This window comes from Uloborus diversus, chromosome 5 (genome assembly GCF_026930045.1).
Source record: "Uloborus diversus isolate 005 chromosome 5, Udiv.v.3.1, whole genome shotgun sequence".
NCBI classification, from domain to species: Eukaryota; Metazoa; Arthropoda; class Arachnida; order Araneae; family Uloboridae; genus Uloborus; species Uloborus diversus.
Window position 1 is genome coordinate 148,836,498 of NC_072735.1, and position 72,089 is coordinate 148,908,586.

Here is a 72,089-nt window from a genome sequence, read left to right on the forward strand (position 1 = left end):
CTGGAAAAACAGTTTTGTATTTCATTAAATGCTGTTCATGACCTTTATGAATCCATTCAACGTCGCATACAATCTGTAGATGCTTTAGTCAAAGGGTGGTCCAACTCCTTATTGATTAAATTTTCCTCACATTTCATAGGTGTTCGTAAGATTTTTCACCATCTGGTGTACATCCGTTACTGAGTGAAAAAAAATTTTTCTTAAAAAAAGTTTAAAGGAATAAGTAGATTGTATGTAATTCATAAACTTCACGTAACAAAACAAGAATCTAACTTGTTATTCGGAGTCTTTGGCGGGTTTTGTGTGCAAGAAATGATAAATCTTTTGAAAGAAATTTACCCAAACAGATTACTCCTAAAGTTTATTTACATGTATAGCTGACAAAGCTTTTCATCTAAACTTTTTTTTTCAGAATAACAATGCACTTACCCTGCAGTAAACAAATTTAAATTTTGCATTTTTAGAAGATTCCAATATATCTGTTATGTTGTTTCTTACTTAGTGGGGCATCGCATACGCTCCAATTATTCTTGGAAACCTGTTTCTGACAAGGTACGGCTTTGTGTTTAAATAACAAAAGTTTTGATGGGGCGGGAACAAAGCAATGGTATAGTAAATGTACAATTGGCTTTAGCTAAAGGATGCGGTTTTCTCATTACGTACGTAATTTCTATGGATTAGAGATCATGCTTTTAGTCATACTGTATTGTATGAGAAGCAAAGCGGTACATCAGCCTTTGTAACAACTTTACCAAGCAACTTTACCTAGCAGAAAATATCTCGAAATTAAATTAAATTACGAAATTGGATAATACATGAGAGATACTTATAATTATTTTATTGCAGTAAATATTTTTCTCTAAAGATTGTAAAAGAAATGATAAAATTACATAATTTATTTTACAAGACTGCAGATAAATCTAAAAATTTATTGAATAGGTACTGAAATTTTGAGTTTAACCAACTTCTGAAACATTGTAAACTAATATATCATTCTATATTCTTAAGTCGTAATTCTGGACACTATACATATAAACCTAATTACTTTGGTTTTACTACATAAACTAATTTGTTTTCAAACGTTATAAGAAAAAAAATGGATTAAAACTTGTGTAAAACATTGAGATTTCCAGTAAAAGAGTTGATACTTGTACAAAAACTTTATAAATTAGGTTTCAGTTTCAAAAGTTTACATGAAATATGATGGAATTAAACAGAGCGTGAGCACATTGATTGTGTGCACCGCAATGCGACTTCTAGTGTAGTGCTGCTTTAATAAGTTGGGCCATGACCTTGAAAATGCTTTCTTCTCTTTGGGGAAATAGGGAAAGGTAATTGACGCTCAGGTAAATTGGACTACTGTTGCAGCAGTTTTGCGAAAGCAATCCAACTCAAATCCGACCCCCAAAACACGTCCCGTTCTCAACTTAACTTTTTCAACTCAAAAAAAAAAAAAAAAAAAAAGAGTTATAACATTGTTTAGGTCATAGCTTAACTTATCAGAGTCACATACAAGCATCGTTAGAATGTGTTTACTGTAGGGTATACCGGGACACTTTTACGAGGATTTTTTTCAATGAATTTTCTGCTTTTTATGTTGTAACTTAGGAAATTTTAGACAATGCGGTTTTATAAAGCAGTTAATAGAGTCAAAATTGGTATAATCAGTTGTTGCTCAGCTTGTGTTTTTAAGCGTTATTATTATTATTATTATTATTTTTTTTTTTTTGAGTTCAAGTCGGTTGCGTAAACTTGCCCCGGACACGGGGCCTGTTTACGCATGTTTATTTTGACATCTAACGTTGTTCTGTTGCTGTTGTTGAACATAATGTTTTACCATCGCTAAAATAAAGCGAATTTATTACAGATTGATTAGTGTATAAAGTTGAAGCTGAAGGGGCATGAAGACAGCGCTATATGATTGTAAGCTATAAGATACGAATGTGTAACTAAATTAAAAATTAAATGGTTATTTTTAAAACTAAATAGCCGGAATAAACTAAAAATGTTTAAGACAGTTTGGAGCGAAGAAAGTGTCGTTTAAGTATGACACACGGGCACGTTTAAGTAAAATACAATAAGAAGGATTGTAAAGGTGCTCCGACGTTCAATGCATTAAGTTGCCTCGTCGCCCCAAGTTTGGATTTATTTTTAAAGTGCAAAAAAAAAAAAAAAAAAAAAAAAAAAAAACGATTTGTGTGTTTTTTGATTGTAACCTTCATAATACTGTTAAATCTAAAACAACAAGAGACGTTTTTTTCTTATTATGTAATTTATTTGCATCAATGAGCTCTAGTTCAGTATTCAACACTAATTCAAGGGCAAATGGAAGAAATTTCCATAAAAGGTACAGTAAATGAGGACACTTCATGTAAAATGCTTTCAGAATCCTAACTGAATTTTTTTAAAAATGAAATCATAAGATAAATTCATCAGAACTATTCTTCAAACCAGTCTAGTATTTAGAAACAAATAAATACCCTTGTGTTGATAAATAACAGGAAATATTCAAAGCTGATTAGTATAAATCTGTTTATTTGTGCTGAAAAACGTTGAATATTTCCTGTTATTCAATCTAGAATTCATTTCTTCCTCAGATTTGTCAATTTGTCTCTAACCTGTAAGTTATAAGTAATAATCACATTTGTTGTAAAAAAAATAGATTATTTATTAAGTACCCCAATATATAACTCTTTTAGTTACATATTAACCAGACAAGATGCAATTATCCACACAAGATTCAATTTTGCAGCAATCTATTATAATCGCCTGTTGTAATATGCAAATGTTATTCATATCCGACGATTAATAGAACGATGGAAAACATACAGGAGCCGTTGTTCGGTAATAGCAGCCTATATATTTCGGTGAAACTTTGCATATTAATGATGCAGAATTTAAGATATATCAAGTCTGTAATCAGCTTAGCTCCGTTTCCCTAAGTTTCTCATTGCCTTAGTTCAAACTTGACTGCAGAATTTGTCTGAAGTTAAATTTAAGTAGTTACTGTGAAATTTTCGTACTAAATTATAACTGCATTGGCAAAAAGTTTATCCTGTGTTAAACTAAGTTAAATTAAATACTTTTCATTCTTAACAGTTTTATCTGAGTTAATATTTTCAATCCTTTATGTTAGCAAAAGTTGACGTAGATCACATGCGTTATGTATAGGTGTCCCTCATATAACTCGGTTGATTCGTTCCGTGTAGTATCGAAACGGTGTTATAGAGACTTTTTAAAAATAACATTTTTACTTATTTTTAATACTAATTATGTATGTGCATGAGAAAAATCAGGTTAAGATGTATCGTGCTATGTCGAAACCGTGTTATACGAGACATAGGAATAATGAAAATCAAGGGATGTGTACCGTGTTATATCGAACCCAAGTTTTATAAAAACAAAGTAAAAACTTATTAGAGTTATCAAACATTAACAGAACGTATTGAACAAAAATGAATTTTCATCTTTTTAAAGATAACATTCGTGTTGTATGAAAACCATGAAGTATTAAATTCCAGTTTCGTACCGTGTAATATCGGAACCGTGTTATAATAATCGCAAATTTGGGTACCGTGTAATATCGAAACCGTGTTATAACAATCGCAAATTTGGGTACCGTGTAATATCGAAACCGTGTAATAATAATCGCAAATTTGGGTATCGTGTAATATCTAAACCGTGTTAAAATAATAGCAGATTTGGTACCGTGTAATATCTAAACCGTGTAATAATAATCGCAAATTTGGTACTGTGTAATATCGAAACCGTGTTGTAGAAGTACCGAGTTATAGGAGGGACAACTGCATATAAATTAAGCATAGCTCAACTATTTCTTTTTCTTCCGGTATTAAGGAGATTTTAGCATTGCTTATGCTTTATTTGGCACCATTGCAAATATCTTTACAGTGGTTATTAACCCCCAAAGCAAAAAAAAGGGGGATTGAGTATGGGTATAAGTTTAGCGTGGAGGAGGGAACAAGAGGAAAATGCTTTTAAAAATCCATGCATTGCATCGTGTATTCATGATGGTTTGGGGTCAAAATGTCGCCACCGAAATGTCGCGGGACAAAATATCGCGGCCAAAATGTCGCCGGACCGAAATGTCGCTTGTCCAAAATGTCGCCAGGCCAAAATGTCGCCGGTCCAAAATGTCGCTTGTCCAAAATGTCGCCAGGCCAAAATGTCGCCGATCCAAAATGTCGCCGGCCCAAAATGTCGCCGGGCCAAAATGTCGCCTGTCCAAAATGTCGCCGGGCCAAAATGTCGCCGGGCCGAAATGTCGCCGGTCCAAAATGTCGCCGGGCCAAAATGTCGCTGTGCCAAAATGTCGCCTGTCCAAAATGTCGCCGGGCCAAAATGTCGTAGAACCAAAATTCGCTCATTCAGTTGGTAAGAAAAATGCAAATGTACAAAAATGCTGTTTAACACCAAATTTGCAGAATAAATGTTTACTGCCTTTAATGAATGTCTTCGTTAAAAATGGGACTGAACTAACTGAGTTTTTTGATGAATTCTAAAAAGATTATTCCATTTTGATTCGCAACTCTCGGCTGTTTTTCAGCAAACAAATAGAATACAAGCGTTACGTTATCTTATTTCTTGTGACTCGCTATCTACCAACTGTAAAACGTTCTGACGGCGTTCAGTTCTGACGTTCGATAAATTTTTTAAAACTTTTCTTCAAAAATAGTGTGCGTTTGTATGTGACCGATTTTTTGGGGCCATTCTACATCAAAACCTGTGGTAAGAATTCGAACGATACCCGCAAGTACCCATATATGATTTAGGACTGCGTGGTTTTTTTGCGTCAATTCGTTCAAGATAGTGGAGTAACTGAACGTTTTCATCGATATGCGTGACTGTCATTGCTCAAAAAATGATGAACGGAATCAAATAAAATGTTAGGAAGCAGCAGGGGGACAGATTTTGGGGCCAATAACACCAGAGGGTGGAGCAATCGAATGTTTTTTTTTTTTCCTTTCTTTTTTTTTTTTATCTGTGACTGATATATCTCAAAAAGTAATACAGTAGACCCTCGTTTTCAGCAGGTTTATTTTACGCGGTTTCGATTATACGCGGTTGAAGATTTGACACCTTTATTTTATTTACGCAGATGAGTTTCGGTTTTACGCTGATGCGGCAATGCAAACAGGTAACATTTTCCTCTCTTTCAAAACCCAAGCTCCTATAGATTGCAGATTACTCGTAACTAACTGCATTTTGGCGTGCTAATAATCGAACTTGGGTCCTTGGAGACATTTTATGCGATTGGTTCCAGAGCTATTTCCATTATAGAAGTAAAGTGATTAAACTCACACAGTTCAGAACTCACTGGAAGAAGAGCTTTTAGGAGTGACAAAGGAGGTCAAAATCAACGAGGATACCGACTCCGGTGACACACAACCAAAAACGCTCACATTGAAAATTTTTAACCATTCGTAGACAATAGAAATAATCTTTTTTCTGATTTGTTAGTAAAGGAAGATTTTATCAAGGAAATGACGCAAGTGGTCATGGATGCGTTAATGCTCAGCAAAGAATTAGAGGAAAAATTCTTAATGACTACCAAAAGACTATCATAGCCAGCTCTTCTTCATAAACAGAACACGAAATTAGTTTGTTTTCTTTATGCATATTATGCATAAAAATCGATATAAGTACACATTAAACTTTTCATACAATTAGTCATCACTAGAATGAAGTATTTTTTTATCTACGGAACCTAATCCCTATTTTGAACCCATTCCCTATTTTTGATATTAGGTCTCAATTTACGCGGTTTCGATTTACGCAGCATTTCCGTGGAACATAACACCGAAAAACGTAAAACGAGGGTCTACTGTACAAGGGTTAAGACAAAATTTGGTCTACAGGTATATCTTAAAGGGCGAGTTGCTCATTTATTTTTGGCTTCAGTCATTCCAAAAGGATGGATCACCGAATATTTTTTATCGTTTTATGTGACTGCTATATCTCAAGAAGTAATGCGAGGATTCATACAAAAATGTAGTATGCAAGTGAAATTAAACGAAAACAAGCCTTATTTTCGTTCTTAGCTGAGTTTCGTAATCGTTTACGTGAGTCAGTGTAATTAAATAAACAATGAAAAATATACTGAATTTAAATATGAGAGGTTGAGCAAGATATAAATAAAATCTAAATTAGCCGTGTATTCCTCTCATTTTTGTAGCACTTTAACTAGCGTGGGTGTTAAATAAAAACTGAGTTTGCATTCTTATACAATTTGCGTAGTAAAAATTCAATAATTAAAACAGCATTTTTTTCTGAGAGGGGAAAACTTATTTGTTTATTATTATTATTATCAGTATTCTTTTCTTTCTGAATTACCAAGCTATATTGAGCTAGAACTATTACTTTTTGAAACTCATTTTAAAAATAAGTCTAGGTCAAAATTGATCTGAATAATCTCACTGATATCAGTTATTTCACCCTACATTGTGAAATTTTTTCTTTTCTATTTAAAACTGGAAAATGTGATTCAGCTGACAAGCGCTACTTCGCAAGCATGAAAGTATCCTCTTGAAAACCTCTAATAAAATAGCTGTTCTGAAAATGTCCCCCTTGATGTTCTATCGAATATATAAATTTCATGAATGTTGAGAATTGAAAATATTTGTCATCGCGTAGAGTCGTTTTTCAAAAATCTGAGTGAAAGACACCTGTTTTAGCAATTACGGGTTTCATTGATTTCAAAAGATTTGACGGTGAAGATTTCGACGTAATTTCAGAATTTTACTCATAAGACAGAGTTTCCACGGCAATAATCTGTCATCTCTGTTAAACATTTGTTTTGCTGTCCCAAAATCCCGGTCGCAAAGGACATACAAATGTCCTCTCAGAGGAAGGTCTCGAGCAGTCTTGTTAAACTTCTTCAGTTTCATTTCCAGAAAAAGTCTCAGAACAGTTTTGATCTTACTTTAACCAACGTATATCTCACTGAAAACGTACAGTTTTTTTTTACAGTTCTTAGGGTAATGTTAAAAAATCTATGAGAAAATTAAATTTCATTAAGATACCTTTCTACTTGATTTCCACCCTGGCCCGTGATTTCGAATTTTTCTAGTGAAAGGGGAGAGGGAGGATAACGGGCATATAACCAATGCACATTTCATAGGATTGCTATAAAAAGCACTTCCACTTGTATATATAAAAAAAAATTCAAAGTCGGGGGCCATTCCGCCTGATCCCCTAAATTACTGACTTGTCGCTAAGGTAATAATATGCTAGAGTGAAGGAGTTATTTGTTTTTACTTCATTACGCCAAAAAATACAAACCGCCTATTCTCTTGCCATATTCACATAGCGCCTCACTATTCTTTCATTCGCCTTTAGAACAGTTTAGTTTTACTTCCATACCAATTTTTTGTCTGAATCCTTGCGTTACATCTTGATCCTTTGCTTTACATCTTGAGTATTATTATTAATCAGATTAAACGAGAAAGAGAAATCCGTTGCAGCAGCCTTTCGCATGTTTACGTTCTTAATAGTATACGGAAAAACGTATGTTTTTCTAAAAACTATTAATTTTCTGGAATTAATCTGATGCTTACGAATTAAGACAGGAGAAAACGTTTGGAATTTTTGAAGGAACTTACTTTGAAAGGCAATTAATATTCTTTCGCAACTTTTATGCTGAAAAGCATCGACGTACATTTAAATTTTTCGTACCAATTGAACTAGCGAATTTTGGGCCGGCGACATTTTGGACCGGCGACATTTTGGACTGGCGACATTTTCGACTGGCGACATTTTGGGCTGGCGACATTTTGGGCTGGCGACATTTTGGGACGGCGACATTTTGGGACGGCGACATTTTGGACCGGCGACATTTTGGGACGGCGACATTTTGGGACGGCGACATTTTGGCCGCGACATTTTGGCCCGCGACATTTAGGCCGCGACATTTTGGGCGTATACCATTCATGATACTAAACGCCTCAGTTGTCTGTATTTCTAGGGGTAGGTTTTTATTGGCAATGGAAATGGATGTAATAGTCTAATTTAAGAAAAATCACATGGTTTTTCTCAAAAACTGGTAAACTTTTCTGCTTTATGCAGACAAACTTATCAGATTTTTTGTGTCAAAAAATGAAACAATCACGTCGCTCTCCGACAACGCGTGTGACTACTCAAAAATTCGAATTTGTGAGTTATGGTAATCATTTTTAATTTAGAAGAAACTGTTTTGATATTTTAATTATGCTAACGAATGCAGCAGAGCTAAAATATTAGAAAAATACTTTAATTAGTTACAGTATACCAGAAGTGGTAATCTTTTTAGGAGCCGCAGTGAAGTGTGGCAATAATAAAGGGGGCCGAATATGTTGAGAAGCCTGTAAACGCAATTTTTATACAATTGTCATAGTTTTTGTATGATATTATCAGCATAATGCATTATACACATAAAAATAGTGTAAAAAAATTATGTTGTTTATTGATTACAAAATATGTATACAAAATATTCTTATATTTACACGAAGATAATTAGTTGTTACATTTTTACAAACAGCTAAGGTAAACACATTGTTCTTCAAAGCGTCTAGTAATAACCTGTTAAATTTTAATCTAGTAAGAATGAAACTGTATATAAAAAAGGTAAAAACTAACAAAATTTATCTAAAGACATGTGCGCAATTTACAATTGCAGATGAAAATGTCGGGAAATACGATAATACGCAATATTTTATTAATAAATGTCAATTTACACTCAATAGATGAGTTCAAAGCACGACTCAATTTCAGAAAAATTGTTTTTTTTTTTTGTTTTTTGCCTTTACAGAATTGAAGTGAGATTAAATTAAGCTTTCATGTTCTTGTGTGAGAAAAACACCTTCAATAATTAAATTAACGGATAAAGACAAAAAAAAAAAAAAAACGGAATCCCTTTGTTGTCTTAAATTAATTTAAACGGTAATCAAATTATGTTTCGAATTTTTGTGCAAATATTGTTTGTCTGGTTAAGTATATTACATCTGCTGAACTTAATTTGTTTTCTTAAGGAAATTCAAGGGAAAAAGTAAAGAAGTTTGAATATTTTTATTAAAAAAAAAAGTTTAATTCAAATTAATTCTATGTATTGATGCTATTTTCATGGATAATTTCTTTAAACACCAAAAGCTTTTAAATACGCATAATAATTTTTAAGCTAAGAAAAAAAAGTGTTTCGTTCCTTAACTTAGATTACTTTATGATAAAGAATTAATCTTTGCTGCTCTACAATAACTGCTTCATTTAGCCATTTAAAGCGCGGCTATTCCGTTTTGATTAAAAAATTAGTTGTAATGAATCAACCACAGAACATGATTTTAACAAACGAGCAATTTTAAATCAGCTATGTTTAATTTTTTTTTCACGAGAAATAATAATAGCAAATTTATATTTATAAAATAAAAAACAAAAAAAATGACTTTTGTTTCATTTCTGCTCAAACATTAAACTGCTTTAAAATAGTGTACTCTTTATTTCATCAAGCGTTTTTAGGTCGTTTGGCAAATAATTCCGCAATATGTAAAACTGATATTTCCCTAGGTCTTCAAGTTTTCTTCCACTACTTATCAGTGTGTGAAGACAAACAGCAGAAATTGGTTATATGGCTGTTTTTGCTCTTACATTAACACATTTCTTCATATCTTAAGAGCACTGGATATTAAACAAAAATACCTCTCAAATATATTTTTAAATAGCTTTTGATCGTAGCATGAAACAACGTGCAAGATGTTTATTATTCAATTTCATGCTAAGCACTAGCCCAGTCAGAATTTATCTTCTGGGGCTGAGGGGAGGGAGGTGGGGGGAAGGTTTGGCCATAATAGTCCTTGTGAGAACTTAAACTGTCTTAATTGGTAAATGCGTTACAAACAAATGTAGTGACTGTTGATATCTAAACCACCATTTCAATGCTCTTGGAAGTTCTTTCTTTCATGGACGTCATTTTCAATTTTCGATGTTAGCGCCACCTACACGCCTTTATCTGATATTATACTATTGGGAAAAACACTTGAAGAATCAAGAATTAAGATTTAAAAAACAAATGTGTAAATTTTCAGGTATTTAATTTTTTTTCAGGTTAAGATTTTATAAACACTAACACTAGATAGGTACTAGACTTACACTAGATAATTACACTGGGTAGTTCTGTACATAAATCTTGGGTTAGTTGAATTGGACTTTTTTTGCTCTTAAAATAAGAAAAAATAATTTTATTATTTAAAGATAATATTTTTTTTAAGAGGAGAAAATTTTTTGTAGATAATGTGAGATTTTCCTTTGATCTTCAGTTTATGGCAATTGAATCAATTGCAAAGTTGACGCAGTAATTTAGAGATCTTAAACTAAGCCAGCAAAATAAAACTGTAATTTTACTGAAAATCTTTAACTACAATGTAGAAGACAAAACGAGATGAATTAAGCGTTTAGGCAATATGGTTTTTATGGCAATTTTATTCAATACGCAAGGCAATATCGCATTTAAGTACATTACTCAAACAGAAAATATTTAAATGAAGCTTTTCAAGTTTGTGTCTGTGAGCGATGTTTTCAACATTGAACATGTGATTTTCTCTCTAACTTAAAAGAAGATGACACTTTTATTTACAAAAACAGCAGTCACCTGCATTTTTGCATGAAGACGATTATATTGAGTGTAGCCATAAAATGAGACGTTCCCTGCGTCAAGGGCAAATTCAGGGGGAAACTCAAGGAAAAAAACAAAAGAAAATAAACTAGTTTCAAAGCGATGCAACATGTGCGAAATACCATGCCCTAAAGAAAAGACAAGGTGGAATTTTGCAATAATACTTTCCTTAGAATGAAAATTGGATTTTTTGAACACTTCCACAACAAAGTTTTCTCAAATACATGTAATGCTTTCCATTTTTCTTGCTATTTACTGTTGGTTATCTACAAACAAGGTTAAACAACGGTAGATAAAAGTACTAATATTTGATTTTTAATAATACTTTTTTTTAAAAATACAAACTCAAGTAATGTTTGTGAACCAAGGAGATGATTTTACTAATTCATAAACCCGCATCATTAATAGTAAAAACGTTTTTTAAATAAAATTCTACTAAAAGCAATAACTGTATAAAACGTGTTTGAAATTTTACATTACTTTAAGTGTCTATTTAATGCTTTGTTTAAAGAGAAACTGTAATGGACTGGGCGTTTGTTTTCCGATTGGGCAAAATCAATTTGAGGAGAAAGAAAATACTTTAGAAAATGCTTCTTGCTTTCTATAGCAAACATCATTACTAGATATACGAAATATTTTTCGTAATGTACTTTTCTTTGACAATTTTAGATGATTGAAAATTTTCCTATATTTTTCCCCCTTTTGACAAAGTTTAAGTTTCAAAGCACTTAATTCCTCGTAATTCATTCCATTTATATTTTATTACTTAAGTTCTCATAATCTTATTACTTAAGTTCTCTTTAAAAAATAAATTCACGTATTTAGAAGCGTATTTTTGAACAAATATGAATGTATACAAAGTTTTTTTTATTAAACTCATGCGTATTCAAAGAAAATGTGGCACAAAATTAAAACAAAAATTTATTTAAAATTTAACATTAGGAATTATTCATAGGATATGCCACAAAGCGTCTAGTCTGGCACCTTCAACTCTTGATCTTTTTTCGACTTTTGTGTACCGACGATAATCAAAAGCACCATTGCACTTAATCGACGTCAGTTAAGTGAATAAAGTAATATTTACAATTTTTACTGCTTATATCTTTTAATATCCTCTTACGCTGTAGTATTAAAAAAAACTTGAAAGATATTTTAAATGAAACTGATTTTGTGGTAAATAAAGGGTTAAAAGGAAAAATACATTTGCTGAGTTATCTCTCTTTTTGCGTTTAAGATCAAAAAAAAAAAAAAAAAAAAAAAGAAAGAAAAAGAAGAGAGAGAAAAAAAAACATAAAAAAATAAATATATAAAATTAATTAATTAATTTGAATTCTGGATTCAAGTTATGTAAATTATTTTTTTCGCAATCACGAGTTGCGACAGGACCCTACTTATTGGAGTTATTGTTTCTAGAAACGGATCCTGTCCCCCCAAGCGGGCCCCTCCTTTTGTATGATTACGTGTGTATAGTTGTGTATGTGTATGTGCAGGCATGTGTGTGTGCGTTGACCTGTTTGTCTACCTGTGTGTCAACGTATGCATGCCAACGTGCATACGTGGGCGTAAGTGTGTAAAGGCGCTCGTGTGTGTGTGTGTGTGTGTGTGTGTGCGTGCGTATAAGCGTGTATTGGTATGAGCGTGCGTGTGTGTAGGACATGGAAGCTACCGACTAGGAGAAGCTGATTCAGGGGGACAGTGCTCAGGACCAGAGGAACCGCGCCTGCAGAGGAGGTTGGGGGGTCCTGGTGCCTGGTCCAAGCTGAAAAAGGAACCACAACGCCAAGGACGGTCAAATGAAAACGATTAGCAGTCGTGATTGCCCAAAAAATCGGCTAAAATATGACTTTAGAAAGTGCGCATCAAAGTGTTTTTTTTTATTAAATATCAAAGTGCTTTTTTTTACGGAATGGAATTATCCGCTAGAAATAAGAGGTTATCGTAAATGAACAACTGCAGTAAGCAAATTTCGTAAATGTAGCTATAGTTTTATCTATAGTTTCAAATTTAGAAAAATATCTTCAAGCGGTCCCTGTTCCTTTGCAAAAACACGTTTGAGTATATCCATTATTTGGAAACGCATGCAAAATGTATAAAAAATATAATACAGTTTTAAAAAGTAAAAAAAAAAATGAAAATGTTGAAGAAATGTTCGCAAACATAGGGTCCTTTTTCTGGAAATATGTTAAATTATAATTTACTGTTATCACATACAGTATGTACATTTAAGACCTGGATTTTTTTCTGTTAAAATTAAATTTTACTTTCTTTGTTTTATATTTTTATTAATAAGTTTGCATTGCTAGTGTCATTTTTACTTAAAGTTCATACTACTCTATAAAATCTCCGGTACCTCATTTTTTGAACATAATTGCATCAAAAAAACCTTTTTTTTTGATTTATTGAGTCATAAAAATGACGTTCTTTATAGTAAATCGCAATATGCGAAAAAACAGATTGGAAGCAAACCGCATATAGACCTATTTTATTCTTCCTTATCTCTGAAATATTGCGTTCATTGTTACCCAGTCGCCTGAGTTTCTTTGAAAAGATCTTCTGCTTCAGTGCCAACAATGGTGTGCGACATGCAATAGATTATTCTACATAGTACTTTGTAAGTTATTGTTCGCAAAAAATTGGGAAATTGTGCTGCCTGAACATGATGCATGTCAATAATGTCGTAGATAATTATTACGTTTCATTTAACAATTTATTAGATGGTTGTATTTAATTTTTGTTAAATTTCCAGCAGTAAATTAAAAAACATTACATAAGAATTAATTGCAATTCGAAATTTATTTATTTATTTTTTTAGTATCAGAGATTTTTCTTCAACAATCGTCGCTATGTCTGCTAAATTAAAAGCATAGACTAATAATAAAAGTAGACCGAGCTTTCTCATTCTTGCTGATGAAGAAAATTGGTTCATAGATGTATCATGTGACTAGTGGAAGGGCTTGGCGAAGACTTTGGCAGCATGGTTGCTAGATGGCAGCATTATCTATAGTTTGGCACTCGACATGTATTTTAAGACGTAATGTGTTTTCATTATAATTTTTTCCAGGTCCAGTGACTGAACTGTTTTTCTTTTAGTTATGCATTATTTTGACATTAGTAATAGTTTTTGATCAGTTTTCGGTAACTTTTATTTCACTTGGAGCTGTCAGCGCTGGCGTGAACGAAATGGCGTAAACGTTTTGCGTTAACGCAAAAATGTACTAATCGGTATCTTAAATTGAAACTGTAGGTAAAAATCTTATCGTTTGCTGATTCTTCTTGGTCGCTTGCATCTTTTATTGCTTATAGAGTTATTGAAATTGACTAAAGAAAATGCACAATACAATCTAAACGAAAAACTCACTATATTAACAAAATATTTACAACTTAGAATAACAAATTTACAAATCGGACTCCATAAAAGATCATTCTTCCGTGTTCCATCAATGCTATTTATTTTATTTCGCGCTGGCGTTGATCGTCTGCTACGATTAACGCCCGCTGTTGCTAGGAAATCCACCAGTCACATGGTTTGGTTTATGAGCAGCAAAAGGGTTGCCATAGCTCGGTCTACTCTTATTATTAGTCTATGATTAAAAGTTAATGGAAAATCATAGTGAAAGTTGAAGTTATTTTTACAATCGCATGAGAGTTCACATATGATAAAGACTGTTATGCCTGCAGGGTTTCGTTGTATCCGTTTAATGCTTAATTCGGGTAGTATTCCTGTACGTTACAGTACACATTTTACTGGGTGTGACCCTATATAAAATATTTCAACTTAAATTTTGAAAAGTTAATTCGAAAGAGAAGCATAGGGTAAAGTACTCAACACCTTCAAAGTGTTATCCCCTTTCTCTAATCGTTGTTTTGAAAAACTTGTAATTGAAGAAAAAAATAATTTTTATCAAATATAAAAATAATTCTTTAGAAGAAAAAATGGTGTTTTTCATTTCCAACCAGGGCTCAGTAATGGCAACAGTTTTCCATTAACCTGAAAGCTACAGACATATACTGAAAACACTGTAAATAGAATAGAATATAATAATTTATTTTATTTTATTAAATTCTTTAAAAAAAATGTGTAGTCTTTTTTTTTTTTTTTAAATTGCGTATTGCATATAATATGTGCTTGTTATTAATGGTTGGTCATTATTAATGGATTTAATTATATGCCAATAAAGTAATCACTTCAGAAGCAATCATCGTTACTGCCATTTGTTCAAAATTTGTTTAAATAAATTATTTCTGTTTCTTTTAGAGAGGTAAGTTTTTTTTTATTTGTTGAATAGCTATGGTAAATTCTTTAGCACTGGTTTAGGGATGATAACTTACTGCTTAAATGTTTGCTTACTCAGTTTTAATTTAATTTTAATAAACTAATTAGTTATTAACCAGTATTTTTCTTGTTAAAATAACAAATGACATTGTTAGTAAATATTTTCCGAAAATTAAGCTGTTTATTAATACTAATAAATACGTATAGAACTTATGTTCATTTTTAAACTGAATATATACATTTTTATAGTATTATTATTATTTTCTAACTTCGATTTTTCTGGCATGACGGAAAAGACCAGGCAAGTGTTATTGAAAATCTGGTGACCTCCAAATTTTACGGCATGCTGGATAATGCGGGGTAATACTATATATATATATATATATATATATATATATATATATATATATATATATATATATATATATATATATATCCCCGGGTAAATCAACCGAGTGGCGAAAAAAAAAGAACACGTTGTCGAGCGGCATTTGGACAAATCAGAAAAAGTATTTTCCACGATAACAGAACGAGAAAAACATTTTAGTGAGTAAAATCCACTGAATCTCCCCCCCCCCCCCAAAACATGTTTTTGCTTAAAATAACAAGATTGAATTTAATAAAGCGAAGATTAACGCAAAAATATTATTATAGCTGAAACTTCAACTTTATTTTGTTTAGATAGGATACTAACTTATGCCTTAGAAACATTATTAAACCGGACCTTTTGCATTTGTTCTTTTGATTTCTTACAGGCCTCATATTACTTTATCAAGAATTTTATTTTCTTAAAATTTCTGCTTATTCATAAAGTTTTGATTATGATTTTTCAAAAATTCTTGGCTGGATTTTTCACGAATGTTATTCATTACTTTAAGTTCGTTTAATTTACTTTTGTCAAAAAGTGATGCTCATTCTACATAGCTCTTTTTAATAAAAATTAAATTCCATAAGCAAGTGAAATTAATTCTATGAAAGCAGCAATTTTTGTTTTGGTTGGTTATACTAGCCAAGGATGTTGATTGCGGTAAGGAAGCTGAATTTGATTCAATATGCAAACAATGTTACCATTAACGAGACTATGGTGGTTGTAATTTATTGTGTTGGCCAGAAATTTTAATTCTACTAAGCGGCGATGTTGTTTCAATTTCACTGCATTAATTGATAGAAACAATACTTCTTTATTTTGTAGCATAAGATGCTTTATGTTATCTATAATATTACAATGTAGGACGAGAGATTTTAACAACTTTAAGACAGCATTTAATAATAGCTCCTAAACAGTTACAGTAAAACATCGCTTACGCGGCCCCCGTTAATTCGAATCCGCGGTTAATCTGGATCAAATTTTTAGAGGCAAAAAAATTATATCCCCCTTCTCTACTAATAATAAAGCTGAAAGTCTCTCTGTCTGGATCTCTGTCCGGATCTCTGTGACGCGCATAGCGCATAAACCGTTCGGCCGATTTTCACGAAATTTGGCACAGAATTTGTTTGTAGCAGGGGAGTGTGCACCTCGAAGTGATTTTTCCAAAATTCGATTTTGTTCTCTTTCTATTCTAATTTTAAAAACATTTAACCATGCAAATTATCATAATGTGGAAGAGTAAATTACCAGATTATCATAACGTGAAACCGCAACGCAGGCGAGCAAATGAACATAGCCATATTGGCGAGAAATTCATCATCTATTATTTGTAAATATACAGCCGAACCAAATGACCTTTTAATTTTCTACTACGGGCAAAGCTGTTATGCTAACACGAAGGTCGAAGATAATTTGTTGGTTCGCGGATATTGTTTTTCATTATTATGCAATGTGCCGATTGATACAGTAAATAAATTATATTTTTACTAAAAATAATTTTGTACTACTGCTCAATAGGCTTCGTATGGCATACTTATGAGAAAAAAAAAGAATTATCGCTAACCGAAAGTGGATGTTAAAAGATTGCTGCACGATTGCAGCAACGCTTATGTACGCGTAACGTGGCATTGAAAACACGCTTGAAAAAAGCTGAACTGACAGTAAAGCGTTTTCAAAAAGAAATTGGCGAACGTTAAGAAAATTAAACGTTTCAAAATGGGGAACTAATGGCAAAAAATTGTTTTTTGGCTTTTTTTCCCTTTTTTGAAATAAATAAATAAAAAAAAATCAAACAAAAAAGTTTCGGATTTTGGACCTTCTGCATTTCGGGATTCCGAAATTGGGATCTCATACTGAAATTGGGGTCTGATACTGTAGTTGTGGAACAGTTTTTTTGCTCCAAAGTAACATCTAAACTTTCGAAGAGTCTTCAATTTTCATAGGCTTGCTTTTAGGCTCCATAGTATTTTGAATTGAGTGCAAATCAAGAAATGTTCAAAAATAAAAATAAGATACAATTTTTCCCCAAGGTTCCCGTCGGATTTTACAGCACTTTGAAATTTGCGATGAAGTTAATAAGAAGAAAAAAGCTTTTTAAAACTGTTTATTTGTTCTGCCCGAACTCTGATTTGTAGACACGAAAGATCTTCTATTTTTCCCGAATGCCATGTGGAGAACAAGTTTTACACATCCTTGTGTCGCTTTGCCAGTGATTGCGTATAGTTAGATTATTTACTGTGTTTTCAGTTGATGGCCATAGTTTTCAGTAGAGTGTTGATTGGAAGACTACTATAAAACAGTTCCACGATTGATAAATAAGGCTGTGGTAAGCAAAAAAGCTATAAATAAAACTAACGTAAATTAACAAATACATCCTTGAAGCATATTTAACTGTAGATTTGAGTTTATGTAATCAAATCAAACAAACAATTTTTTAATCGAAAGTGTGTTAAATTATTGGCACAATACAGTCGAATCCCGACTTACGCGAGGGATGCGTTCGAAGACCCTTCGCGTAAGTTGAAATTTCGCGTTGTGGAACAACGTATGTTCTGAAATTTTTTATAAGCATTCCCAATTATGTTAGATATTTGTAAACACCCCCCCCCCCCCCGCATTGTTTCAAACCATTTCTTAACTCTATATTACCGTGTATGTTATAAAGAACAGGGGTTTTACTGTATTTTAGAAAAAGAGTTATTATTTAACATACATTATGGTTATGAAGCACGAAGGCAATGATCAGCAGCTGAGAGAGACATGAAATAAAACAGTACGGTACTTACAATATGTACATTACAGTACTATAATAGCACTAAACAGTAGATATGGTATAGTTAATTATAAATTTAAAAATGAAGAAGATGATAGTTTATGCAATGCGATCAGACTGTAATCAGTATTCTGACAGCGCATGCACGTCTAGAAAACTCGTCAGAAGAAGAGGAAGAAGAAGAAAGAGTAATGCTTCATCTTCGACATTTTTACTATCATCCCGGGTTTTTTTCGGTGGATCACTCACCTTTATCAGAAAGGATGTTATCTTTGGTTGCCTCAGTTTTTTTCTTTTCTAAAACAAGTAAATTGCTGTAAGGAGCTATAGCAGATGCAAGTTGATTAGCGAAGGTAAATATTTTTGGGTCTCCGACATTTTTTGCATTTCTCTTGCGTATATACTCATTTTTTAAGGCCTGAAAACTTCAGTTCTGGCAGCTCCCTTTCAAGCTCCCCATCTTCGTTTTCTTCCTCACTTACAGATTTAACAAATTCTACTAGACCAGTATCTGTAGGAGTTTGGCCGTGGGAGTCGATGAGCTCGCTTATATCCTCTTCCTTCATATCGGAGAAGCATTCTCCACCAAGGTGCTTCGCCAACGCCACTGCCTTTGTACTGCTTCACAGTGAATACTCTTCAGGAGCAAGGCATTCACAATCATGCTTGATATCCGGTCAACATTTCTTCCAGCTTGCATTGAGTGTTTTTATGGCTTTTAATGATGTGTCGATATTTTACACTGCAGAGGCAATTGAGTACTGCTTTCCATACTCTTTCAGGTTGAATTTTTCTACTGTTGATTGCTTGTACAAGGTTTTGGAGAGACTCCCTTGTATAAGAGACTTTAAATGCCTTAATAACGCTAGCCATTTTATCTTATCAACGTTCATATATGTAGAATGAAAAAAGTAAAGAATCGGAGTGGTTATGTGTTCGAGTACACTAATTTAAAGCAAAACGTTGTTTAGACTAGTACAGTGTGTTAACTTCCGTTTTCAGTGATGCTAAAGGGATGAAATTCCATTAACGGAAACCAATATTTAGTTTCAAGGAAACCATTCTAAGACTCCACGACTCCTTTCCAAATAAAATCATATCGCAGGCGAGCAATTTGCATCAACAATAAAAAAAATCATTATTCTTGAAAAACTCGCGTTATAGCCATTTCGCGTAAGTCGGATCGCGTTGTAGCGGGATCCGACTGTATAACCAAAAAACAAAACAGTGATCAAACAAGTAATCTAGTACATGTAAAAAAATTTGTTGCTTTCTGACAGTATAGGTTTTTTTTTTAAATAATCTCTTAAAGTACTAATCGTAATACATTGTTACCAAAGAATACGAACATATAAAGAAAAATAATGGAGAGTATTGCGGAGTCCACAATATCAAATAACTATCTTCTAGTGAGATAAAATAACTCAGACGCTGATTTCTAGAAGCATTTTTCCTGTTTAGCAGAAAGGAAATGTTGCAGCGATAGCTGATTAAAGGTAAGATATTGGACGCATTGCTTATGACAGCAAAAGTTTGCTCTTTATGGGTAATATAGTTAATAAAAACAAGTAGTAAAGTATTATAAAGAACGGTATTGTATTTAATTATCCTAAGCATCCTTTGTTCAACATTATTTATATGCAATTGGTAATATTTTATATTAGTCAAAGACGAGTTCTGCGTAACAATATACAGGCGTCCGTCGTATAACACAGTTAATTCTTTTCATGTAGTATCGAAACCGTGTTATACGAAATGTTTTTAAAAATATCTTTTTAACTAATTTTTTACACTTATTAATCATGTACATAGTGAAAATCATGTCAATATGTATTTCGTGTTATATCGAAATCGTGTTATACGAGACTTTGAAGTAATGCGAATCAAGGTATGTGCACCGTGTTATATCGAAACCAAGTTTCATAAAACAAAGTAAAAACCTATTAAGAGTTATTATGTAACATTAACAGGATGTATTAAAGAAAAATGATATACCACCTTTTTTAAACATAACTTTCGTGTTATTTCAAAACCATGAACTATTAAATTCAATTTTTGTACCGTATAATATCGAAACCGGAGTTATAATAATCGCCAATTTGGTACCGTGTAATATAGAAATCGTGTTGTACAAGTACCCTGTTATATGAGGGACGCCTGTATTCCTATTTAGGTACCCACTTGAATTGCGTAAAAAATAAATAAATAAAGTTAGTATTAATTTAAAGAGCATTCTGAGAATTTGTTTTGGAAAAATAATTTGCACTAATTCCCATTATCGAAATATAAAGTCTTAAAGTCTGTCAGAATTAAAGCGTAAACGTTGGCAAATTTAGCGAGAAATGGAGAGTTTTGGAAAGTGTTCAAAATTCCGTGTAGGCTAATGTTTAAGAAACCATTTCTAAGAAAGTTTGGCGACCTTTAATACATGTAGCCCACTGTTAAGTTCTTGTATTTGGTTAACGGTTGACGAGGGCAAGTTATTTATGCCTCGAAAAGCATGTTTTGCTATGCGCTTTCAGTTGCTTTTTATTGATTTATTTTTTCATTATTTCACCAACGTATGGTTTCCTGACAAGAGCAACACATATAGATTTTTTATGAATATTTTCATTTTATAGATGAAACTTATTCAACAATCTTTTTTTAAAGTCTAAATTTTAAAGATTTATTTTTTACAAAAGAAAAAAAAAGTAATGAAAAATAAATTAAATAAGTACACACAATAAATACATGTATTTAATCACACGGATAGTTTGAATTACTTCTCATATTAATCGTTTCTTCCATCGCGGTTTTTTGATGTGTGTCATAGAAATGTTACTTCAGTTTTCTCTTAAAGATGATTGAAATTGCATGCAGAATTCAAACTCTCGACGATATTTAAAGCAAGTTTTCCTCAAAATTTGTATTTTTTTAATTCTCCAACATGTATACGTTTTTTTTTTTTTTTTAGTCACATAGAACACATATCTTTTATTATATCAAAATCAGACTTTATAAATATTGGCTTCGTTTTTCGAATCAAAAAAAAAAAAAAATGGCAACACTGTTTATAATAGAATACAGCTTGCAAAGACTAATTTTCGTTTGAAGCAATAATTGAATCAAATATTTTGGCAATAACATTACTAGCAACTAAAGTGACATGGTACGTAAAAAATGTGTCGTTTAAGGAGAAAATACGATGACTTGGGCGTCTATTTTCCGATTGGGTAAGATACATTTAAGGAGAAAGAAAGCGTTTAAGAAAATGCTTGTTTTCTGTACCAAACGTCATTACTAGGTATGGGAAATATTTTTCGTAACGGTATTTTCCTTTACTACTTTGAGATGACTGGAAATACTTTAGATCTTCCTTTATTATTTTTTTAAAGACTTTCTGACATCTTCATTTATTGGTTAGCAATAAAATAGATTTTAAGTTTTAGGAGTAACATTTGTTTTAATGTAAATTCATTTAAAGCAATAAAATTTTAAGTGTGTGTGGTTTAGATTGTAAAAATATGTTAGGAACTGTATGTTGGCACCAGCGAGATCATTAGCGAATCTCTTTTCAACAAGCACGAGAATACTCATAAAGGATTGCTATAGAACTTTTTAATACAGCCCAAGTTCGCCATGTTTCTTGTTTTCTTTTCATAGATACTGTGTTCTTTAACATTTGAATGGATGATTTAGGAAAGGGCGTAAGTCCTATAGATTTCTGTGTGGCTTAAGCCCTTTCTGAAATAATTGATTCATTTACTAACGAGTAGATCTTCATTTTGTTGTTCGTAATATTATTCTTGTAATACACATGTTTCGTAGCTAAGTATACTTCGTTCAAGATCATCGTTTGCTTTTGCCTTAATAACTGTATTTTATCCAAAAGGAAAAGAATACTTAGTTATTTCATAGTCATAGTTAAACGTCAGTTGCGATGGATAAGATTTTCTAACTTGGATGAGGTTGTTATTTTTCCATTTTTTTAAAAAAGTTTTACCAGTCCAGGAAAGCACACCATTTGTAAAAGAAGTTGCTGTCAGAAAACATTGAACATTTTTGATTATCTTCCGGCGTTTTTTTCAATCAGCAATTTACGTCAAGTAAATGTTTGAGATTTCTTGTTCTAAATTCCAGTAAATAAGGTCATAAAACCTTGCTAGCGGTACAAAGCCTTACTTGTGCGAGACAACTGCTTTTTATACAAATGCTGGTCCAACTCAGGTTTAAAATTTTGCAGGTTATCGTACCACTGTCTTGCCGAAAGTTCAATAACATCGAGGGGTGAAAAAAAGAAAGCTTTACTTCTAATAGCATACTTTTTCAATCTAGTTTGTTTAGGTCGGCATGTCGTAAGAAGTGTTTAATAAAAGGAAGAGAAATTTTTGGTTTTGTTAACATTCTTCAATGTAAGGTACATGTAGTTATCAAAATAATGGAAACACTCTGTGACAAGTATGTTGGGAATGACTGCTCTGCTGTAAATGTTCGATAAATAAAGGTGCCTTCTGACTGCAATCACTCACACTGGTGAATCCAGATGGTGATTGAGTTCTGTGGTCACCTTTGCTAATGTGGTTCACTTCAATACCCGTCGGTTTCTTCAACTGAGCTTCTCTTTCCGTCCACTATTTTACTTTGCCGAGCTTGTCGTACCGCGTTGTGTGTATGCTGTCATGACTTCAGATACTGTACCTCTAGAAACACCAAAAAGGTGAGATATTTCAGTTGCACTTGCTCCAGTTAGATGCGCTCCAACAATTTGGCCTCTTTTAAAGTTTGAGACGTCCGACATTTCACGTGCTTGGAAAAAATACAAGTCTTCCAGAACTTCAATTAAGTCACCCTGTACAACCAGAATATGTACATTGCTATTTATATAAAAAAAAAAAAAACAGATGCCTAATTTTGTTCTTCATTACTTACGAAGCTCATTCAAAAATGTCACTTTTATTCATAGGTGTTTCCATTATTTTAAAAACTACCTGTATATATTGCATATAAAAAAAATAAAAAATCAGAAAAAACTGAAATTTTGCGTTATAGGATGGAATAATGTATAAGTATGAACATTTACATATTGGAATTATGTTCTAATCATAGAATCATTGTACCTTCAGTTATTGTATACAACAAATGCATTATATGATCATAAAAAAATTAAATTTTTTTAAAAATTATAAGTAGCATAAAACTTTCGATTTGAGACTTGAAGCATTTTTTTTTCCAGCTTAAACCTTTTTCTACATCTTCTACACAAAATCTCTCTAAAAATAAAAAAAAAAAAACTCTCACACTCTTTAACAATATTTGTGACACGAAGATGACATTCTTTACAATACATAACATAGGAAAGAGCAAATTGGAACCAAATCGCATCGTGACCTACTTTATTTCTTCTTTACCATGAAATATTGCGTTCATTGTTATCCATTCGCCTCAGCTTCTTTGAAAAGAACTTCTGCTTCACCGACAACAATGGCTTGCGACACATAATAGATTATTCTCTGTGGCCATTCCCTAGGCAATTATTCTTAAAAATCAGAAAAATTTCATCTCTGGAAACTATATAAATATTGCTGTTGAACCCATTTTTATGCTTTCGAAAATATTTCAACTTTGATCTAAAAGGTCTAATTTTAAAACGATAGCTTAAGGTAAAACTTCCGAACATCGTTTCTCCCCCTTCCCCTCGTATTAAAAATAAAAGAAAATACACATATCTGCTACAGAGAGAGAGGGGTGGGGGGGGGGGAGGAGGGAGAGATAGAGACTTGTTTTGAAATGTATTCTATCAGCATCTTTTTCACGAAATTTTTTGTTTATTTTAAAATTGTGTCTGTATTGTATGTTGTAGCTTTTATATACAGGGTGTTTCTGAACTCTTGGGTAAAACTTTAAGGGGTGGTAATACACATCAGGACAAACAATATAATGGCAAAAATAACGGTCCAAATGTCTTCCGAAGGAAATAGGCACCATTAAAGTTGATTGTCTAAAATTTCAAATGATCATAAAAGACGGAAAAATTGGTCGATTCGTTTGCGGTTTTCGCTAAAATTATTCTCTTCATTAGTATTTTCATGAAAATAAATTTTGAAGATGTAGTTTTAAAAAAATGCCGATGTTGGGAGCTTCAGACTTTGGAGTAACGAACAACTGTTTTTTACTGCTACTTTTTAATCTCATTTGATTTTTTCTAATGCTTGGACTTAAACTTAAGTTTTCAGCGTAAAATCAGGGTCATTGGGAGTGGTTAATTTGCGCAAAGTGAAATGTGTTCGGAAGTTGAGATTCACTCTGTCACAAAAAAAGTACATTCACGCAGAAGGAAACAAGCGATCTTCACGAAACTTAAAATGGATATGGCCTATGACAAGATAAGGAAATGATTACAAATTCAGAACAAAAAATTGTTTCATTAAGAATGTATGACACAATAAAATTTTCAAAACCTTAAGTTGTATTACCTCCTCTAGCTGCTATACAAGACCAAACACTGCGTGGTATGGAGTGAAATAGGTTACCTGTGACCACTGGGACTAAATCGCGATTCATCGTTGAAGATAACATGCCTCCTGTCTGTCACAACCCAGCTAATCAAATGTAGCGAAAATCCAACCGACGAAAATCCAATCCATCGCAATTGACGCCGGTTTAAGATACCAACGTCTTTCAGTCTACTCAAGATTGTTTTTCTTGATACCATCAGTTTCTTGGAAGGTGTTCTATGGAATGGAACTAATGTTAGCTACCTTGTTGATACAATAGTGGCCGCTCATATGAAGTGCGATCTTCATCCTCATTTCTGTTTCTAGCATGTCTTAACCGACCTCAATGGAGCGATTCACTTAATTTTACCTACACTAAGCTACTATTTTATCGTTCCGACCGAGGTGGCGGCAGATACGCGAGTACAATCAACCTGCTTCTCTGAGTCCTACTGTACGTCCCTTTAAAAAGTTCAACAATTGTTCGTATACCTTTAAAAGGTCGTCCTGGTCAAAATAGCGTCCTTACAACACGACAGTTTCGTTTGATGTGACCTTTGACACAAGCTTGCATACTTTCAATCGTACCTATCTGCGCATCTTGTATGCAAATAGCGCGCTCACCCTTTCGTCACTGGCGACAAAATTTAAGTCATTTCTTACTAAACTACAGTCCTGCCGCGTTTGTTGGTTACAGCTCAATTTATTCCTGAAACAACATTTTTTTATGACAAAGTGTGTTCAGTTCAGTTCAAAGAACACAGTTCAGTTTTCGCTACATAATCACTCCCAACGATTCAGATTTTGATCTCAAAATTTAAGTTTAAGTTCAAGCATAAGGAACATTTAATGAGATTCAAAAATATAGCGATAAAAAAAAGTTGTTCGCTACTCCAAAGTCTAAATCGCCCTCTATCAGCATTTTTGAAACTACATCTTCAAAATTTATCTTCAAAAAAATACTGATAAAAAGAATAATTTTAGTGAAAACCGCAAACGAATCGATCAGTTTTTCCTTTTTTTTTTTTTTATAGTCATTTGAAATTTTGGACCCTAAACTTTAATGGCGCCTATTTCCTTCGGAAGACGTAAGGGACCCTTATTTTTGCCATTATATTGTGTGTTCTGATGTGTACTATCACTCCTTAAAGTTTTGCCCAAGAGTTCAGAAACACCCTATATATTGAACAGTTTATCTTTGGAATATTTTTTTAGCATTAATAACAGCAATAAAATATACAAGTTTTTAAATTATAAGCGCTATTTATAGAAGTTTGGTTTGTGACTGAAATGGTTCAAGATATTGATTTCTTGAAAACAGCAGTCACAACTGCAGTTGATATGGATATCGTTATAATCAGATTGATTTTAAAGCAGCACCCCCTCCCCCCCCCCCCAAAAAAAATCTTGAGAAAAGAAGAATATTTGGTGCTATAGTTTAAGTTGTTCGTACAAAGTTCTACATCGCCTATTTATTCTCTCCAGATTTTTAACTATAATTTATTGACTACTTTACAATTAACCAAAAACTAACGGTATTAAGATTAACTTAAACTTTTTGTGCTGTAAACAAAAAAATCATCATCTTGTTTTACTTCTCCCTTTTCAGTTTATTCCTGAAACAACATTTTTTATGACAAAGTGTGTTCAGTTCAGTTCAAAGAACACAGTTCAGTTTTCGCTACATAATCACTCCCAACGATTCAGATTTTGATCTCAAAATTTAAGTTTAAGTTCAAGCATAAGGAACATTTAATGAGATTCAAAAATATAGCGATAAAAAAAAGTTGTTCGCTACTCCAAAGTCTAAATCGCCCTCTATCAGCATTTTTGAAACTACATCTTCAAAATTTATCTTCAAAAAAATACTGATAAAAAGAATAATTTTAGTGAAAACCGCAAACGAATCGATCAGTTTTTCCGTTTTTTTTTTTATAGTCATTTGAAATTTTGGACCCTAAACTTTAATGGCGCCTATTTCCTTCGGAAGACGTAAGGGACCCTTATTTTTGCCATTATATTGTGTGTTCTGATGTGTACTATCACTCCTTAAAGTTTTGCCCAAGAGTTCAGAAACACCCTATATATTGAACAGTTTATCTTTGGAATATTTTTTTAGCATTAATAACAGCAATAAAATATACAAGTTTTTAAATTATAAGCGCTATTTATAGAAGTTTGGTTTGTGACTGAAATGGTTCAAGATATTGATTTCTTGAAAACAGCAGTCACAACTGCAGTTGATATGGATATCGTTATAATCAGATTGATTTTAAAGCAGCACCCCCTCCCCCCCCCCAAAAAAAATCTTGAGAAAAGAAGAATATTTGGTGCTATAGTTTAAGTTGTTCGTACAAAGTTCTACATCGCCTATTTATTCTCTCCAGATTTTTAACTATAATTTATTGACTACTTTACAATTAACCAAAAACTAACGGTATTAAGATTAACTTAAACTTTTTGTGCTGTAAACAAAAAAATCATCATCTTGTTTTACTTCTCCCTTTTCAGTAAGAACCAAACTTTTTCAGAATAGTATTTAGAGTGAAAGCAATAATTTGTGTCCTTCCCTCCTTATTTTAAAGTTTTTCGTTTTGAAGTTTATTCAAAGGGGAACTGTTTGAAATTTAAAACATATTTACCTGTTACCTATTCTTATTTTAAAGTCAAATAAATAATTAAGAGAAAAAACCGGTATTGACTTTTGTTTTAAATATATTGTGCATAATTTTATGCTCAAAATAAACAACTGCATGCTTTCTAAGGTTCTGCCATGAAATTATTTTATTAAATCAATTAACAAAACTAATTTAATGATTACTATTATTTTTCATTGTTTTTTGCTACAGTTAGCAAGCGGTGATATGTTAACTTTCTAGTTATTATATTTTTTAATTGCTTCAACCAACAATTAAAAATCGGAAGTAAAAGGCAAGTATTAGGAAAATAAAAATTCGAGAAATAGTCTTTAAAACATCTGTTGGTCTACATATCGAGTAAAAAACCTTTGTTAATAATTTTTGAAAATCATTCTAGTTTTCTGTACAAACTTTTCAGTAAGAATAGCAGAAAACATTTTATTTGTATACCAAGAAAAAAAAACCTTCCGAACGTTAAAAACATTTTTCTCCAAATATGAAAAAGTTTTATCTGTATACTGAGTTGTTTCAAAACCCTTTACCAAAGCTACTAAAATGTGTGCAAGATTTTTGTTTCAAAAGCTTAGTGCACGATAGATGAAAAAGCTAGTCCAAATATTAAAAAGCAATCAAAAACTCACAAAAAGACTCATTTGGACCACAGATTTGTAACTTTGACACATTTGTGTAACTCATTTAGTATTTACTCTACACTTTTATGAAAAACCTTTTTCATCAAAGCAAATTTTACCATGACATCACGTTTTAACTGAAATGATATTCTACCAAAATGAGAAAATCGATAAATTGTTCTTCTTTTAGTGTTTGAAACATTGATTTTCCACTCAACATGTGTCAATATTTTATGTCACGTTTTGCATTCCTAAAATGTTTGCTTTTGAAGTTATATTATATACTGTGTCTCAGTTTTTCATCGTTGAATTTAATTTTTTTCCAACTTTCAAGATTGGTTTTGAGCCTTTCTCAAGTTTTATTGAGGGTATTTTTTTAATACTGAACCAGATTCGGTTTTCAATTTTTGATTTCAAACATAGTTTGATTTTCATTGATAAATTAAAAATGTCTAAAAATTTCCCAATATAGGTGAGATAGGATACAGTCTTTACAGGGTTAACGTGATACAAATACTTTCCTTTTCGAGTGCGTATGCGCCCAGAATTAAGAATTTCTTGATGAAGCAGCCGACTTATACTTTAAAAAATTTAAACTTTGAATAGCAACAACCCTATGATTGGACGACTTATGCTTGGGCAACCCTTTACTATCGGTTCTGTAATATGTGTACCTACATTTTTTAATATAACTTATGCGGAAACTCAATGAGGATAAATTACTTATTTTTGGGCACTTTTTAGCCTCTGGCAACCCTGCCTAAGGACCGGAAGAAGGTTGAAAATTTTACTTTAGCGTTTTACTTACAGCTTTTACTCTTCATAACAACACTTTCCGGAAACACGGTGAGGTGTAAATTGTATCCCTCTTTGGGCGCCCCTGACAACCCCTGACAACCCTGATTAGGGACTCGAAAAAAGGTATGCAACCTTACTTAAGCGTTTTATTTTCATCTTTTATTCTACATTTATGATAGAAATTCTCGGAAACTCGATGAGGGTAAATTACTCATTTTTAGGCAATTTTCCACCCTAGCAACCCTTATTAGCTCACGTGAAAAAGGTGGAAATTCTTATTTTCGCGTTGTATTTACAACTTTTATTCTTCATCTATGGCAACAATTTTTGAAAACTCGATGAGGGTAGGTCAAAACTAGTGGGATCTTAGGGTATTTATGTGGATTCAAGTTACATTCACAGATATAAATATCACTAAAAGGAAATTAAGTATGCTTATAATATAGCAATAATGAATAATTATATTTCTTGGGATACACCACTCTCCGTGTTTGTACTACTTTTTTTTTACTATGGGATTTTTTTTTCACACGTGGTGTTTATAGGAGTGAGTCCGATAGTCTTGTTTTAAACACACACACGCACACACACACACACAAAAAGTGAAAAATTTCCAAAAGTAACTCTTAGGGATAAAAAATAGTATTAGATGATTTTTTGAAGTATTTTAAGGGGAATAGCCCTTCTTCCCTAAATGTCCAGAATCCTTTGAAAAATGATTAAACAGTATCATATATACATCAGTTTCATGATTTAGTACAAAAGTATTAAACTGCAGCAACTAATTTGGGACAACATTTTTGAACTACTAAATGCAGCGACTACGGAGGATGCCCAAATTATTATACTTAAAGAAACTTTTCTGCATTTTCATCCTTTTTTTACTTAAGATACATAATTTTATAATTTGAACACATATTACAGTTTATTTAAAAGTTTAAAGTTTATTCTGGCAACACTTTACTTTTTTTTAAATATTTTAAATGTAATAGCCGCCAGTGTCAGTGCACGTTAAAATTTCAAGCTACAAGCTTCTTCTTGTGATTGTGATTTTCGAAAAAAAATATCGATTTTATATGTATTACTACGTAACTCAAGTAGACATACCATGCGTTGAAGGCATGTCAAGCCGCGATAGCAGCAAAAGCTGGAGTTACTATATATTAAATAATTATTCTTTTACCTAGTTATAGTATAGATTAGATTGTACTTTACGTTTAATATATTCAATTCATATTTTAAATAAATTTTAAAAAGTGTTCAAATTATAAAACAATGTAAAATAATAATAATAATAAAAATAAAATAAAATAAATAAAAATACAGAAAAGTTTGTTTGAGCATAATAATTCGGCCACCTTCTGTAATTTGCAACCAAGGAAGTATTCATTCAAAGCTTCTCACTTTACCTTTTCTATACATAAGACAAGGACACACGACTCGTGCAGTGCTTTATAAATCAGGAAAGTTTTTTTTCTTTTTAAAGTTTATTTTAATATTTTTTAAACATGTAAATATTCATGTTTAGTGTTTGGTATAAGAATTTTCGTTAAAAAAAATTAACGAAGAAAAATGTATGCACAAAATAGCTCTTTCTAAACCTTCTAAGTGCAAATTTTATCTTCCGGCAAATGTACCTAAATTTGAATTTCGTGCGATATATTCCAAAATACATAATTTCACAACAGTAAAGAACTCATGTAAAAATAGAATCCAGCTCAAAGAATTTTATTTCAGAAATTTTATAACAGTTAAGAACTCATAAAGACAACTAACGGTTGGCAACGCTAATGGTGTATAAATTTCTGAAATGCTCCCTGTTACGACAGGTTCCAAGTAATAGTTTGCATGGAAGTATTTTTCTCCTCCATTTGCATAATGTGCGGAACTTTGAAAGCGTATTTTGAGACGTTATGGCTTGTGAAATGCTTAATGCCGAGGAAACAATGTATTGCCGGTGAAGCGTTGAAGTGTGAAACATCGAAAATTGTCTAGCAGATATATTCTCTTTGCTAAAATTTCTTTCCCCTCGTACGTTCCGTTTTTATGATTTTTAAAACCATTACTTTTTATTTTATAGCGCTTGCTGATGTAAACGAGTCGCTCGTATTTCCATAGGAATTGAATTAAAAAAGGGGAAATTAATGTTTTTAGCACATTTAATTTTAAAATGGAGTCGTTTCCAAAATTTTTAAAAATATTTTTTTTTCTGAAAGAGCATGCTTAAAAACGTAGGATCTGACCATTTTTTGATAAATTTGTTTGCGTTTAATATTAAAAAAAAATTACTTAAATCGGAGCGCTTTCATTGTTTATGGCTTCTGCCGATGAATGACATCACAAATGATGAAATGCCTTTCAGTGTTGCTATTCACAGTGCACCCGCATCCTGTCTCTTTAAATTCATTTGAATTCTGACGTCATGAATTCAAATCCGTTTTTTGCAATCACGAGTTGTTCTAGGACCCACTTGTTAGGTTTCATGTTCTACAAATGAAATGGAACGGAAATAAAGAAATGTGCACCCGTCATATTATGACTGGTGATTTTCTAGATTAGGTAATACGAGGCATAACCATAAAACAAAATGGTAATTAGGATGCGGTACAGTTATCATGGCCAATTTCTATCCGCACACTTATCAGAAAGATTATATATGCAGAGCATACGGTTATTGTATTTTTATTTTTTATTAATGTTAAATAATGGGAATAAGTAATCTGGAAGTTTGAGATTAAGATGAAGTTTTATTATTTAAGTTCATCTGTATAGGTGTTGTTCCTGAAAAAAATGATTTGACACCTATAAAAATCCGTTTTTTAAATGTAAAATCTGCTTGAGTTAAGCATTGAATGAACGCAGACGATTTGTAACCAAGGCTACAAAAATTATTCTCTCTTAATAAATAAGTATCAAAAGCAATGAACTAGACCTATCTTGTCGTCGTGGTAATCTGCTGGTCATGGTGAAGAAAATACAAATTTGTCTTTGCTCAAAAAATAATAATAATAATAATAATAAATTATAAATAAAAATAAAAATAAATAAATAAATAAAAAAAATAAAAATAAATAAATAAATAAAGAAAATAAAAATAAATAAATAAATAAAATCTCTTTCATTCTCTGTATCAATTAGTTCAATACATTTAATAATTATAAGTTTCAAAAAATATGATCATTCCTTTGTGCTAACATTGTGATATGTAGTATATATTAACTCCATTTGAATGTACAAAACCAGAAAAACCAGAAAGTACTAAAAAATGAATACATTCTCATGGAGCGAATCAGTCACATTCATTTTTTTAAAAAACTTCTTTTTCCCTTAGCTCATTTTTACTATATTCATTATAATGTTTAAAATTAAGCTTCTGAAGTCTGATCCGCTGGACATAGCTTGTTTCTATCTAACGTGAACGCATGTTGGCTCCTAAGTCCAGACTGTAGGGATTGGCACATATTCTTTATTTAGAAAATCGCCCATCAAGGTATGACGGGTGAAAATTGCTTTCCATATTTGAACGAAACAATTGCCTGTTTGGTGATATTTTGATGGTTGAAATTGTAACCGTAACTCCAGTGGATGGACCCTAAACTCCAGTAAATAGCGTTCACTGTTGACCATTTTTTCGTTTCTTTATTCGCATGAAATGACACAGTCTTACCAGTAATACAGTTAATTTCGGATCGAGTTTAGTCTTGTCACAATAATGCCTCTCCCTGCATGTTAAACATTACCAAAACATATAATCAAATTATCATGCCATAGCGCGAGTTTCATTGTTGAAACTTGTGGGTTACTCGATCATTGGCTATAATTTATATGAGGATGTGGCACCACTGTCAACGAATGCCAATACCGTTTGAGAATTTTGACGCCTAGGTTCATTCAATGTCCATTGCAACAGGAATTTACTTTTACCAAAAGCACCCGAGCTAAAGAGAAACTAAAAGAATCGTTATCATGGCACGCTATTGTACGTTATTAGACGCTGCAAATTATCTGGCTCTTAAAAGTCTGCCGACTAGGGCCGGTTTTGAACTCGAAAAGTTGAGCGTATAAGTTCAATATCTTATCACTTTACAATCCTACCCGTTGTTTCGCCAAACAATGTCCCATAACTATTTCAATAAATATAAGTAAACTTTAGTTTTAACCTTATGATTTGAACAATAAGTGTAATCATTATTTAAATACATCTCACTAAAATTTTAAGTTTAAAATGCGCACGAGTGATTTTCTAAGAAATCCCTTTGAATTTTCCAGAACTTAATTTATCATTTGGTTATCGTTATTCAAGTATACATTTTAGTTTAATAGATATCAACTTCAAACTTAGCAATCCAATTTCGAACACAGGCAAACAGTGTTAAGATCTTTTCACACACAGCTGCGGGGCAAGATCCCATTAATTTAATTGGAATGCCCTTTAAGCAGCTTTTCTCTCTTACGTGACAGAACTGAGTTGTTCAATGGAAAATATCACTTAAGGATGTTTAATTGCTATAAAATCCAGCGTCGAGTCTACTGAGATTCAAAGCACTTTTAATTGCAATTTTAATTGAAATAAATGCGAAATTTATATTAGTAGTAAAATGCCATAGTTATTATGCGTATTACTGCCCAAAAAGGTTCAAATTATGAAGCTGATGTGGACACCACGTGACTTTCTAATATGCTCATAAAACGAATATCTTACTTGCTAAATCGATTAACTCCATTTTTTTTCTAATTTTCCTTATTTCAGTTTTATTAGATCTTAGTTCAAGTGTAGTATGTGAGTGAACACTTAAGTTTTATTTTATCTTTTTCTGACTAGGTGGCGATAGAAAGTGTAGCATGAAGGCTTATTTTACTCCTATGGATAAAACCTTCTTCATCACTTTTTCTCCTTTTTGTTTCACGGAGTCAGTCGGTTTGGAAAGTAAATCAATCAAATGATTCGTTTTAAATTATTATTAAAAATAATATAAGAAACCTCGTGTGATTGTAAAACTTCGACAATTGCATAAAATGAAGTAGTACAAATACAAAGGATATGAGGTGTCTGTTTTTGTCAAAGCAACTCGTGTGAAACAATCTATTTTAACTATTGGACATGGATTAAATGTTACATTTTAGGCTGCTCGTACATGCACATGGGGCCATGGGGTTTAACTGCACTGCAAGCTGCTTAACCGGTAGATGAATCTTTTTTTTAATACCCAGAATAGGAACTTAGCATCGCTTGATCTAGCACCTATAGATGGATTGATCGGGGAATCGGAACTTGAAGGACTTTGGGACCACGACAAATATAACGTGCCTCAATCACCATTAGCGAATTCAGAAAATCTTCGATCGGGTGGCGTCGAACTCGTGACGCTCCAGTTACGAGTCCAACCACTTCAGACCAATTATTTTCATCAATGGTTCCCAGCCGAAGGTGAGCGTATCCCTTGCTGCGTGCGAAAGCTAGTAAGAGGTACGAGGTTAACTTTTAGAAAGAAAACAAAATTTTATTGACTAATAACTAGAAAATCATCCGACGGTATGATGGGCGTCGATTTCCGCTTCATGTTTCGTCAGATCTGATGTGTTTAAATACAATCGAGGGAAATGTTAACCACTAACGAAAAACCATAAAAGTATTTATTTATGAGAAAAACATATTAAGTTACGGCGGGAATTATTTCTTATTTACACATTATTTTCGAATTAATTCGGAAAAAACTTCTTGGTAAACAACATTTCTCATGATGTGTAATAACTATTCTATGTAAATAAATCAATAACCCTTTCATGTAATCAGATTTTAAAAATCTGATTTCTCCATCTATGCTCAGAAAAATCACATTTTTCTATTTTTCCTTTTCTAATAAAAGATGACTTTTTTACTATCCTGTTTGGTAAACATCATCTGTATTTTGATTATTTTTAGATTCACTATCTAAAAATAAGTCCAATTGAATTTCCGACTACGTACACTCTATGAACTAATACTTATGTTACGAAAAATATCAATATTTTATGAAAGCATTTTAAGGCCATGACGGTTCATATATTTCATAAAAAAGTAATAAATTTAAAGGGTAATGACGAAGTTTTTTGCTTAAGAAATCACACGTAAGTTTTTAATTTGTTAAGAAGAAAATATTTGTTCATTAATATTTTAAAGTATTGTTTTTAACGAAATATGTGAGGCGTCACGTGCCGAACAAAATGACCGTTTTCCGTGGAATGACTCTGGACACTTGCATTAAAAAAGTGGATAGAAATGTATAATCTTTAAAACTTAAAACAATACCACTTAATTTAAAAAAAAAGAAAGAATAATGGACTTTTCAATGAAAAGATGTGTGATCATAAACTCACACTTCTTTGCATTGAAAAGGGGGTATCTTAAAACCTCAAACACGTGTCAGGAAGCAATTTGCTGACTTGTACTTGTGTGTCTGCTCGCAATAAATATTTTTACTTTGTATGTATCGTATTTGGCAGAGAGTAGTATAAACTGTTCTTGCATAGTTTCGCATTCAACAAGATTTTTCAAAAAAAAAAAAAAAAAAAAAAGGAAGAGGGGAGAGGGGGGAAAAAGCTGTGGTTATTTGCTACTTTTAGATCATTAAATAATCATTTTTCGACGCGCTTGTATTGTATTTATCGTAGTTAACATACGTCTAGCCCCATAAAACAGTTATTTATTAATGTAGCCTTAAGCATTGACTTATTTCCAGTAATATATAAGTGCAGAACTTAAACTATCGGATAGTTCATTCTGTGTTGCACTTAGTTATGGACGTAACACTCGGAAGTATCCGTTGTAGCTGCAAACTGTTCTTAGATTTGATGAGTAATCCATATTGGGAAAATGGTTTTTCGTTAATCTAATCACATTGATGTCTACCCGGAACAAATAGGGAGTAATAGCTCCTGCCACTATTGGTTCATAATCGCTGAGTAACAGCCAGTTCAGAATAATGTGCCACACTAGATGGTAAGTTAGTTCAAGCTCGTTATTCCTGTAAAGTCTGCAAAGCAAAATAACATTGTATTCTGATTATTTGGCATGCTATTAAATATATGTAGAGGGTTTGTAGCAAACAAGAACACGCATGTATTAGTTTTAACATGGAGCCTTGTCTAGAAAATAAAAGTTTTTATTTTGTTAGAAACAAGGAGGCTCCCTTGTTCCCCCTTGCTCGCTGCCGCTCACCAAATTCTGAAGATTGCTTCGCAATTTTATTTGATTCGCAACAATTTAAAAAGTCAATTAGATTAATGAGATTAAGAAACGTGCTACCAGTTCCGTTTTGAATAAAATGAAAATCTCCATATCCCTCCTGTAAAAATAGAATATAGATAAATAACTCACAATTAGAGCACAATTCCGCTCCCACCTGGAGATAGAAAGAACGGATAAAAATATTCATGACATAGATATCAAAAAAAAAAAAAAAAAGAAAATAAAATAAAATAAAATTTAAAAAAAGAAAAAACGGTCGGAAGAGCACCTTTTCCCCAGATTTCGAATTAACTTGTACCAACTTGCGCAGCTATTGGTGCTAACGGGCTCCTGATCATTTTAAACCGGCAGTTTTTACGTTTGAAAAGTCGTTTTCAAATTCGTTATCTCTAGCAATATATTTTGCTGTTAATTTCCGGGCTTGAATTGAGTTGAGCCAAGGATTTTCGATAAAATAGAAAGCCTTATATCTGCTGCTCTAATTGATTGAGAAAATTAAAACACGCTTTTTTTTTGATGCAGAAAAAAAAAAAAAAAAAAACTCTTTCGAACGACATATCACATTAAAGGGTGTGGGAAATCTTTAATACCTTTAATAGGTAATTTACTTGAAATGTTAGATTAAAAAAATAATTACAAAGGAAAAAAACTAATTAGAAACTTAAAAAAACAACACCCTAGGTGCAAACCCCCCGTAGCTCGAGGTGATTTTGTTCAAAATTTCAAAGCTGTAGGTGCTATTGGGTTTCGTGGACGCAAGCCCACCGCAGACATTCTTTCGCATTTTACTTGACTTTACTTTTTTTAAAAAATATATAAAGATATCACGCAGTAGTGGTGAATGTTATATGACACTTATTTCCAAGAATTAATGACTAGTTGAATGGCTATGTATTTTTTTGTGAAACACACCTTTGCTTTACAGAACGGATTAAGTTATGGTGTAGTCCTCACATATATAATAGCCAATGATCACGTAACCTGCGAGTTTCAATGATGAAACTCGCACTACGGCATGATAATTTGATCACATGTTTTGGTGATGTTTAACATACAGGAAAAGCTTTATTGTGACAAAGCTGAACTCGATCCGCTAACTTAACTGTTTTACTGGTAAGACAGTTATTTTAGGGGAATGAAGAAACGAAAAAATGGTCAACATTAAACGCTACCTATTGGAGTTTAGGGTTAATCCACTGGAGTTAGGGTTACAATTTCAGCGATCAAGATATCGCCAAACAGGCAAAGGCTTCGTACAAATGTAGAAGCAATTTTCAACCGTCATACCTTGACGGGAGATTTTCTAGTTCGTGTAAAAAGGATTGTGTAAATTCGATAAGGTCGTTTGTAATTAATTCCTTTCCGAGGCACATGTGCGTTATAACCATAGAAAAAGAAAACCCAAAGACGGACGTCATTCAACGGTCAAGTGAAAAAAAAAGAAAACAATAAGCAAATTAAACACGTCATGATTGCTCAAAAAAAATAAATAAATAAGTAACAATAATATAAGAGATAATACGATATTTCAAAGCAAATAAACAAACTTCATTGATACATTACAGAAATAAAAACCAACAAAGTATGTTTAAATTTTAAATAAATTTGTAATCATGCCCCTTTTTTACTAGCACTCGGTTATAACGAGCAAATTTTGCAATACCTTCGCGTTCGTTATAAACGAGTTTGACAGCATAAAGCACTATTTATTAGCATTCAAAGCGTTTGATTGCGATTCTCACTTTAAAACTGTAAATTACAAAGGATTGAAATTTTTGATGTAAAGTAATGCACTTACATGATTTGAATGGTGCACGCGTTAAACTTTTCCAACTTAATGATGGTTGAACGTACTGAGAGTATGTGCAACATACAAGCACTTTATTGACTTATAAATGAACATTAACCACATAAAAATCGATACAAAATATTTTTCTTCCGCGAAAAAAATCCAATAACATGGTAATGTGGCTGCAACCGAATTTCACAACTAAAGCATCTGCACCATCGTTCTAGTTCGGATTTTAATAAAGATATGAAGTACTAATTGAAGATTTTTTGCACAGCAAGTGAGTTTTGAAAATTATAATACTTTGGAAAGATGCTACCAAATTGTATGAAAAAAGTGTATAAATTTAATTGAAGGTAAAATAAAAATAATAGTGAAAGTTGTTTTCTTTAAGATTATATCTAATCTAATTGCAAATTTCATACAAATTAATTGTTATCAAGTTTTTTTCCCTTAATAGCAGATGTTTGTCTTGAAAATGATCTCCAGTGTATATATTGCACACATCGTTTTGAACGGAATACCATTATTGTTTTGAAACTAAAAGAAAACAATTAGTAAAACGAATCAATGGTAAAATTAATTTTGCGCTTAAAAAGATGCTTGTTTCTTCCTTTTTTCTTTTTAGGAAATTTCATAAATAAATAAATTTTAACATTGTAATAAATTAGTAATATTTTTCATTTTTTTAAAAAGAACATTGAAGCTTGAAAATTATAAATTATCTTCACCGCCAACATGTGGTAAGAAACCTCATAACAAAAAACGATAGCTCAGACGATAAATAAATTAAATAATACTTGGAATTATATACGTAGCAGATGAAAATAAATAGCAAAATTAAGTGTAAAACACAGCAGAATATAAATTTACAAAACGCAGTATCCAATGCTCATTTTGTTGAGCCATTTATTTTCAAATTTAGAAAATGTTTGGGAGCTCAATACTCAGATCTTCTTTCTGGAGAATGTTTTTTTTTTAATTTTAAAATCAATTGAATAAAAATAAAATAAGAAAAAGCAAAAACTTTAAATTTTACAAACATCAATACATACTGCATTAACTCAACCAACGTTAGGTACCTAAAAATTTAAAATTTCAATATTAATGGGAATTTCACCTTCGCATAGCTCGATAACATATCATAAATTTGCTAATTTCTCATAAACCGCTTTCTACAGAAATCACTTCAGATTCAATGTAATGACTGTAAAAATATTGGTGAGACTAACAAATGGTGGAACTTTGCAATCTAAAGAAAATAGTAGTTTTCTGAACTAAGCTTTTCATGTTTACTTTATTAGTTTTCAGTAAAAAAAAAAGTAAAAGCATAATCATTCCAAATTGGAACTATTTTTTGATGCATATACAACTATTGTTTTACTGAGTATTGCTACATTAGAGATATTTTTGTGAAACTATCGACACTGTATTTTCTTCATCTATAGAGATATGCATCGTCAAAAATAACATCTTGCATGTATGCCTTTCCTATCTACTGCGATAGTAATTTCTTTCCAAGATGAAGATCTGGTGATTGCATCTACCCAACTACCCAAACGTGTGGACATGGAGGTACGTGTGTTCTAGGTTATCTCTCTTGTTCTACATTCTTTTCATGCATTTCCCTTTTTGTTGCTGTCTTTAATCATTGATGAAGAATTATTCGATGATAATTCATTACGATAAGAAATGTCTTCAGAAAGAGTGATATGCTCTGTACCGTAACGGAAAATGTTCAGATGATTATTTTAAGTGATTGTTTGGGAAATGATTGAATGAAATCATGCACTATAAAAATTGAAATAAAACTTAGTGCGTAAAAAAAAGGAAGAATTTTGGATGCTTCGTACAACACCTTGAGTTGGTGAAGTTAAGATAAAAGTTATCTAGTAGAATGAAAGCACGAGAAGTTGGTGAATTTCAATTGTTTTACTTTCTCCTAGTTAGTTAAAACAGTTAATTATATCCAACATACCTTTTAGGTATTTAAAATTATTTTCTAAAAGCAAAATATAGTGCTCTTATCTGATGCAGTGAGTACGTAAAATATAAATTTGCAAGTAAATGAAGTAATGGCACCTTTTAAACAATGCAGCTAGTATTCTTTCATAAAAAAGCTGTCTAATCTCTTGAAATTAATATTAATGAAAAGTAAAAAATCATCAAAATAAATATATTTTATCAAAACAAATATCGGTTCCAGTTCTTTTTCTGGATAAAAATAAAGAGCCTCGTATGTTATTTTTCTCCCGTTAATAAAAATTAAAAATAAATTAATATACTTTAGAAAATAAATAAACGAATAATAAAGATTCTTAAACAACTAATTTTTCCCACAAAATAAAATCGGATACGTAGCTCCTTCTGTCAGATAAAAATAAAGCACTTCAAATTTACCTTTTTTCCTGTTGCCAAAAATGAAATTAATTAATAAAAAAAAGAAAAATTAATTTGAATTTTGTCATCTTGAATTCAAATTATGTTTTTCGCAATCACGAGTGTATGTTTGTATGTGTGTGTGTGTGGGGGGGGGGGGGTATGTGTATGTGTGTAGGCATGTGTGTTTGTGTCTGTGTGCAGTCATGAGTGTGTGGGTAGTTGTGTGTATGAGTGTTTGTGTGCGTGGGGGGGTATGTGTATGTGTGTGTGTGTAAGCATATGTGTTTGTATCTGTGTGCAGGCATGAATGCGTGGGCAGTTGTATGTATTTGTGTGTATGTGTAGGTGTCTGTATGCATGCGTGTGTGTATGTGTTTGTGTATGTGTGTGTATGTGTTTGTGTGTGCGTGTATGTATGCGTGTGTGTGTAGGATATGGACGCAACCTGGAGACGGTTTTCGCTAAAGGAGCAGCATCGTGAGGCCGGCCGACGTGACGGGTGGTGCTGGAAGAGGGTGGCGCCGCGCCGGTGGGAAAAATGATAGCACGCCAAAAACAGTCAAATGAAAGCAATAAGCAATCGTGATTGCTCAAAAACTTTAAAAGAAAAATAAAAACAATTCATCTCGACAATCATTAGTTTGCAATAAAAACCAGGTCAGAGCAGCGAGGTGGAACTGATTTTGGAGTAAGAGGAGTCGGAGTTTCGAGTCGATGACTTTAAAATTTCAATGGTCGAAGTCCGTATTTTTCCCTCTGCCTCTGTGTCTGCATTTCTGCCATGGCTACGGAGGCAGAGTCGGAAGTCTTGGAGTCGGACTGATTTTTGGGTTCTAGAGTCGGAATCGGAGCAATTATGAGTGAATTCTAATTAATCAAATCAGTACAAAATGCAAATAATTTTCCAATGCTCTTATATAAGTAACTCGGCAAAAAATCATTTGAAATAGGTTCAAAGTCGACAGCTAAATTATCAACGCAGTAAAAGATATGAATAAAACTAACAAACCCTTAAACTCAATCCCATACCAATATCAGGCAATTAGAACTTCTTTTTGTAAGCGATCTTGCTATTTCATGCCTTAAACACTTTAATTTTCTTCGATATTTTGTTGTACATTCGTCCCTCGTATAACACGGCACTTGTACAACACGGTTTCGATATTACATGGTGCCAAATTTGCGATTATTATAACACGGCTTCGATATTATACGGTATGAAACTTGAATTTAATATTTCATGGTTTTGATAAAACACCAATGTTATCTTTAAGAAAAAAAGGAATTTCATTTTGGTTAAATCCGTTTTGTTAATATTTTATGACTCTAATAAGTTTTTACTTTGTTTTTATGAAACTTGGTTTCGATATCAATCTGGTACACATCCCTTGATTCACATTATTTCTCGTATAACACGGTTTCGATATAACATGAAACACGGTTTCGATACAACACGATACACATTCACATGATTTTTTACAATGTATATGATTAGTTAGCATAAAAAATAAGTTTAAAAGTTTTTTTTAAATCTCGTGCAACACGGTTTCGATACTACACGGAACGAATTAACCGTGTTGGGACGCCTTTATACACAAAGTATGGTATAAATGTTTGCTAAGAAAAATAAAGCATAAACACGAGTTCGAAGAACAGAATTACGTACTCGAAAACTTCGAATGTTGAAAGATGTTATTTATGAATATAATAAAAGCCAGCATTTTTTTTCAACGAAAAGTGTTTTGCGAAAATTTTATTTTCTGAAAACGTAGTAAAATGATATGAATCAGTGAAAATTTTAACTATATTAGTACTTCAACAAAGAGTAAATTTACTTAATTAATATTTTTAAATATGAAAACTCAGAAAGGTTTAAAAACAGGACTGAAACTCAATTCTGGAGTAAAATAATAAGTTTTCTTTTTTTTAACTGAATTTTAGTCAGTTAAATTACACTTAAGGTACGAATTTAATAGTTTATTAATGCATTAAGTGCATTTCAACACAGTCTGTTTTTAAGAAACTTATTTTTTTAAGTTCGTAAGAAACGCAAATTGATTTTTAAAACACACATGCATCAGAATCCTAATAATAGAATTCGCAAATATCTGAGCGTATATTTCTTTGAATACTTGACTTTATTTTTAGTCCATGTTTTAAAAGCTTTACTAGAAAGTTTCCATGAAAAGCTATTACATTTTAATGTCATTCGGCGAAATATTAGACAAACTTTCAAGTGAAAGATGCGTATGTTTTTTCCATGAAAACTGGAACTTTTTATGTAGAGGTTAAAATTTAAAGTAATAAAATATGCATAAATCAAAAGTAAAATATTTTAAGCACACGTTAGAACGCCCACGTCTTTCCAGCAATTGATCACTCTCATAAGCACATGAACTAAGAATAAAGTGCTGCCATTGGGTAAATTATAATTTCTATATATTTGTGTATCATCAGTGCTTATTAATTTATATAGATTAAAAAGCTAAAACTTACGTTAAAGTAATTGATGACAATATCTCACAGTGTGATATTGGTAATTAAGAAACATAATTGGGTTTCATTTTTTTTTCCAACTAGACTACGTAAGAGGATTTAGCCCAGTGTTTTTTCAACTTCTTTTTTACCTGCACCGTTTTTAAATACGGAAATAGTTGTGTAACCCTCAAGAACTTCATGAATGTTATTCTGGTGTCAAATTTGCTTATAACGAGTGCAAAGGTACCGCAGTACTTGCCCGTGATAACCGACTACTCGCAAAAAACGAGTTTGTAAGAAATTTTTTAATTCCTTCGTTAGTTTTTTTTTAAACTTCTGTACAGTACGAAAGGAGTTAGTTAATTTGCCGTGAGCTGCCTTATTGTCTCTTTCTCGTGCTAATGTTTTTAGAGAAAAAAAATATGGCTTGGTAAACATTGTAATTTACATCCTTGGCTTAAAAAAATAAGTGTTAAGTTTTTCTGCACATTAAAAGCCATTGACTAATTTAAGAGTTGTTCAGCTTGATATTCTTCACATTTGCTGTTATCCTCCTTGCTTTCAGATGTTTTCATCTGCTTTAGCTTGAATTTGAGTGAGACTGTCCTCGGAAAAACCACGTAAGAAGTGATAACATTAACGTCCACAAGTGTATAATTTCCAAATGATTCTCTACTTCACTAACAAAACAAGAAGTTCCGTCCAGAACTGAAGGAGCCCACTTTCCCGTTTACCAACTAAGAGAAAGAAAAATGGTGCAGTTTGATTGCATAAACAGCTTGAACTTTTTCACAAGACGCTTCTTCCAGAACTAAACGATCCTTTTTCCCCGTATACTGACATCGACTTTCTATCATCTGATCAATATTCTCTGAATTGGCTAAGACCGCAAAATATGTCATAGATACTTTTTAACATTTTCAGCTTATGTCTAAAATCAAAATATGACTCTTATCTGATACATCAGAAATCATGCATGTTTGCAATATTTAGAGGGTAAAAACTACTTTATCGTAAACTGCTTAAAAGTTTCAATCGGGAAATAATGCACCTAAATAAAAATAAGAACAGTACAGCTAAAAGAAATCATCGAATTAAATTCACTTGACCTATACACAGGTTATGGAAATCACATTCATTTTGGATCTATAAAGTGTGTTTGCCTACCTAACAAAATGTGTAGTATTCGTTCCGGGTGCGGCGATATAAACTGATTTATCTTAATATATATTTTTAATCTTCTTTGATGTTATTAAGCTTCAAAAAAAAAAAAAAAAAAAAAGGTATTTCTATTTGTATTATTATGTTACTTTTAAAATGTCTAAACCAAGAAAGCATTTTTATTCACTCATAATCGAGTGAATAAAAAATCTAATTTTAGTAGCATTTTAATAAAAATGCTATTGGTAATGCGAATTTAAAATAAAAAGATAATTAAAATCTATATATTATATGCGTCACTAAAGTTGCTACGAACAAAAATATCTTAATTTGCAATTAATGGCAATCTTTGCGATTACATTACTGTCACAAAAAATTTAATAATTTTAATTGACATTTAATTGGTTTATTATTTTCAAGAGCGACAAAATTTGATGAAATACTGCAATGACGTTTATTTGAAACCTATAAAAAGATTGAACTTTTAAGAACTACAAAGGAGGAGCTGAAATCTATTGTCTATTATTTGCATTTGCTGCATTCCTTTATTTTTGAAAACAAAATGCTGCTTGAAAAGCAACGAAGGATGCCTGAAGACACGGATTAATCATTCTCCGCTCGAAAACAAACTTGGATTTCGTAAAAATAAGGTGCCAATTACAACATTCTGTAACGGATAATTAAGGAACCTCTTTTTCTAAAATAAATTAATGATTTTTAAATGTTTATTTTCTGGAAATTAAATCGAAGCTGTATTTATTTTTAATAAAATCTCAATGTAAAATTAGTATTTTTTGAAGTCAGAGTGATAAATATATTTTGGAACTATCAAGATAATAAATTGTGTTGATGGGATTCGTATAAAAGAAATTAATTGCGACGTAAATGAATTTATGAAATTATCAAATATTATTTCGTTGCATTTTCGGAATTTAATACTTCTAAAGAGATGGTTCAGAGCTGGTATACATTAAAAATAATTTTTAATGCTTTATGTTTGAGTAGACTGATGTTCAAAAACAGATACAACATTACGAACAAACAATAACTAAATAAAATTACTTTCTTATGTATAATGTTAGTAAGGATCAATTTTTCATCGCATCGTTAACATTCAGTACGTTGAAACCTTAATAAAAATGCAAATATTTAAAGTTAAATCTTCTTTTCAATGCTTGATTTTAATAAGAATGTGTTGAAAAATACCACTATAAATCAAATTTATAACACCTCATTATAAAAATATGTACATTTAAGATAGAGTTAATTTTATGAAGTAGCAATCCGCGTGCATCTGGGCTTAATCAAGAACGAAGTCAGAGAGCACTCCAAAGTTGGCTCTCACGCAAACTTCTGAAAAAGTCACTTTACTACTATTTCATATTTTCAGAAAATATTTAAAGCAGTTTCAGTTGATCGGGGAATGTATTTGATGACTCGCAATCTAACAACCACAAAGTGAAACGAGCTGATGTGTGCATCATATTACTTCCTTTTACTCCAATTTAATGTTATTTCTCTATAATTGGCATTTTTAATGTGATTCAATAGTTTACTCTTTAAATATCATCAACAGTAACCAAATTGAAACCAGATTTAAAAAAAAATCGCCAAATTTGTCGCCAAGTTGGTGACAAAACTTGGCGACCAAAATACTGGCGATATGTCGCCAAGTGTCTACCAAACTATAAGACCACTTGAGTTTACATCGAAATTAACAATAATTCCCCTCCCTCCCCAAAAGGGGCAAAAGACCCCTTTAGAAACATCCGAATGCAACCAAAAGGAGAGGTGCACAACTAGACCCCACTAGGAGTCTAAGTACCAAATTTCATTTTTCTAGGACATACCGTTCTTGAGTTATACCTACACTGACTGACAATTGCTAAGGAACAATTACGTTTTTAGGAATAGTTAAGAATAGATAATGATTAAAGAAACAGAACGAAATACATAGTTAGTAGGGAGGATGTGCCTTTATTATAAGTACAAAATAATACAGATATTACTGCATTAATGAATTAAGAACTTAAAAATAAAAAAAATACTCCTAATTAGATGATTTTCATACAACACTAAAAAATTGATCTAGGTCAGAATGATGGAGACATGAGTACCTTAATATGATGTGTGATTACCAGGGACACTGATGCACAATTTACATCTGTTTTCCATACTCCCCACTAATTATTGAGGAGTGCTTGGGGTATGTTTTCCCCACTCCTCTCTCATTGCAGATTTGAGTTCTTGTACTGTTCTGGGAGGGACGGTTCTTCGCGCAACACGTGTGCCTAGAGCCTCCCAGGCAAGTTCAATTGGATTTAAGTCGGGAAAGTAAGCAGGCCACTGCATATAGAGAATGTTTTCACTTTGCAGTGTGTCTGACACTTCAATGCTCCAGTGTGGCCGTGTATCGTCGCCCGTAAAGAAAAAATCTGGACCGACAGCCCCCCCCCCCCTAAAAAGACGAACATGGTCCAGCATAACATCTCTGCAATACATTCGCGACGTATCGCGTTCTTATTCAAAAATGTGAAGCTGTGTTCTGCCATTGCGCATGATGCCTGCCCACACCATGACGCCTGGGCCGTGCCGATCACGTTCGCAAACAAATGTTTGTGCATAACGTGTTCCACGCTCTCTCCACAGTAGTTGGTGACCAGAATCACTTGTCCCACTGAAACGAGATTCGTCAGAGAACATCACTCTAGACCAATTTTGATGATCCCACCAACATGTTCCTTAGACCTGCGTAATCTCTTTCGACGATGGCGTGGTTGAACTTGGATGCAACGTACGGGCTTCCGTGCATACAAACCGACATTATTTACTCGCCGTGAGATGGTTCTTGCAGAAACATGCGTACCGGTAGCGGTTGTTAGATTTGCAGCTGTCTGTCCAAGAGTGAAATTTCTTTCCCCTTTTGCCACGAGGGCTACATAGCGATCCTCTGAAGGTGTGGTGCTCCTACCACGACCCCCGGCATGCTTTTGCGAATCATTTCCACCTTCAGCGGCCGTCTTTAATCGGGAGATGGCACTTTTTGATACACCCATTGCAGCAGCCACAGTGGTGACACTTTGACCTGCTTCCAGTCGTCTAACCGCTCGTCCACGATCGTAGATACTCAAATGATGTCTTGCTGACATTTTACTCTGAAGTATTTCAAGAACCAAACAGAATTTCAGAGAAAAACTTTTTTTAACATATAGCACTATTTTTGTTAAAAACCAAACAACGTGAATTTTCGTACGAATTTTGAGCGTGTATGCACTGTCTTTTATACAGATAACGAGTCTTGGTGTACCACGCCATCTGAAATTGAATATATTTCCATTGCCCAGGTGGTTGATGTACAAATTTGCATAAATCACTTGTTCCTTAGCAATTGTCAAGCAGTGTACATACGCACATACATACGTACATTCAGGCGTCACGAGAAAACTCGTTGTAATTAACTCAGGAAACGTCAAAATGGATATTTCGTGTGTATATACGTTCTTAGGCACTTATCCACGTGTGATCGAGTTGGAAAAAGAAAACTCAACGTTCAATCGGGAGTGAGTAAAATGGAAATTAAGGAAGATTTTTGAGTTAAAATTTTTTCGCGAATACAATACTTCCTTTTTTTGTAAAAGGAAGTAAAAGCATAAAATGGTAGGGACAGAATCTATAACTAGAGTGGGAGATATAACAACTTCATTTAAATTATTTTTTGTTGTTCTTTAATGCGTGTTTTGTGCACTTGGAAAATTTCATAAACGTTGGAAGTTAAAAATTTATGTTAGCACTCGCAATGTATTATTAAACGTAAACATATTAACAAACTGCCGCCACCTTTACAAATAAGATGTTTACTTATATGCGATAAGAACTTATTATAGTGGCAACGTTGAAATTAAATCATTGAATTTTCATATTCTTATTTCAATCGGCTCCATTTTTACTTCCTTTTACAAAAAAGGAAGTTTTGTGTTCGCAAAAACGTTTTCACTCAAAAATCAACCTTAATTTCCATTTTACTCACCCCCGAATGAATGTTGAGTTTTTTTCGACTCAACCACACATGGATAAGTGCCTAAGAACGTATAGATACGCGAAATATCCATAACGATGATTCCCGAGTTAAAACGAGTTTTCTCGTGACGTCTGTATGTACGTATGTATCTATGTGCGTATGTGCGTATGTATGTATAACTCAAGAACGGTATGTCCTAGAAAAAGGAAATTTGGTACTTAGACTCCTAGTGGGGTCTAGTTGTGCACCTCCCCTTTTGGTTGCATTCGGGCGTTTCTAAACGGGTCTTTTGCCCCTTTTTGGGGGGAAATTATTGTCAATTTCGATATAAACTCAAGTGGTCTTATAATTTGGGGGACACTTGGCGACATATCGCCAGTATTTTGGTCGCCAAGTTTTGTCACCAACTTGGCGACAAATTTGGCGATTTTTTTTATTATATATATGTTTAAAATCTGGTTTCAATTTGGCCACTGTTGGTGATATTTAGAGTTAACTACTGAATCACATTAAAATTGCCAGTAATGGGGAAAGGACATTAAATTGGAGTAAAAGGAAGCCATGTGATGCACACATCAGCTCGTTTACATTATTACTACAATGCTTGTGCTGCTGGAACTATACCCGACACAAATGAAACAGGTACATAATTTATATTTCGCATATAATATATTTATTTCTGCATAACAAAAGCATTATTTGTTATTGCTTTATTTGAGTTCCCCCAGTCTAGACTCTCAACATTATATTCTATTCCAAGCGAAATCAATTTAATGACTTTGTTTCATAGGGGTTGAATAAAGTAAAGGACGCTAACTGTTTTTTATGCGAAACCTATTTGATAAATAAATCAATTTCATGGTTATTTTTTGTGTACAAGCTACGTATTTTATCTGTACGAAAATAAATAGTCCTAAAACGTAAATACTTATTGTTTAACTTTCCGATTTGAAATTCATTGCCCAAACGTCCCTGAATTAAAAAAAAAAACGCAAATCAAAAGTTTATTATTTTTTGATAGAAATTTTCCCTTTCAGACTTTGTGACAACAAAGAAAGAAATAATTGAAAAGGGATAAAAAAAATACATGCTTTTTCTCGCTTGTATTATTAAGACCTGCTGAACGTAGTAACTATTCATAGCACACAGAAAATTAGTATCAAAAGGAGAAGCAGAATCAAAATATGAAACGGTGCTAGTTTCAAATGATTTTCTTCATGCGTTGACTTGAAATGTACCTCAATGGGAGAAGGTTTAGTTTGATGACAGACAAACCACTTGAGAGTGTGTGAAAGCGGACAATGAAGTTCAAAACTGAATAATACTTTCCCTCAGGGCGAGTATTTTGGAAGAAGCTGTCAATTTGTCTTGAAAAGAAGATCCTTTGTTTCAGAAGGAGAAGAAGTTGCTTTCATTTGCATTTTATATTCTTCCTTTCGGTCATGTGTACGACAATCTCTTTTTCTATCTTAGTGTTAAAATTCAGTTCATCCTTTTAATCCGAAATATTTTCTTTATTTCACTTTCATGCATTGTTCTTTTATTTTGCGAACGAATTGTAATCTGCATAAATCATTTCCGCGGCTTTTGAGAGAATGTGTGAGCTTTAAAATTGACCAAACTTTCATTGAGTTATTGGTAGGAAAATGTTCGATATTAAGTCAAAAGTGACGTACCTTGCAATTAAATAACTTAAAAAGATACAAATTACAGTTAAACTTGCATAAGCATAATTTTTAGCAACACAGGTGCCATTTTTAAACGGTTCACTTACTACTACAACAAGTATTAAGTAGAATTGTTTTCAATTTAGAAAAAAATGTTTATAATTAAAAAAAAACCATGCCCGTTTTGATGTATGCGAACAGTGCATACTAATTTTTCTGTATGCAAAAATGCACATGCTGTGCATTTTTATGCATAATACAATAAATAAATCTTAAATCCACAAAATGTTTTATTTTATCATTTCTATTTAAAGGTCATGTGCTTGAACTTTCATGGAATTTTTTTCTAAATTCAGATATTTAAGAGTTATTTTTTTTACCAAAGAAACATTTAAATTTCTAAATATGTGACAGAACAAAATATATAAATTTATATTATTTTTCACTATGCAATATTAACCTCTTCTCCACCAAATAATTATTCTGAGTATGCAGTAAATTATTTTTAAAAGCAAAAACAGAACAACTCCAAAGCTTATTGTGAATGGTGTTAAACACATATAATTATTATTAATATTATTATTATTAATATCATTATTATTATTAATTTACGTTCTTTTTATTTTCATAAGAATTAAATTACTATTTTAATGCATCCGGTGAAAAGCAAGATTCATACTATCGTAATGCCGAGAGAATGAAACAACATTACTTAAAGAATATTTGCTAATGGCAAGGATATGTAATAAGTAAGTGTTTATTACTTGTCTGGAAATATAAGGTTCCGTTTGGTGTGATATAGTTAAGAGTAAATATTTAATTTTAATATAAGAGTAATTCATTGCTAAGGGGACATTAATTTAAAAATAAAATTATTCAGATATTTTTTCGAAATTTTTCAGTAATAAAGTATCGTAAAATAACAGTAAGTAAAGTTTAGAAAAATACCTGTACAACATATTATTTATTTTATAGTTCCTTTTAAAAAATCAAACGGAAAAAAGCGGTATCATAAAATAGAGCACACAACATTTCAAAAATTCAGAGCGCAGCAAAGTCATATATGATAATAATGTTCAATGATACACATGCACGCAGAGTTTGTATTTACCCCCCAAAATTTCGAAACATTCTCGGAAAAGCGTTAGTGAATCATGGAAGCAATAAACTTTGTTCTCTGAATCCCATAACGTTGCAACAGAAGGAAAAGTCGTAAACATTAAAACTACCCAGAGAAATTACTATCTAGACCCAATATCGTTGCGGAATATTCCATCGCTGTTTCAATTTTTACTATGTATAAAGCCGAAAAGGACATTAAGGAACTTTAAGATATCAGACGTCATTGAATATTCCCATCTCTATACCGCAACTTTCTTGAAGAGCTTCATTTTTTCTTGCAATATTTGATCGTCTTGTGGTATTTGGCAGGAGAGCGATTGTAAATGCTAATTTTCCTTTTTCAGTATCGCGAAGAAATGGGGTATGGACTTTTACTGCGAAATTGGAAGTTGAAGCAATGTGGTCGCCTTTTCGCGAAAACTGCTGCATTTTTATTTAGCTTTGGGAAGTAAAATATGCATATTATGATCGGCATGGAGGGAAGTTAGAAATATTTTATGTTAAGAGAGCATGTATTTTGTTTTAGGAAATGGAATGTATGGTTCAGGAAATAAATGGACCCTGTGTTGAAAATCCAAATAATAACTTTTCGTTATGGCTTGCTTAAAAATTAATATGAGTAAAAGAAAACATACTGTTTGTTCATTTTAGGAAAAACATGTTTTTATGTTAAAGTGTCCGAAATAAATTTGGAGATCTCACTAATGGGTCATTCTTCAAAAAGTGTAACTTTTCTATCACACGCCTTTTAGAGTGAAAACTTTAAGGAACAATCATTTAACAATGATTTTTAACTTCATGAAAAATATTGCTATTTAAACCTGCCAACAATTTTTTAGCAATAATTTTTATTTTAGTACATTTCTGGTTCACAACATGTGAATTCTCAGCTCCGTGGTATGTCACACACCTTGTGTGGCTGTTTATGTTGCTTAATAACTTATTTAATTAATACTACGTACTGATTTATTATTCCCTTAACAAGTGTCTCAAATACTAATTGTTTAAGTATGTTTAATTTTTTAATATTGTGTTTTAGTTCGTTTTAGAAGGACAAGGAGTCATGTCACCCAATAAATGCTCACCTCCGTTACCTTAACCCAAAATGCAATTTCTCATTAACACGTGGCAGTACTGATATCAAATTTTGCTTTCCACGATACAAGGAAGCCCCCCTTTATTATTTTTAGCCATAGTTGAAGTTGTGGGATTTTTAATCCTTACCTCCCTGAATCTCACCTCCGTGATAGACCTTATTGGTGTCATTATTTTTGAGGTGAAAAAAACTAATAGAGGGGAAATACATAAATAATATTCATTCTACCAAATTATAAATTTCCTGTATATCCTAATATTTACTAAATATTATTTTTTAACATATATTCGAAACTACTAATTAAGCGGTACGTTAATTAAGAGATCTTAATGTTATGTTCCCACTAATCATTAAAATAGCTGATTTTTTGCAAAATTAGCAAAATTACTACTTTTATATTAAAGTGGCCTCAATTTTTAAATTTTAAAAGTTTTTTTTTTTATTTTTGTAAACAAGGCATTTTTCTATTTTTTTTTTTTTTTAATTTATGAGTAAAATAATTGGAACTCAGCTGGGGCATTGTTTATGGTTACTTCTAGTAGGCAACACTTTTATGTAATAATGAAGGGAAAAAAAAGGAAAACAAAATATTTGAGTTCAAAAGTTTCGTTTTGAATGACCCTTATAAAAGGTTATATCCCTTTGGTTATTTGATAAATGCATTAAAACAGAAAAACTTAACTACATTTGTTTTATTTTAAAATTAATGTTCATTATATAAACGTTTTCTGATAATTATTGGATATTTGCACTGTGTAAAAAATATGACCCATTTTAAATACAAAAAAAAAAGTATTTGTCTTTGACAATATATACATTTTTAATCACTGCCACTTTAGGAAACAATTTTCTTCATTACAAGCAAATGACAATAGTCAACTACTATTCTCGAGCAGTTGCAAATAATATTCAAGGATTAAAAAGAACCTACAGTTTTATATCTAGCTATATCTATCAAACAGTTACTAAAAATTACTACTTCTCGTATTTTTAAAGGCAGAAGCAGCAAACATTTCTAAATGCGTTACTTTATTGCATGAAACTTTTCAATTTTATTAGCTTTTGCATTGAAAATAAATCTAGCGATACCACTTCGCAGCATTACTGCCGTAAATGATTGCACGCGTGCTATTTTCGATAATGCCTTAGTCTAAATCAATGAACTTTTCCGCTTTTAAGTAGCCTAATTCTATTCGTTGTTAACAAGGGTGTAATTTCACTAGATTGTACAAAAATTGGTATCTCTCCACCCTTTTATGTCGCCTGCATCAATTATCTCCCGCTCACGTACTTCAATCGTTCTAGACCAGTTGCGAGTAACACCCTCCACAACCAATGTTCTAATTGTGTTCACCGAAGAAGAATGAGCAACACCAGATAGTATTTATTATCCTTGCCATTTTCTATTCCGGGGTTTCAATCATGTTGGCTGAAGCTTTGGTGATAAAAATATAATTTTTTATTGAGTGATTATAAAATATCAGTACGCGTCTACAACATGTTTATTAAAGAATAACCATAATGTTTGTGAAATATTTTATTTGTTCCATAAAATTATAGTTTGTGTACTTTTAAAGAGATCAAATGAACGTACGTTTGGGAAATATATTATATGTTCCATAAATTATAGTTTGTGTACTTTTAAAGAGGTGATCAAATGAACGTATGGCATAGCATAATTTCAACAATCTTTTTTTTTTTTTAATTTCAATCTCTACAGAAAGAAGCGGGTGCATGTGGATTTGTTTGGTTGTATATGTTCCTTTTAGCTATCCAGTTTATTTTTCAACAGTTTCAACAATATAATTTCAACAATATAGTCTTTAAACAATATAATTTTTCAACAATATAATTTCAACAATTCAACAAGCATTTTTCGTAATTTCAATCTCTACACAAAGAAGCGGTTGCATGTGGATTTGTTTGGTTGTGTATGTTCCTTTAAACTATCCAGTTTATTTCAGATCATTGCTTGGTACTAAACCTAATACAAAACTGTAATAATACCTAGGGCGGCTCATGTATTTTTTTTTGAAATTTAAAATTTTTTAAAGCGTTACAAATCTAAATTTAAAATCATAAAATTAATGTTCTCTGCATAAACGAATATCTGTGTATTTTTGAACTGTATACCACGTTTTAAGACTAAAAAAGAAAAAAAGTGAAGAAAACATGATCACATGATTTTTTTGAAGACTGTACTATTTAAAACACTTGTGATATCCTATTCTGACTAATTAATTCGAAAGGGCCCAACTGAACTTGCCTCAGATGATGGAAAAACTCGCCCAACATAGTAATAAGGAAAAAAAAAATCAACACAGTAAATGAGTTATATAATGTATAAGCGTTATCTATTAATCCTATTAGAACGCTATTACGAGTTTGTACCAAAACGATGGGGGTGATGTTATAAGATTTAGCTCACGCATGTATGGAGATACTTCAATTTTTTAACTCTTTGAAAAATGTAGCATTAATACATCTTAAAAAATATTATCTGTTACTAAAAATGTTATTGTCTACGTACACGCGTTGTATGATAACCATTAAATAGCACAGCAGGATTTATTTTGTTTTAGGTACACGATAAAATATTTTAGCAGCTTCAAGAAAAAAAAAAGGAAAAAAACTAGTGTGGCTTAAAATATAAAAAAGAAAAAAGTCAGAAAAGTAGAAGGGTGTATTAAATTGATCACTCCTCAAATATTTCAAACACAGGGAAAGATAATTCATTTCATTTATTTTTTGGTTTTGGAGGAAGTCAGTTCGTATAAATATTGACAATATGATTCTAGTGCTGAGTATAGTAACCATTCGATGATGGGGGAAAATTTTGAAATTTGTAGTCGTAAAAATTCATTCTAGATGAGCTTTGACAATGTTTGGGGGAAAAGAGGGTCGTCGTGGTGATGCAACTGCGTTTGGTGGAGTAAGTATAATTTAAAATATTGGGGGAAATTTTCTGCATTAAAGGCATTTATATTTTTTAAAAACTAGCAGTTCCACTTTGGGTATCACCCCCCAGAAGTCACATTTGGGGCAAAACGCGCCCTCCGCCCCCCAGTAGCGACGCCACTGCATAAGGAAATATTTTATGAAGTCAGAAAAAACGAAGTATTAAAATCACAGAAGTATAATAAATTGAACTTCTAATAGCTAAAAGAAAGTTCAAAGATGAACAATGGTATGAACTACATCGGTTTGAATAAACTTCTTTTCTTTCTTTTTTTCTATTTATTTTATTTTATTTTATTTCGTTCTTTTTTGTAAAAAATAACTATTTTCGGCAGAAATTATGCTTAAATTCAGTGAAGGTAATTTATATTTTTTAAGTGACTCTTATTTTAATGGAGATATTATGACATTTTATATTGATGCGTACAGAAAGAAATACATTTCGCTCAAATCGTGTCTCGCATTACACTGTTAAAAAAAACCTGAAAGTTCAGGTAGTTTTCTGACTGATTTTAACAGAATATTTCCGTAATGCTTCAAAACGTATTTTTTCCTTACAATAACAGAAATATCACGAAAGGAAGTAACGAAAACAGAAATTTTCCATTTCTAGGGTTGCCGCTGTGCTGTACTTTGTTAGAATTCTGATTAGCCTTCAAGTTATGATAAACATCGCTTTTTGATAGTGCTTATTAAATCACACTGTTACATTTTGTTAAAAGCTTACTTAGAATAACAGTTCAGATGTAGACAAAATAGATAGCTTGCTATTTCATGTTTGGAGAGTAATATACTCGTATGTCGAAATTGTTTTTACGCCTTTGGGCTTTGTAGGTTTGGAAAAATGTTTGCACCATTTTCAGACAGGCAGATGTGTTTCGATCGCCCTGATGATTTGATGTGGGTTTTACTGAGTCAGTATTAGAATATTATTGCGGTGTATTATTTTGCTCAATACTTCGAACAATTCTATTCGTTAGTCATATTGTGTGTTCTAGCGGTGAAAATAGTTTTAGGATCTCGTGTTATCCATTTAAAATAAAGGCTATTGGATTACTTGTATCCAGATGCAATGGAGATACTTAAATTTAGCACCGCTGGTCACATGTACGTATTGTTGAATATCTTTGTACATGTTAATATACAAATGTATTTTTCTTGTTAATATGCATTTAATAGAATTCCGATGGTAGCTGATTTAGAATTTATAGAACTATTATAAAGTTACTGTTTTTGCTCTAACGCGTTGTGTTCTTAAAAGTCATTAAAACGTGAAATGCCAACATTTCGTATCAACCGGAGATTATTGTGGTGTGCGAGCAAGACAAAAAAAAATCACTCAGTTTTTTTTTTTGACAGATTGAAAGTAAACATTTTGAATCTCTAAATAAAAGTATTTCTTGCTGTTATATTTTTTGCGAAAAGGCATAGAAGATTGTTAATCTTTGAAAATACAATTACAATTTTGACAAGAATAAGTTTTTTTGACTACTTAGAAATCTGAAAACATTCATTACTCCTTTCGGGATTTCATTTATAATAAAAAATATAAATTATTTAATTTATTTCCTTAGGAACTCATCCAACAACTTATTTGAGATTATTGCAAGTTTCTTGTAAAAACATTTCGGGTAAAACGAACTGATTGATATGTTTAGCCTAAGTATAATGCTTATGCAATAAAAATCTATGTTGCTATTCCAAAGAGTGAAAAATGCGGAAATCATCCCCCCCGGGGGGGGGGGGTATACATCATCTGAGCAAAAAATTCTTCACGTGTATGTCAATGATTCTGTTTTTAAACACAGTAAATTGGTATGCGGTACTCTCCATCAGGTATATTATTCCATGATAAAGTCAACCGGTTTTTAATGGTATTTTATTTGACTCATTCTGCAAATAAAAATATTTTATTTTTCATGTATGCTTTTCCGTGCGACGCCAGAATACTTACGAAGAGATGTCGAAGGGAAGATCGAGCAGTATCAGCATCAAAAATTGGTGTTATATTCAAATCCACTAATTTCCTTGTTGGTACTTTTCGATTATTTTTATTCATCTGAAGGTGCAAATTTCGAGATAGATGCTTGAAAGGTAAGTTATCAAGCAAAAATTTCACTTAAAACACATTTGAATAATAAATACAAATTAAAAAAATCTTAGTTTTTGAATATTTAACTATTTTTCTATTATATATCATTTTAAACATAGGATAGAAAAACGAGAATGAAATTTCAGTAAAATATATGAAAATGAGAAACGAAAAAATAGCGCAACGAAAAATCAAGAACCGAAAGTTCTGTAAAGACACAGAAAATTTTAAAACGGAAAAAAAGATGAACGGAAAATTTAAAAACGGAAAAATAGATCAACGGAAAGAAGAGAAATGGAATTTTCGTTAAATCACGGAAAATTTATAAATGGAAGAACAGAACTAAAAGGAGAAATGAGAAATGGAACTTCTGTTAAGTCACGGAAAATAATTTAAGGGAAACGTAATATTTACTGCAACTTTGCTGCCGGTACTTTATCCGTTATTTTCAGGAAATTTTTTTAACAGTGTTCGAGTAAGATTCTGGAGTGTTTGTGAAGAGATATTTCAACATATTGCTGTTGATTTTTTCTTCATTTTCTGTTTTATTTCGTTGAAACTATACTGCTACCATATTCAGACTGCTTAAAATAGGAAAGTTTTTTTTTATTTCTTTTTTTTTTTTTCATTTTAACTTTTGTTAAAATGTAAGATCTATAGTTTCTGAAATGACATATTAAGAAGCATGTTTTGTTCAGACAATGTCGTCGAATAAAGTATTTTAAGGTTCAAATTTGGAGTCTGGAACTTTGCGAAATAGGGGGTGGGGGAGAAACGAGCTACGTACCAGTATGCTTTGTTTAAAAAAAAGTTCTACGTTCATGGGAAAACTTAGCGGTTGCACCAACCACTGGGAGCCTGTGTGAAAGGAAATGGCGACTAAGAGATCCATTTCCCAATGTATACTTCAAAAAGTATATTATACCACCAAAATCAAGAAAGAGCCTTTGTAAACTAATTTATTTAAAATGCATTATTTGCATTTGTTTGTATCTATACGATTATTAATTTCAAAAAATGAAAGAAATAAATCGTTTAGCAATTTAAGTAAAAAATGATAGCTATTTTAAAGAAAAAAAGTGGTTACTAAGAAACTGTTACTATGAATTGTTGATCGCGAAAGAATTTCCAAAATTTTCTTTTTTATTCAAAATGTTTTAACATTGTCAATCGTAGGAGCAGAAACATAGCCATCGGTGTTACTACTAGTAGAGGGAAAAGGAGAGTTCTGCGCCAGGAGGCGGCTCTGCGGCTCTAGCCGCCTCCCACTCCCCCTCTGACCTTGGGGATGACCTTGGGCTGCCCCCCTGCCGACCCCCCTCCACCTCCTCCCGACCTTGGGGTTGACCTTGGGGTTGCGCCTGAATCTTGAAGAAGATGACGAGGGTATTTTCCCGCGTTTTTGAATATTTTCCCGCGTTTTCGGACTTAGAATATTTTTTTGCAATTTAACGTTATTTTTTTTTCTTTGTAACCTTATATGATGGTTTTCGAGTGGCAACACTTGTTGTCATGACAACCAGAGTTTTTAGTTTTCGGTTGGCAACACCTGTTGCTATGCTTTAACTTATGCGGTGTTTAACGTTCATGGCGCCATCTATTGAGAGGTTGATTTTTATTTTTTTTATTTCTACGAATTTAATTATTTTTATTTTTACAGAGTGTTGAAGTTGGGAATCGAACACCAAAAGGTCTTCGTAGTCGAGGGATATTGAGCACACGCGCTAACCACTCGCCTACGAAGACCTACATATGAGTACGCTAATTGACATCTCAATATAATTTTCACATGAGGTAAATGCAAATGGTGCCATCTGTTGAGACTTTGAAGATTTTTCCCGCGTTTTTGGACTTTGTTATTTTTTTCTTTGTAACGAAGGTTTTCACAAAAATAATTAATTAAAAGATGATGGTCCCACCAACCAACCAGGTGTATTAAATACACCCTATCAACCTTTTTTTTTTTTTTTCATTTAGGTCTTAGACTATTTTCCAGTCTTTTGATCTTCAATTATTTTCCTACATATTTGAACTTTGAATATTTTCCGCGAATTTAATTATTTTTATTTTTACAGAATGTCGGAGTTGGGAATCGAACACCCAAACTTTGATTTATTCACGTATTTCCATCTTTTTTCATTTTTACAGCTTAATTTATTTTTCCGCCTTTCGAACTTCACAGTTTTCAGAATTAGTTTGTTTTCACGTATTTCGAACTTTATTATTTTTACAACTTAAAATATTTTCGCGTCTTTCGAACTTCATAGTTTTCAGAATTAGTTTGTTTTCAATTATTTTGAAGTTTGTCATTATTTCAGGTATTTTGAGCTTTAGCGTTTTCCCCCGTCATTTAGTACTTTGATTATTTTTCACTATTTTAGCATTTTTCAATTATTTTCTCTCATTTTTACTCTTTAACCATTTTCTCACTTTTTAGTCTTTAACTAATTTCAATCATTTCACACTTAGAATATGTTTTCACGATTATGATTTCTTTTTCGTATATTTTAGAGTATGATTATTTTTTTCATATTCTCTTTCTTAACCACTTGAATCTTAAACTATTTTTGTATCTTTTATTTATTTACAAGTATACACGATTATATCATTTTTCCAACTTTAACTATTTTTATTCATTTAGGAGTTCAATTGTTTTTATGCATATTTACACTTGAAATATTTTTTGAACTTTGGTTTATTCACGTATTTCGAACTTTATTATTTTTACAACTTAAATTATTTTCGCGTCTTTCGAACTTCATAGTTTTCAGAATTAGTTTGTTGTCAATTATTTCGAAGTTTGTCATTATTTCATGCGTTTTGAACTTTATCGTTTTTTCCCAATCATTTAGTACTTTGATTATTTTTCACTATTTTGGCGTTTCTCAATAATTTTCTCTCATTTTTACTCTTTAACTATTTTCTCATTTTTTAGTCTTTAACTACTTTCAATCATTTCAGACTTAGAATATTTTTTTTTAGATTTAATTCAATGATTCATTATTTCACAGTAATTAATTCCGATTATCATTTGTCATCAATATTTTAACTATTCATTTTTTTTTTTTTTTCTAGACTTAGATTTATTTTAATACATTTTTGAACTAGGAATATTTTTTTCGAACTTTGATTTACTTTCATACATTTTAGGACTTAGATTATTTGCACGCCTTTAAAACTTCTATTATGTCAAACTAATTAATTCAGATAGTATTAATTACTGCATAACATTAACAAATTTTCATAGAATTTAAAAATCATCTTATGTAATTTTTTCAGTAGATAAATTTCCCACTCAAGTTACATTTCATCACTACATATGCTTTTCAAGAGTTTCATTTAATTTATCGCATTTTTTAATTAACTCTAATAATTATTTTTTTATCATCGATATTTAAGTTAATCATATTTTCCCTTTCATTATTTTTTTTTTCATGCAAACACTCTTGATGGAATAAAACAAAATTTTCAAGTTTCATGAATTAAATCCCCTCTGAATATTTTATTTTACTTTACCATACTTTACTATTTTACTTACTGCGTTTTACTATTTATCATTCATTACAGCTTTTCCAAAATATTACTTTACAACCAACCAATTTCATTAACAGAATTTTCATTACAATTTATAAATTTCACTTTTATTTAATTATTTTTACCTACGGTAAAATAAAACACATAACACAAAAATGTTAAACATCAATGAAGTACCCAAGAAATGTAAAAATTATAAGTCGAGTATCAAAACTTCATGTCAGCAAATTTTAAAAATAGACTTACCGAAAAATAACTTCTACTAAAATTCATTTCAAAACTTGGCATCAATTTACTCTTAGCATTAATAAACACTTATCATTAAGAAATTTTCATGGATTTTAAAAATCAACTTATTTAATTTTTTTTCCAGTAAGCAAATTTCGCACTCAAGTTACATTTCATCACTTTATATGCTTTTCAAGAGTTTCATTTAATTTATCACATTTTATTTAATCAACTCTATTAATTATTTTTTGATTAGTATTTAACTTAGTCATTTTATCGCATAGTGTTTTACTTTATTATTATTATTTTTTTTTTTTCATACAAGCACTCTTGTTAGAGTAAAACAAAATTTTCAACCTTCATGAATTAGAATCACTTTGGCTATTTCATTTTCCCAATAATATTTTACTTTAACAACTAATTTCTTTAACAAAATCGATATCATTTATTTTAGTCTTTATCCTTTTCGAACGATACATTCAAATGGACAGCTATACGTTAAATTAAGAAACTTAATCTAAATTTTGACAAATTAAGTTATAGCTAAATACTGACTAAAATTAAGTACAAAAGACTAACCTTTTTGGGGTGAAATCCCTCAAGTACCAGCTATCGCGAAGTTATTTAAAAACAGTGAATGAAATTGTAATAAGTGGATTGTTAATTATAACTCAATCTCACAAAATTACAATTACACGCATGTTTTATTTGAAATCGCTGCATACGGCTGGCTGCCCATCGTCGATTTGCAGTATGCATGCCGTGATATCGCAAATCAACTCGGCTGTTGAAAAAAACTACCGTAATCCCACAGCACTTCGGATCGTCCACACACACACATCGAGGCGAATTGAGAAAATGACTTTATCAATATTGCTATCTACCCCTTTACCGATAACAGATAGCAAACCCCACGTGCTAGTATTATTCACCACCTGGCCTACGTCTTTCAAGTGATGTCACTGTTTCTGACCAATTAAAATTAGTTCACGTTTCTCAAATATCAAGCACATAGATCGACAATAGCCTGATGTCAGGTTTTCCAAACAAAATTTTAGATTTTAATTCGTAGTTTCGAATTAATTTCTTTTTCATTTCAAACTTATAAAAAAAATTTCCAGCTTGTAAGAATATTTCTTTCAGAAACAGATTTTTGATTCAAAACAGTATTTTTTCAAACTTGTAATATTTTTCTACTTAGAAAATGAAATCAAAAATTTTTGTTTTCTTTAATCATATAAAATGTTTTTAAGAAATAATTTCTCAAACTTGTAATATTTTTCCACTAATTAAAAAAAATCAATTTTTTTTTTCAATCATATAAAAATAAATTTTTAATCTTACAACAGTAAATTTTTCCGCAAAAATATTTTTTTCAAATCAAAATAATAATAATATTTTTGTAACATATTGTTTTTTTTCCTTTCAATCTTTTTTTTTTTTTTCAAAAATTTTCAAACTTACAAAATAAAATTTTTTCAACTGAATCTTCAAACGAAATGCTTTAATTAAATTTAAAACTCAATATCACTTTACTCTTAGTATTAATAACCAATAGCACTTAACCATTTACTCTTTGCACTCTAAGTATTAATTAACACACATGCATTAGAAATAATAATAATAATGTTTAAGATACTTACAAATCATCCACTCAAGCTTTCAAATATCCATCTAGCATGTTATTGTTCATTCGTGTGAGGGAACTTGTAATAAAACTTTACACATCAACCGAAATTATAAGCGAAAATATTACATTTTTAGCACTTAATATAATCCTACAATTGACAAATTGGTTTTAACTTTGAATTTAAGAAAAATAAAAACTATTACACACTTAGTAACATATCTATCGATGTATATTATTTCATGACAAATCACAAATAGGTGAGGATCTTTTATCGATCATGTGACCAACTAAGTTAAGAAAGAGCGTTCTTATCTCATATGAGAATTTATAAGTCTTTAATATTTCTCTTTAATGTAAGTGTATTGATACGTACGAGTTTGTGTATGTGAATATAACTGTGTATTGTTTTCAAACCATTGACATGTTTAAGCTTTACGGTTCTAATTTTGACTTTCCACTTAGCATTAGTCGAAGTCCTTCGCATGTATTAAACTATAGAAATATTACAAAAATTATATTTTCATTCAGTCTTAATTACAAAACCATACAATAAGATGAAGACAACACTGATAGTATAAAGATTACTTACAATAAAGTGCATATAAAAAATATATGTAAGAGTGATTTCAAAGTATAATCCATCAACCATATTCAACAACTCAATCAAAACACAAGTCTCTTTTAAAATGATAAACACAATTTATTCACACACACAGTAAAAGACAATTAAAAAAATTTTCATCTTTAAGTAAAACTCTTCAAAACTTTCAAGCATATTTTTAACATCGATTGCATCAAATAAATCAGACACATGACATTTTAAACATGGACTATCAACATTCAAAGTAACGAAGTCACGAGTCAAGTTTTCCCAATTAACATTAAAAAGAGCCTGTTCGAAAAAAGTGTCGAACTTTCGACCCCTTGTTAATGATTCACATTCATGCACTCTCTCTCATGTAAAAAATGAATCCATTTTTACAATCCACACATTCTTTTTTAGAAAGGTAGTTTATGTTACATATGAGCTCACCAAATAGTCACTTACGTAGAGAATCAGCCAGTTTACGAACTTCTTGTGATGTATATGTGTTGATTTTATCACATCGACAATCACAGGGATATTTTTTCTCAATTTCTGAAAGGATGTACTCTTTTAGAGTATAAGTCATAAGTTTGTCTTTGACACTACGTGAGATACAAGGGGACGCGTAGCACAATTTGTCAATCTGGCTTTCCAAAAGTAGAACTCTATCAGGCATCAACTGGAACACTTCTCGTTTCAGTTTGAACAATCTTTGCACACTAACACAGATGTTACCATTCGCACTCGACTCTCCTTTTTTATAACAAAAGCGAAATCACGGTCTTCGATTAATTTTTGATTTATATTTTTACGTAGGCTTGAAATAAGTGATCTCCACACATCTGGTTGATCTCAGTGTTCATTTTCATGTTCGTTGCATCCCATCTGTTCATCTTCAGGCTTCAAAGTTTCAGAATGATTTTCACCAGCGTTAGTCATTTTTAACTCTCATAGGATTAAGAGTCACAATACTAAAACAACTTCCTGTGAACTTAAAAAATAAATCAAACTAGGTTTTAACACTGGCGGGTGAAGAAAAATCCTAAGTACATAGAATAAAATTTCACGACGTCTTTCAAAGCTCAGAATCACTCTGAAAATGATTCTCCAAACATCCACTATAAACCAATGTATATTCACTTTAACCAATGAGAAGTGTACGTAAATCTCTTGCTACTGACGTCATAGAATATCACACGAACTTTTGAGCAGAATTGAGTTGTTTTCCACAGTATTCAGATTTTTAGAAAATGCCAACACTTTGACTTCCAACTTCATCCTGACCTACTACGAGTAATTTTAAGATGGTAGCAGGTTTTCACATCAAATCGAATGCCGATGACGTTTTCGCATCTCATGCAAATTGACATGATCAATTACACGTGATTGACCATGTCATGCGCGAGATGCGAAACCGTCATCGACATTCGATTTGATGTGAAAACCTGCTACCATCTTAAAATTACTCGTAGTAGGTCAGGATGAAGTTGGAAGTCAAAGTGTTGGCATTTTCTAAAAATCTGAATACTGTGGAAAACAACTCAATTCTGCTCAAAAGTTCGTGTGATATTCTATGACGTCAGTAGCAAGAGATTTACGTACACTTCTCATTGGTTAAAGTGAATATTCATTGGTTTATAGTGGATGTTTGGAGAATCATTTTCAGAGTGATTCTGAGCTTTGAAAGACGTCGTGAAATTTTATTCTATGTACTTAGGATTTTTCTTCACCCGCCAGTGTTAAAACCTAGTTTGATTTATTTTTTAAGTTCACAGGAAGTTGTTTTAGTATTGTGACTCTTAATCCTATGAGAGTTAAAAATGACTAACGCTGGTGAAAATCATTCTGAAACTTTGAAGCCTGAAGATGAACAGATGGGATGCAACGAACATGAAAATGAACACTGAGATCAACCAGATGTGTGGAGATCACTTATTTCAAGCCTACGTAAAAATATAAATCAAAAATTAATCGAAGACCGTGATTTCGCTTTTGTTATAAAAAAGGAGAGTCGAGTGCGAATGGTAACATCTGTGTTAGTGTGCAAAGATTGTTCAAACTGAAACGAGAAGTGTTCCAGTTGATGCCTGATAGAGTTCTACTTTTGGAAAGCCAGATTGACAAATTGTGCTACGCGTCCCCTTGTATCTCACGTAGTGTCAAAGACAAACTTATGACTTATACTCTAAAAGAGTACATCCTTTCAGAAATTGAGAAAAAATATCCCTGTGATTGTCGATGTGATAAAATCAACACATATACATCACAAGAAGTTCGTAAACTGGCTGATTCTCTACGTAAGTGACTATTTGATGAGCTCATATGTAACATAAACTACCTTTCTAAAAAAGAATGTGTGGATTGTAAAAATGGATTCATTTTTTACATGAGAGAGAGTGCATGAATGTGAATCATTAACAAGGGGTCGAAAGTTCGACACTTTTTTCGAACAGGCTCTTTTTAATGTTAATTGGGAAAACTTGACTCGTGACTTCGTTACTTTGAATGTTGATAGTCCATGTTTAAAATGTCATGTGTCTGATTTATTTGATGCAATCGATGTTAAAAATATGCTTGAAAGTTTTGAAGAGTTTTACTTAAAGATGAAAATTTTTTTAATTGTCTTTTACTGTGTGTGTGAATAAATTGTGTTTATCATTTTAAAAGAGACTTGTGTTTTGATTGAGTTGTTGAATATGGTTGATGGATTATACTTTGAAATCACTCTTACATATATTTTTTATATGCACTTTATTGTAAGTAATCTTTATACTATCAGTGTTGTCTTCATCTTATTGTATGGTTTTGTAATTAAGACTGAATGAAAATATAATTTTTGTAATATTTCTATAGTTTAATACATGCGAAGGACTTCGACTAATGCTAAGTGGAAAGTCAAAATTAGAACCGTAAAGCTTAAACATGTCAATGGTTTGAAAACAATACACAGTTATATTCACATACACAAACTCGTACGTATCAATACACTTACATTAAAGAGAAATATTAAAGACTTATAAATTCTCATATGAGATAAGAACGCTCTTTCTTAACTTAGTTGGTCACATGATCGATAAAAGATCCTCACCTATTTGTGATTTGTCATGAAATAATATACATCGATAGATATGTTACTAAGTGTGTAATAGTTTTTATTTTTCTTAAATTCAAAGTTAAAACCAATTTGTTAATTGTAGGATTATATTAAGTGCTAAAAATGTAATATTTTCGCTTATAATTTCGGTTGATGTGTAAAGTTTTATTACAAGTTCCCTCACACGAATGAACAATAACATGCTAGATGGATATTTGAAAGCTTGAGTGGATGATTTGTAAGTATCTTAAACATTATTATTATTATTTCTAATGCATGTGTGTTAATTAATACTTAGAGTGCAAAGAGTAAATGGTTAAGTGCTATTGGTTATTAATACTAAGAGTAAAGTGATATTGAGTTTTAAATTTAATTAAAGCATTTCGTTTGAATATTCAGTTGAAAAAATTTTATTTTGTAAGTTTGAAAATTTTTGAAAAAAAAAAAAAAAAAAGATTGAAAGGAAAAAAAAAACAATATGTTACAAAAATATTATTATTATTTTGATTTGAAAAAAATATTTTTGCGGAAAAATTTACTGTTGTAAGATTAAAAATTTATTTTTATATGATTGAAAAAAAAAATTGATTTTTTTTAATTAGTGGAAAAATATTACAAGTTTGAGAAATTATTTCTTAAAAACATTTTATATGATTAAAGAAAACAAAAATTTTTGATTTCATTTTCTAAGTAGAAAAATATTACAAGTTTGAAAAAATACTGTTTTGAATCAAAAATCTGTTTTTGAAAGAAATATTCTTACAAGCTGGAAATTTTTTTTATAAGTTTGAAATGAAAAAGAAATTAATTCGAAACTACGAATTAAAATCTAAAATTTTGTTTGGAAAACCTGACATCAGGCTATTGTCGATCTATGTGCTTGATATTTGAGAAACGTGAAGTAATTTTAATTGGTCAGAAACAGTGACATCACTTGAAAGACGTAGGCCAGGTGGTGAATAATACTAGCACGTGGGGTTTGCTATCTGTTATCGGTAAAGGGGTAGATAGCAATATTGATAAAGTCATTTTCTCAATTCGCCTCGATGTGTGTGTGTGGACGATCCGAAGTGCTGTGGGATTACGGTAGTTTTTTTCAACAGCCGAGTTGATTTGCGATATCACGGCATGCATACTGCAAATCGACGATGGGCAGCCAGCCGTATGCAGCGATTTCAAATAAAACATGCGTGTAATTGTAATTTTGTGAGATTGAGTTATAATTAACAATCCACTTATTACAATTTCATTCACTGTTTTTAAATAACTTCGCGATAGCTGGTACTTGAGGGATTTCACCCCAAAAAGGTTAGTCTTTTGTACTTAATTTTAGTCAGTATTTAGCTATAACTTAATTTGTCAAAATTTAGATTAAGTTTCTTAATTTAACGTATAGCTGTCCATTTGAATGTATCGTGCGAAAAGGATAAAGACTAAAATAAATGATATCGATTTTGTTAAAGAAATTAGTTGTTAAAGTAAAATATTATTGGGAAAATGAAATAGCCAAAGTGATTCTAATTCATGAAGGTTGAAAATTTTGTTTTATTCTAACAAGAGTGCTTGTATGAAAAAAAAAAAAAAAAAATAATAAAGTAAAACACTATGCGATAAAATGACTAAGTTAAATACTAATCAAAAAATAATTAATAGAGTTGATTAAATAAAATGTGATAAATTAAATGAAACTCTTGAAAAGCATATAAAGTGATGAAATGTAACTTGAGTGCGAAATTTGCTTACTGGAAAAAAATTAAATAAGTTGATTTTTAAAATCCATGAAAATTTCTTAATGATAAGTGTTTATTAATGCTAAGAGTAAATTGATGCCAAGTTTTGAAATGAATTTTAGTAGAAGTTATTTTTCGGTAAGTCTATTTTTAAAATTTGCTGACATGAAGTTTTGATACTCGACTTATAATTTTAACATTTCTTGGGTACTTCATTGATGTTTAACATTTTTGTGTTATGTGTTTTATTTTACCGTAGGTAAAAATAATTAAATAAAAGTGAAATTTATAAATTGTAATGAAAATTCTGTTAATGAAATTGGTTGGTTGTAAAGTAATATTTTGGAAAAGCTGTAATGAATGATAAATAGTAAAACGCAGTAAGTAAAATAGTAAAGTATGGTAAAGTAAAATAAAATATTCAGAGGGGATTTAATTCATGAAAGTTGAAAATTTTGTTTTATTCCATCAAGAGTGTTTGCATGAAAAAAAAAAAAATAAAGAAAGGGAAAATATGATTAACTTAAATATCGATGATAAAAAAATAATTATTAGAGTTAATTAAAAAATGCGATAAATTAAATGAAACTCTTGAAAAGCATATGTAGTGATGAAATGTAACTTGAGTGGGAAATTTATCTACTGAAAAAATTACATAAGATGATTTTTAAATTCTATGAAAATTTGTTAATGTTATGCAGTAATTAATACTATCTGAATTAATTAGTTTGACATAATAGAAGTTTTAAAAGCGTGCAAATAATCTAAGTCCTAAAATGTATGAAAGTAAATCAAAGTTCGAAAAAAATATTCCTAGTTCAAAAATGTATTAAAATAAATCTAAGTCTAGAAAAAAAAAAAAAATGAATAGTTAAAATATTGATGAAAAATGATAATCGGAATTAATTACTTTGAAATAATGAATCATTGAATTAAATCTAAAAAAAAATATTCTAAGTCTGAAATGATTGAAAGTAGTTAAAGACTAAAAAATGAGAAAATAGTTAAAGAGTAAAAATGAGAGAAAATTATTGAGAAACGCGAAAATAGTGAAAAATAATCAAAGTACTAAATGATTGGGAAAAAACGATAAAGTTCAAAACGCATGAAATAATGACAAACTTCGAAATAATTGACAACAAACTAATTCTGAAAACTATGAAGTTCGAAAGACGCGAAAATAATTTAAGTTGTAAAAATAATAAAGTTCGAAATACGTGAATAAACCAAAGTTCAAAAAATATTTCAAGTGTAAATATGCATAAAAACAATTGAACTCCTAAATGAATAAAAATAGTTAAAGTTGGAAAAATGATATAATCGTGTATACTTGTAAATAAATAAAAGATACAAAAATAGTTTAAGATTCAAGTGGTTAAGAAAGAGAATATGAAAAAAATAATCATACTCTAAAATATACGAAAAAGAAATCATAATCGTGAAAACATATTCTAAGTGTGAAATGATTGAAATTAGTTAAAGACTAAAAAGTGAGAAAATGGTTAAAGAGTAAAAATGAGAGAAAATAATTGAAAAATGCTAAAATAGTGAAAAATAATCAAAGTACTAAATGACGGGGGAAAACGCTAAAGCTCAAAATACCTGAAATAATGACAAACTTCAAAATAATTGAAAACAAACTAATTCTGAAAACTATGAAGTTCGAAAGACGCGAAAATAATTTAAGTTGTAAAAATAATAAAGTTTGAAATACGTGAAAACAAACTAATTCTGAAAACTGTGAAGTTCGAAAGGCGGAAAAATAAATTAAGCTGTAAAAATGAAAAAAGATGGAAATACGTGAATAAATCAAAGTTTGGGTGTTCGATTCCCAACTCCGACATTCTGTAAAAATAAAAATAATTAAATTCGCGGAAAATATTCAAAGTTCAAATATGTAGGAAAATAATTGAAGATCAAAAGACTGGAAAATAGTCTAAGACCTAAATGAAAAAAAAAAAAAAAAGGTTGATAGGGTGTATTTAATACACCTGGTTGGTTGGTGGGACCATCATCTTTTAATTAATTATTTTTGTGAAAACCTTCGTTACAAAGAAAAAAATAACAAAGTCCAAAAACGCGGGAAAAATCTTCAAAGTCTCAACAGATGGCACCATTTGCATTTACCTCATGTGAAAATTATATTGAGATGTCAATTAGCGTACTCATATGTAGGTCTTCGTAGCCGAGTGGCTAGCGCGTGTGCTCAATATCCCTCGACTACGAAGACCTTTTGGTGTTCGATTCCCAACTTCAACACTCTGTAAAAATAAAAATAATTAAATTCGTAGAAATAAAAAAAATAAAAATCAACCTCTCAATAGATGGCGCCATGAACGTTAAACACCGCATAAGTTAAAGCATAGCAACAGGTGTTGCCAACCGAAAACTAAAAACTCTGGTTGTCATGACGACAAGTGTTGCCACTCGAAAACCATCATATAAGGTTACAAAGAAAAAAAAATAACGTTAAATTGCAAAAAAATATTCTAAGTCCGAAAACGCGGGAAAATATTCAAAAACGCGGGAAAATACCCTCGTCATCTTCTTCAAGATTCAGGCGCAACCCCAAGGTCAACCCCAAGGTCGGGAGGAGGTGGAGGGGCAGCCCAAGGTCATCCCCAAGGTCAGAGGGGGAGTGGGAGGCGGCTATGAGCCGCAGAGCCACCTCCTGGCGCAGAACTCTCCTTTTCCCTCTACTACTACTATATTTTTCAGCGTGTAGTAGAAATGAATGTACTTTTTGATACATAATCAGAAAATCAATTTTTTTTTTCATTTTGAAAAGATCCTCCACATGAGAGACATTGAAAATTTTTAAGCTGAAGTCCTTTGAGGACTGAAAATGTACTACGAGGGTTATTTTTTTTTAAGGTCTAATCAATCGAAAAATGAAGACCACAAAGACAATGGAAACTCTTTTTTTGGAATATGTACATACACCTTCCAACTACTTCTCAAGGTAGTCGCCGCACCGATTAAAACATTTGTCGTAGCGTGGTACCAATTATTCGATACCCTCGTCATAGAAGGCAGCCGCCTAAGCGTTCAGCCAGTTCTGTACACTAATCTGCAGCTAGGCTTTGGATCCAAACGTCTGTCCTCTTAGCCAGCGTTTCATGAGACCAAAGAGATGGTAATAGGAAGACGCGCCAAGTCTGGGCTGTATGCAGTTATGGTCAAACGCTGTCCAGCGAAACTGTTGCAGGAGATTTTTGGTTAAAGCAGCAGTGTTCGGGCGCACGTTGTCGTGCAGAAGGACAATGCCTGATGACAACATTCCTCTACGTTTGTTCTGAATTGCATTTTCTTCAGCATTCAAAAATCGAATTACAGCACGCACTTCACGCTTAGCGGAAGATGCAATTGTTCTAGGTATGTTTCCTCGTTCACTGCGTGTTCCGAAATAACCACAGCGACCTGATGCACTGCACAATCTTACTTGAGAGATTGTGCAACAAATCTACGCACAGCGTAATCGGCTTGACTTTCTGGTTTTCACTCCACGATCGATCGGACCTTGGGGAAAAAAAAACCTCGTATGTAGTTGAATCAAATATTTATTTTTACTTTTCTGGTACAGTTTTGGTTTTTGGTATCACCCATCATATATAAAAAAACATTCTTTCGTGATATATCTACAGCGGATTTGTCAACACAAGTTAAAAGTAGTTACTAATCCACAAAACAATTTTATTCCAAAATTTTACCGTTAAAGACCAGACGTGCTGTCATAAATTTGAAATAAAAGCACACACTATTTGCAGTGATATTCTCCAATAAAGATTGATGGAGTACGAAAAAAGATCATAAATATATTGGAAATTATATTTCACATCATGAACGAAAAATAGTTTTATCCGTTTAATTGCTAAATAGGAACCAGTTTCATTAAGGAATCGAATGTTGCGCTCAACTCGTACAGAAATACAAAATCATCTTGAAAATAACATCGCATATCATTCGTTATGATATCTGATTACATGAGCAAGCATTGAATATATACTTTCGGACCAATGAGAAGGAACATTGAAAGTAAATTATTGGAAGTAATCAGGTTTCTTTCACTCGTTTCACGTAAAACGTGTCTCCCATTCGTCGAAGTTGAACTACTTGACTTGGGATCTTTTCCTCAGTATTTTCTAAGCCAATGATTGTATCTGCTTCTTCCAGTTATTAGTTTTTGCTCTAAGTTTCGGACATTGCTCTTCTCTGTATATTATTCATTTCGGACACATAACTTAAGGTTGAATTCCGTTCAATGCTAAAAAAAATTTTGAACAAGTATATTTTTAGCTCGTGACTTGTATCAGATTATTAATGAAAGCATTCATACATTTTTAGAAACAACATTGCTGAAGAAAATTTTTTCGTAAGCATGCCATAGAACTAACACTGGCGAGTAAACTGATCCAAATTGTTTTCTCTCAAAATTTCAGGTTTGTTCTCCAAAATTTCTGCATTAAATTCTATAGTTTACAATATGTGGGTTTTGTGATTTTATGCTATTCGTTTTCCATAGCGCAGTTCCAAAGCGGGAATGATCATCAGTCGTGATCAAAATGACTCCACCTTCCCGTCAATAGTCTTGGAGGACAGGGAGATGGGAGATTCCTTGTCTGAACAACTACTTGTGCTTATATAGTTTTAAATGTTTTGCTGAAACTATCCATACAACTAT